The sequence below is a fragment of the Pelobates fuscus genome, chromosome 1 (assembly GCF_036172605.1).
Source record: "Pelobates fuscus isolate aPelFus1 chromosome 1, aPelFus1.pri, whole genome shotgun sequence".
NCBI lineage: Eukaryota > Metazoa > Chordata > Amphibia > Anura > Pelobatidae > Pelobates > Pelobates fuscus.
The window spans coordinates 401,883,376-401,955,464 of record NC_086317.1 but is presented as its reverse complement, the minus strand read 5'-3'; the positions used below and the strand labels follow the sequence as shown (position 1 = coordinate 401,955,464).

General features: G+C 40.3%; 2 protein-coding genes across 5 annotated transcripts in view; one reads left to right on the top strand and one right to left on the bottom strand.

Moving 5' to 3' along the window:
* Positions 1 to 13,243, top strand: part of SLC11A2 (solute carrier family 11 member 2) — an 85,804-nt gene extending 72,561 nt beyond the window's left edge. For all 3 annotated transcript variants that reach the window (XM_063427878.1, XM_063427885.1, XM_063427894.1), the window contains exons 16-17: positions 1,060 to 1,113; positions 12,668 to 13,243. In XM_063427878.1, the coding sequence (XP_063283948.1) occupies positions 1,060 to 1,113; positions 12,668 to 12,748 (135 nt within the window). In that variant the 3' untranslated portion in view covers positions 12,749 to 13,243. The remainder of the gene's footprint in view (positions 1 to 1,059; positions 1,114 to 12,667) is intronic.
* Positions 13,244 to 24,718: 11,475 nt separating this feature from the next.
* HIGD1C (HIG1 hypoxia inducible domain family member 1C) lies at positions 24,719 to 43,919 on the bottom strand. Of its 2 annotated transcripts, XM_063444782.1 has the most exons (5): positions 43,799 to 43,919; positions 37,063 to 37,180; positions 35,245 to 35,347; positions 27,996 to 28,130; positions 24,719 to 26,116 (listed from the first exon to the last, which is right to left on the bottom strand). In XM_063444782.1, exons 3-5 carry the CDS (start codon positions 35,336 to 35,338, stop codon positions 26,052 to 26,054), a joined length of 294 nt encoding a protein of 97 aa, XP_063300852.1. In that variant the 5' UTR covers positions 35,339 to 35,347; positions 37,063 to 37,180; positions 43,799 to 43,919; the 3' UTR covers positions 24,719 to 26,051. The 2 variants fall into 2 exon arrangements, with proteins under 2 accessions (XP_063300852.1, XP_063300851.1); XM_063444781.1 differs by lacking the exon at positions 37,063 to 37,180.
* Between the last annotated feature and the right edge of the window lie 28,170 nt (positions 43,920 to 72,089).

Genomic DNA, 72,089 nt, shown 5'->3' with positions numbered 1-72,089 from the left:
TGAGAAGTTCTTTGTTATACGTTTGTGTGCGAAAACCCCCCAAAAACACAATTTTACTCCAATATTTAGCAGAGGTTGGCGGTAAAATGGCTACGTAGAAAGTGTCAAAACAACCTTAGGTAAATAGCCTGTGGTGTCTACTTTATATAAATATATACTTTTGTGTGGCAATTTTGTTTTCTTTTATGGCTATAAAGCTTACAAGACAAACATACCAAATTCTAAAATCGCTCCATATTAAAAGTTTATTTTACTCCTTGTGCTTTGTGACCTGTAACTACCAAAAAAAACTGAAAATCCCAGACACATTATATATTCTGTAAATCAGAACAACTAAATGAATTTATTTTTAATTACTTTCCTTAACCTGCACTAATTAGGCACACATTATTATTGCAAAAACTGTAAAAAAAAATCAAAATTTTTCATTTTTTTTGCATTTTTCTGTATTTTTTTTATAATAAATAAGCATGTATATATATATATATGTTACATCAAATGAAAGCCCTTTCTGTCCTTTAAAAAACGGTATATAATATGCGTCGGTGCAATAAATTAGTCAAATGCAAATTGCAGTTGAACGCAAACAGCAAAAAATGCAAAAAATGCCGTTGTCACAAAGTGAAAGACAAGCTTCCGAAGCTCTGTCCTTAAGGGGTTAAATAGAACTTCAAAACAGTACTTGGTACACACACGACAAATAGTTTTTATTAATTTATTACAAAACAGAACACTTCTCTTATTAATATTATTCTCTATTTTTATATATTATCTAATGTGTCCCCATAGTCCAGTTGGATAGGTAGCAATTATTCTCATTATTCATTGTTTGTGTGATTAAGTTTTATGTGTCAATAAAATATTGAACTATGGGTACAAACTTCTTATTACCTTTTAATTGTATAACAAATCAATATACATATAGAAAAAATAGGCAGTATAATGTATGGGCGCTCAGTTTATTGCTCCTTACACAGACACAAGGAAGGCAAATGCAGGGATGTATTTCTGTATGGACAGCAAGTATTCCTTCTCATGTTTTCTTCCTTTCTCCTACAGACCTGGCAGTGTTTAGTAGCCCTTGGCCTGAAGTTCCTGCAATGTGGCGACACGGTAAGCATCCACCAAATAATGCTTGCCGAAGATCAACCGGCTTCCCCTATTAATTAAGAGAATGGCGTCTATCTGGGCATGGCAAGTAGCCATCAGAGCCAGTGTGTTTCTATGGTTTACTGTGTGAACATACCAATAATGTATGTGCAATTTGCACAGATGACACTTTTTTCATATCATGACTTTTTTTTTGGTCTTTTTATTTTTATGTTTGCCTTTTTCAAAATCTAGCACCTTATGTACTTATTTTTTGTATTTCTTGCAAAAGGTGAATATTATATGGAGTACAACTCCAGTTCAAAAACAAAGATATATTGAAATATTGTCATGCAATTGTTTCCACGGAAACACAAATATGTGTCTTGGAAGTCATACCTCTGAACAAAACAGTCGTCTTTTTGGGGGGAGGCGGGGAGCTAAATATTCTGCTCTGTTATTTAGTTATTCATTTACTCCCTGTTAATATTCAAGGCATATGTAACCGTTTTAATCTACCACAAGATGGTTGTTTATTTGTGGGATTACCTCTTTTGTATTTAGCAAATCGTTTTGTAGAGCAGAACTCAATTTTTCTGTGTCCATAAGTAGAGGGAATGGTTTTACTATGGTGATATTAGAACAAGTGTCTTTTGACAATGAATGCTTAGATTTGCATGTCAATAGAGGAATATAATTCTGTTAACGGAACCCTGTAGTGTTGGGAATATGTATCTGTATTCCTAGGTCTACAGCCCTGATGCCCCTTATCAATCTACCCCCTCCCCCTCCTGTACAAAAATGAATAAAAAAAACAGGGACAAAATTTAATAATGAAAACATTACTCATCTTTTCTCCCGCTCCATGTCTCCCTCAGCACTGCCGCAATCTCCTCCTCGGGCTCAGTCATGGTGGGCCAATCCAATGCTCCTCATAGAGGAGCACTGGGGAACATAGGCGCATACGCGGCACTCGCCGTAATGTGTCTACGATTTCCCCATAGAGAATCATTGAATACAGGCCTGCAAACACTATAACAACTTAAATAAGATGAAGTTGTCAAAGTGCCTATAGTGCCCTTTTAACTCACATGGTTTTAGGATTTAGCATCCTAGTTATTGACACATATCTCCTCATGAGCTGCAGCTGGGAATCATGTGACTGTTTTCTGATCATTAAATCCAATTGTCAGAAAGCAAAACTGAGGGCTAAAAAAAAACACAGGAGCTGTGACTCCTAAATGTAAATTTCAGCCACTAAATAGTTGAGTATTTTATGCACTTAATTATGCTCTTAATCATATGGTTCTACACTCGTACCAACGTTTATCAAAGCCTACCTTACAGTGTAAAAAGTGGCTCTTTTTTACTGCAAGTAAATAAACTTGACTAATGACTTTGCCTGAAATATTGTTTATTTTAATAACAGTGGGACTAGATTTGTTCTGCTAGACATACAGGTTACTTGGAGAGGTTAATCTTTGGTTGAGACACCTATTCTCAAAAGAGATATTGTGAACATTCATTTATGTACTACGATCTGATTGTTACAAATCTAGCACATCTTGTCAAACAGGCCTTAGTGAACATACTTACTGACTCTAGTCAAGAATTCATAATAAGCTAGAACCTACATTTATAATATTCTTCAGACACCCAATAATCTCTCTGGCCATTTCCCAGAAAGCGCGTATTGCTTGTAGTAGGGTGTTCCAGGCTCTGCAACTGCCAAATTATTATTTTATAGGATTCTTTGATTTGGATAACTGTGAAGTTAATTTGGGCTACACCGCCTGTTTCTGTTCCTCAAACCTAGTCATGGTTATCAAAGCTCAAATGGGAATGTATTACTTTCCATCAGTTATGGATTAAACAATTTTCGCATATTTCTTTAAAATGACTACTGACCTGTCACAGAACACAGCAAGCACAGTTTAAGTGTTCGGGCATTATGGACTTAATATATCTTATTTTTGTTATGAATGAATATTTGTAATGATGATTATTCTGTTAACATCAGACATCATAAAACAAGTTCTACATGTCGCAATTAGTACTTCTGTTGGACACCCTTTGTTTGCTTTTATTATGATTGATCCGCTCCAATGTGACTCTACTTAAAAAAAACAAAAAAAAAAAAACTGATAAAACAGCTGCTGTATACCAATTCTTCTTTCTCAGTTTATTTAGCGTCCCAAGTTCAAATTCATTAAAAACATTCATAGGTTTTGGATGTATTTTGCATATGAATTTACATACAAATGTATGTACAATAGGGATAATTTACAGTGTTTTATTGTGATTGCTGCAAATTCGTTTAGCACTGCAGACAGATATTTTGGTTTAAATATTCTTGATTAGACACCGTGTATTTGGGGGTCTGATACTCTGTGTATTTATGGGGTCCAAACAAACACCTTTGAGAAGCATTATAACCTATACCTTTCCTATTAGTTGGACATTAAAGCAGGACCCACAACTACCTACATTACATTGTATTGGCCACAGTCATCCTATCTAAATCTCTGAAAAATAATTCTGGGCTATTTTTTATTTTTATTGAAAACTGAACAAATGAAAAACTATCTAGAATGCTGCTATATACAGATCCCATGGATATTGTAATACATTACCTCCGTAGTATAATAAAATTGCACAGTTTGTGTATGTTCTTCGGTATTGATAGAAAACACAAAAGAATGCTTTGCTACAAGTCTGTCTTCATGTGCAGTAAATAGATCAAATAGTTATTTTATTACAATGCTTTTATCTAGATTGTGTTTTATAATTGTAATTTACAAAACCATTCGTTAAAATCATATCTACAACCTGCAATAATTTATGAAGCTGCTGGCCCATTTGCTATATTTACACGAGATCTCTGAAAGCAGGGAACATGTCTGATTTAGCATCAATACTTGGGATATGTTCTATATGGCTTGAAAAAAAAAAAAAAAAATCAGATTGCCTTTTTTTACTGCAATCGATTAACCATGTATTAACATTGTAATGCGCCTCTCATTAATTCCCATTTGTGTAAACAATTGTGCCTGATGCAGAGATATATGTACAAGGTTCCGTCTGTTTTTTTTTTTAAATGGATAAGTACAAATTTAAGTAGTCTGAGACTGTTATTATCGTCTTGACTTTCTTCAATGTAGAAGAATTTAGTCTTCATTAGTATTAATGTTTTCATTTCTAGCACACTCAATTAGTATAATTTGTGACTTTAAAATGAAAAATCATACAATAAAATATTGTAGTTGGTTTGCAGCTGTCTCTGTGTGTCTTATTTAGATATATGGAAGGATGTGGTCCAATCGCTACTAAGAAGGCGCCATTACTCGTTGGATTAATAACGCGCCACTATATGAACTATAAATATTTATATATTCAATCCCTTTGTTATTCTAAAGCAGAGTGGCATGATCATATAGAAAACTGGAATTCTGGGGGGTGGTGGTGGCGGCGGGATAAATTGTGTGTGTAAAGATAAAATTAAAAAAGTGGTGAATGTAGAACAATCACATTAGAAATTACAAATAACAACTGTAGCGGTTTTTTTCCATCAAAACAATTATGTCCCAGTGCAAGTCCATAATAGTTTGGTAATAATAAAAATGCGTTCACATTTTTTTTTTTTTCACACTAATAACATATACACTGAGTAATAGATCCCTGCCTTACATTGAGACCCCTTAGATTTTTATAGGTAAGTAGTAATAGCTGCATATAAAGGTTTTGGATAAAGCGCTTCCTCTGGCCCTATGAGCATTGTAACACAGCATTTATACAAACTCTATAATGTGTTGTGGTAATAAGAACTCCTGTGTTCAGTTTACATGTATACCTTGATGTCAAAGACCTATTATAAAATATGGTCTTACTAACATTTGTTGGTATAACCTTTATCCAAACTGGTGTTTCATATTTCTCCCAATGAGCATTTATTTGCTCTGATTTCTTAAATATATCACCATAACAGAATTAGCAAGGACAATTAAATTACACTTTGCGGACAGCACTAGCAGAATTCATTGTATTACATTTCTTAGACATGAAGAGATGTTTTAAAGCAATGGGAACAAGAGAAAAAGAAAATGACCAATTTCACAACATAGACCATATGTGAGACTTCAACAATATACTTTTAATTGCTCCTTATAAATAGCCCCCTACCTTCTCTAGTACTGTACACACCTAGGACTGAGCAAATAACACTTTTTTTTGCTCTCCTTATGTGAGTATACCACCTTTTTGTTTTGTTTTGCTTTTACACCAACAAAACAGAGAGCACTATTTTCTCTTTTTATTCTCATTTTATGTAATTGGTGAACCTCTGTAAAACTGCAATTTGGAGGGAAATACCCGTGAATGCTCAACTGGTCCTTGACCTTGACCTACCATCTACAAGGAACCAAGATGAGCGACATATTGACAGGCGGGTATCACACCGCCCCGGCACACATACCTGTAACTGAAGTGGCATTTCTTATTTACATCACCACCTTTAGAATATACTACACTATATTTAAAGGGGCACTGTAACTGCATTATCTCATCGAAGTGATGATAGTGTCTGTAATCCCCAGGGGCAATCTTTCTAAACTGTGGTTGTTTTGTTTTGTTGCAAGAATCATGTTTATTGATGCTTTTTACATTACATAACATGAAATATGCATAAAACCATCTATAAGCATGCAGAACGTACATAACACATTAAAACACATCACAAATTCTGTTAAATCTTTTTAATGCTAAACAATCCAGCAGCCTATCTCCTCTGAGCTGCCTGGGATAATGAGGAGGCAATAGTCTGAGCAGCAATGGAGAGCTATGATTGGCTTAGAGTGTCAGCTGACAACTTTCAGCTTATTGCAGGTCCCATTTCTATTATGAATTGGTCTGACTAGAAGGAAGTGTTTAAAGCGACACTGTCACTGTCTGTGGACTTCACAAATTTGTGACCCCAACGGTGACATTGCTGCTGGGAAACCAGAGGCCAGGGGATAGGTACAGGTGAGATTTACTTACCTGTCCTTCGCAAGCGTGGCCATCTTGATTAGGTGGGTCCTCTTTGCAGCTGGCATCACTGCTATACTCTTGCACATGCACGAGAGTACAGCATTGAGGACTATGGAGGATCCCATGACACGTTTATTAGACACAGCCAATTCTTGCAGCCATCACTGAAGAATGAACCCAGGGACTCTTATTTAGTGTTATATTGCTGGAAAAATGGTTTCACACAAAGTAATAGCGTCAGGGGACTCCAGACACTATAACCAATCCAATTGCATGAAATGGTTATAGTGCCTACAGTGTCTCTTTAACCCCTTAAGGACACATGACATGTCATGATTCCCTTTTATTCCAGAAGTTTGTGTGGTGTAGTCCAAAACATCTGGAGTGCCTATGCCTGCAGTAGTAGGTCACAGCTTGTGGGTAGCATGATGCTAGTTAATACTTAAGCTGGCTCCTTGATTAGCAGTAGGTGGGCTCCACTGCTTCACCCTACACACCAGAGATATCTATCTGAAACCCCCTCCTCACTGCCATCTAGTGGTAAGGAACAGGAGGAAAGAGTATTGCCATCTAGTGGTAAGGGACAGGAGGAAATAGTATTGAGAAAGTGTATGTAGCAATCTAATTAACAGAGTTATTCTCTAAAGTGGCCTTTAATTTTAAATTCACTTTGAAATCTCACTTTAGTGAATAATCCTGTGTATGTGTCTAAATGTGTCAGAAAAAACACATATGCCGATTTATTTTCTTTTCCTGGCACCATAATATTATATACCATGTAACAAATAAGAAAAAACGAAGAGCAAATATGGATATTGTCATATGAATTGGCCAAAATGTTCTCCCATCTTGACATGCGCAAAGAAGATCAGGGTGCCGCTATGGAGTAGCAAGGATATCTCATCTTTAGAATGAATTGTGCCAGTGATAATCGACAGCTGTATGCAAACATTTGGACACTGTATGGTTGTGATTATTTCCAATAATACTCAGGTTAATGGACTGCGAAGGACTGCTTTTCCAAAACCTTAACTTGTTTATTTTTCATTAACGAGTTCATATTGAGTTTGAGGTGTTCTTCATCATTGTTTTGTTGAAGTATTCATTCGATATTCAGCCTCAATTTCTTCACTGACTGAGACATTAGCTTCCAAGATTTTTTGATATTTAGTTTCTTCACTTTATCTTTGCAACATTTCCTGTGCCTCTGGCAGCCATACAACCCCTGAGCCACGGATCAGGGGAATGATGCCTACCTTTGGTCCCCTCCTGAAACTAGTAGGAAAAGGTTACAAGTGATTACATGGACTCTAGACCTGTTAGGCCATAGAAAGCTGTCATAACTGATCCTCGTGAATTATACAGAAAGCCATCTATCAATGGAACATGTATTCTCATGTACAAAATATGTCAAATAAGTTTAGTAAGTGTATCTGAATCAACGTGTGTACCATGAACATGTAAGGAGAAGAGGGTTAAAAAATCTGGCACATCTATAGCCACATGGCAGCTAGGGAACTTAACATCATTGTTCTCAGCTTGGCTGGTTCTAGGGTTCTTAGGGCCCTAAACAAAGCTATTTCTGTGGATTCATCTATAGCTCATAAGTTCTATTACAATTTGCATAAGTCTTCCTCAAATTATCATATGGGAGATTCATCAATCAGGTGGTACGCAAAGCAAGTGAATGGTAGATATGCATGGTTGAGGGTCCATATTTACCTCCTGATGCTTCATTTGCAAAGAGTCCTTGTCACTGCTGTACTCTTAAACATGTGCAAGGGTACAACATTGAGGTCCGTATAAGATTTTGCAAGACCACGTGATCCTCCAAAGAACTACTCATGCCAAGTATGATTAATTCCTGAAACCAGAGCCATCGCTAAAGACGGCTACTGGCTATTAACAAATGCTGGCAGAAGAAAATTCTACCTTTTGTCAACTTCAGCTTAGCTAAGAAAAATAGCCCTTACTTATTCGTATGATATCTTTTGATTGTTTTGGAATGTCAGTGAAATTCAAACACAGTCAAACTAGCAATAATAGTATATTGATATATATGATTTCACCAACTTATCTTAGGCCTACAAGTCACTTAAATAGTAACTGGTACATCCATTTAAAACCAGTATCAGGAATTTAATAAACCACAAACCTTAAACCATCTATAATCATGTTACCTAACCTGTAATGTGACACCAAACCAATCTGGAGATCTATAGTCACACTCATTAAAATAAATAATGCCTTAGGAGAGTCATTCACATGGACTTCTTCTTTTTTTTTTTTTAAGCCCAGATCCTTCTGGTTAGCATGTACCCTGACCTCTAGCAGTCCCCTGACTCTGACCAGAACATAATTGGTTTATCGCCTGCACCTTTTCATACTATTTTAAGAAACCCATGGCCAACCAAATTAATCCTTGCAGGTAGAATTAATACAACCACGTTTCTTCTGGTAACTTTGATGAAATATATATACATTTAAAATGTTGACTTAAAACAGTGCAGTTTACATGCTATCGTTATAGTGTCACTGAAATGTTGCTGCGTTAGTAAGTATGTAAGGGGCAGTACAGCATTATTATCCATGGTACCATTTATACCAATGCTGCTATGGGAGAGCTTAGGGTAGTGAAACGTTGGAATCTGTAAATCTATTGTAGTTCGGTGACCTAAATCAGTTCCTTCAGTGTAAATTGTTAATGCTAGATATCAGCCACCACTTCCCTATATCAAATACTTTACTCCTCATTCTAATTAGTGCATAAGATCACCATGATTCCTGTATGTATTGTGCTGCTCCGCAAAGTGCAATACTAAGAGCGTCAGGAGCACACTGTCATGGCTCCAGGGTGACTACAACAAACTTGGTTACCTCCTTTTCTGAAGCAAGTGATGAGCAGTCACCACGGAAACCAAGTGGATGTCCCTTCCTGTTGCTTAACTGTTTGTTATTGCCCCCACAATGATCTTAAACACATAATCCCTACTTATTAAATAGCATAGCATATATCCTCAGTTACCATATTTAAAAATATATAAATTTATTGTAATTAAAATAAAATGAACCGATACCGGAAATGACTGAAAACAACCGCGAATTGAGGTGGATTTAAAAGGAGACTGACATACAGGACATTATCAGCAACTGAGGAAGCCTCCTAGCGAGGTGAAACGCATATTGCACTTTATAGGACTTACAAAGACTTGAAAAAGGACTTACCTTTGAACTGTAAGGTCCTTATTTATATTTTTTCATCATATTTTATTTCTTGTGTTATATTTTGTGCACCTTAAATAAAGCACTTTAAATCTACAAAGAAGAATTTGATTCTTTGGAAACCATCTTTACCAACTCAAAGAAGGGAGTGGGGACCTTTATGCCCTACAAAGCTGGAAACCTGAGCCTAAACTTATTGGCTCCGACCTTGTGAGTGTAATTTCAGCTATCTACCTCACTTTTTTATGCATATTAACAATATTGCACTATTATTTTCCTATTTTGTATTTTCTTATTAGGACCACATGTGCTTATAACCATCTTTTATAAGCAAGAAACCCCGCCTTATATGTATGTATATTTATTGTAATTACTCCATATGGGACACAACTGAGGGGGGTCTTAATAAGCCCACTATACAGTGATGAAATACTACTGTAAGTGTTATATTTTAATCAGATATTTGTTTTAGAGCAGGTTTATGTGCGTGCTTTTCACTTTAATGAATAAGACTGAGATATACAGAAGGGTGAGGACCCGATGAGTGTGCTTTCAATCCATCACAGTGGTTGTTTTATACAAAAGTCTAAAGTTGCAACGCTTTGCCCTCTTACCGGATTCTGCCGGACACTGAGCCTCCTCTCAAGCAGGGTTATCGATTTCCAGTTTCTGCTGAGCTGCTGAAGCCAGACGCTGATCCTGGTGGTCATTTGTTGGCTGGGAGTGTCAGCTGAACGCTCTTGTTCCAGTTTGGCTAAATGATGTACGCTGACAGAGGTGGAGTAATATAAAATATCTCTGTATGTACAGTGTGTCATACTGAGACGCTGCACATACAGACTCCAAGCATCATGAACACTTCAAAACACTGAAGTAGTCATGCTGCGTGGAGTAATCTGTAAGAAGCTGTTTCATACCCTGAAAACCTGAAGATTGATGATATACCAGAAGGCGTATACAGTTCTATACATGTAAAAGACAATCCAGGGGGCGGAGCTTGACCACCAAGCTGAGCAGACGTGGGTCACGCGAGCTCCTGCCTGGCAGACAGAAATTGGGGCAAAATCGGCGGCTACGCGGCCCAAGGAATTACCAAGGTGCACTACCCAGGTCGCGGGTGCACCACGGAATCAAGCGACACCTTGCTGGAGCCCGTCGGGGCCAGGGGAACGGAATGCCGAGTGTGGCTTACTGGAATTGGAGCCGGGGAGAGGCGGCCGCTCTCCCCGACACCGGACACCTGAGCGACTTCACTGCTCTTCTACCCCCCCCTCTTTGGACCGGTGGGGGTTATTCCGGTCCCCACTGGACACTCAGATCAGAACTGCTGACAAGCTTACCGGCTACATAACCTGCAGGGGCAACGGACTGCCGAGGCAAATGCAAGATGGCGGCGCAGCAAAAGCCACAGACAAAGAGCATATACACCCAGCCACCTACGCAGCCTCTGGAGGCTTTCAATCGGCTCTGCATGAGCTTTTGGTCAATGCTCTGCCAACGTGGAATGCCCTACCATCTAGCAGTCAAAACAGTGGTCTCCTGGATCCGCCCTGTGACCCGGCGTCGCCAATATGGACACTTACTACAAGCATCCAGAGTGACCATCAGGCTGAGTAGACACCACAGGCGACAAGGCGGGAAACAGCAACACGCTACTCGGATGCATACTCCCGCTCCCACTCACACGAGAGCTGGTGCATCAAGCAAGCCTCACCTGTACGAAGCCCACCTGACCCAAGACCCACAGACCAGCACAGCTCCACACCACACGGTAACAGATGATCACTGCACTGCTGAACAGGAGACCGTCATACCGAACAACACTGGAGCGAGATCCAAGCCCAGAGGCTCCAACGGAGGGACCATCCATGACAGAACAGGGGACATTCCAGCACTGGGCATAGGCTGAGACGCCCATTACTCTGCCCCATAGCCGACATGCCTTACTTTAACATATTAAGGACCAAACTTCTGGAATAAAAGGGAATTATGACATGTCACACATGTCATGTGTCCTTAAGGGGTTAAATCGTGAGCACACGCTTTTCGGCTTTCGATATGTCTAACCTGTCTGAGCCGATGCCTTGTTTAGTATATAGCCCAAGTGGTTACCGCTCCCTTTATTTAGCCTGGGGTAACTTCCCCTAACATTACAGTTTACTACCCGGTAACCCCTCACCACTAGGCAAACTCCTATATCACTAGCCTGACACAACCTCCGCTTACAGCTATCTGACTCCGCAGCCTAGCACCTAACAGCATCTAACAGCACCTAACAGCACCTAACAGCACCTAACAGCACCTAACAGCATCTAACAGCATCTAACAGCACCTAACAGCATCTAACAGCATCTAACAGCATCTAACAGCACCTAACAGCACCTAATAGCACCTAATAGCACCTAATAGCACCTAACAGCACCTACTCTTCCTCAAACGGGCAACAGCCCCAAGTCAGGGCCAGGCTTTATGCCCCCTGATGGAGCCCTGACTAGCGGGCGAAGCAACACCCCTATAAATAGTAATGGCTAAGACGCTGGCTCTGTTCCACATTAATTGTACCATTAGATACGTATGTTACCTATTCTTACTATGCCACCGTTGGTTATACTTCAGTTTGGGATCCTACTGTTTACCTTTCTGTATTTTTTATGAAAATGCAAAAATAGATACACTTTAAAAAAAAAAACACAAAGGGCACATTACATGTGAGTCTGTGGTGGATAATGTCAATGTATAAATATTGTTAGAGGAAGTAAAGCAAAAGACGTATAGAACAGTGAAAATAACACGTAGCTATCTGCAAGCAGATGTATATACATGACTTTATTGTTAAAAGAGATTTGCTTTGGTGGGTATCTTCGGTGATCTGCTTAGGACATGTATTTTGTTAAAGACCCGTGATGATAAATATCTGTTTACTTTTTTACATGCTTCATAAATGTTAATGGATTATGTAAGTACCTCCATTTATTTTAGGTGTGTTATATCCTATCGAGAATTATATAAAAGTGTCTGAATCATTACAGTGTCTAAAATTCTGTTTGCACCTCTGTGTTAAACACAAGCTGTTGTTTTGCCTTCAAAGCCCTTACAGAATTGCATAACGCATGCTTCAATGTGTTTAATAGAAGTTTAATATGTAGGTTTGTGTACGGTGAATTAGTAGCCGAGTGTAACTTTTGGTATGTAATATCGAACCCATTGTACAATAGCTCTGAATTTTGCTCCATAATGACTGTTGCTAATGCACAGTTTTATAATTCTAATTTGTAGTATTTTTGTTTTTTTTTGTCCATTCAGTTTCTAATACAAGCTCTCTGTATTTTAGTGTCCCATTGGGTTGACATCCAATCCTGAACTGTTTTTACTGAACAATATGGAGAAAGACGATACACCTTCCAATCGATGATACTGCCGTCACATGGCTCACCGCTTCTCCCTCTATTTCTCTTAGAGGGCCGTTGTAATGCCAGAATAACAGTGGGATTGTCGTGATCAGTGTTTAGGGATATTAGTGTCAGAACAGATATTCAATCTATTTTAATATTGGGCTTGGAAACACAATATACTTTTATAAAGTACCATGTGTTTGATCTACATAGAGCAACGTAGGCTTTATAAGCAGTGACGTTAGGCTATTTTTTTGGTATTGAGCAGGATAAAGACCTTAATGATTTATAAACTGTTAGGCTGATCTCTATTTAATAATATGATAAATCCTATGGTGTTTAAACTGCATTAGATTGCTCAAAATTATAACACAACAAATGTTTTTGTTTTTTTGATGCAACAATGAATTGGAAACCATATGTTTAATTTTTAGGTTCTTGTTTGGAGAATTGTCCAACTCCAACTGAATATCATAGTTTAATGAATGGGCTTCTAAGACACATGACAAGTTATAAATATTGTATACTTTGCTCTATATTGGAAATGTGACTTTTATACTTGAATTACCAATAATTTATTTTAGAGAAATAATATTTTAATAGATTATGTCATTTCAGCTTCTTTTTAAAATTGGTTACAAAGGTGCTCTAGGATTAAATGTGAATAACAGGGGATTTTTATGTGAAGATGATGAATTTTCTTTTTTTTATCAGCTACAATATGTCATTCAAGAACTGTGTACATCCATTGTATTTCTATTATGTCTGTTCCACTAATTAACTCACACATGATCAATTTCTGGGAAAGTGTACCTTTAAAACATTCCACATAAATTAAAGTAAATGTCAAAACCCCCCAAAAAGTCCTATATATATTTTTATCAACAACATTCACCTAAACCCTATAAATATGTTTAAATAAAACAGTTAATCGTTTTTTGTTATAACATAACATGTAAAGTGGTGTCAACATCATGTAATGTTAGGCTTGCAGAACTAAAACAAACAACCTAAGATTATTAATTTATTCTTAATGGGTTTTTGTAGCCTGTGTTGCCTGGTACGTTACTAATATGTATTTATTATGCTTCTACATTTGTCACTAAGCTAATTCTGGATACCTTATTTGGGGCTCTATCAAAAATGGTTAAGAATCACTGTTATATATTCTAATTCTCCTCCTGACCTCAACACCTATACATGTTTTAAAGGATAAATTATACTTTTCCTTTAATCTTTGCACTCATAAGTGTATTTAGAATTGTTAAAGTTATTAAATATTGTACAATACATGCTGAATTTACCTGAAAAATCAGGGAAATTTTTATAAAAGAGAATATAGGTGCCTTATAAGTCCATGCTAGTTTAATGGTACTATTGAAAAAATATTTGAACCATTTTATTTTTTAGCTTGTTTTCGTGATTTATGCTTGCTTATTCGCCAAAGAAATAAAATAGTTTAATTTTGGTACTGCTTTGTTTAGAATATACATCAGAAATTAAATTGAAGTGTTGTATTCTGTTCCTGTTGACTACACATGCTAAGGACTTGATTTAATATTATTGGATAAAGTTTGCAACAGATTAAAACATATATTATATACTATAAAAAATATTTATATATTTTAAAAAATATTAGAATATATTTTTTGAAATATTTCCATAATATTAAATCATTTTAAAAGTTTATCCAAAAATATTATCAAACACTATTAACTTCCTTAGGCCTCAGTTGAATCAGGTTAAAGCATTTTACATTTATGCAATATTTGTTTTGACGATCATTTACCTTAAATATGGTACCTTAATAGAATTAATAACATTTTGGGGCATTTTTTACAAATCAGCATACTGGAGAATCAGAAAACATTTGACAAATTTAAACTTAAAGTAGCTGAACAGGACAAATGATCCAATTTAGCTGTTTCTTCAACTTTGCTATTTTAACGAAACATTTAGCACTTTGGTTTTGGCTTACCATATTTCATAACTTTGTTATTAAAAGAACAAGCAGGATGAAGGTGTCCCATTCTTATTAATGTACTTAGTGGTTTAAAATAATATATGAAAAAACAACAAATTGGAAATAATAAAATATACTGTTCAGTTCCGCATTTGCTTTAAAAAATACCCAATTAACTTTCACCAAACCTAGAACAAATTGCCATTATTCAACTGCGATGCACACCTTAAAGGGACACTCCAGGCACCCAGACCACTTCTGCCCATTGGAGTGATCCGGGTGCCAACTCCCACTACTCCTAACCCTGCAACTGTAATTAGTGCAGTTTTTTATAAACTGCAATAATTACCTTGCAGGGTTAACTCCACCTCTAGTGGCTGTCTACTAGACAGCCACTAGAGGGAACTTCCTAATTTATAGCAAAGATTTTCTTTGCTAGAGCGTCGCTGGACGTCCTCACGCTGTGTGAGGACCTCCAGCGTCGCTCATTTCCCCATAGGAAAGCATTGAAAATCTTTTTCAATGCTTTCCTATGGGGAGCGCTAATGCGCATGCGCAGCATTGCTGCGCATGCGCATTAGGTCTCCTCGGCCGGTGGGCGGGATCAGTCTCGCCCACCGGCCGACGGAATCAGAAGGAGGAGCGGCGCGGAGGAGGAGACAGCGACGAGGGACATCACCGCTGCCTCAGGTAAGTGACTGAAGGGGTTTTCACCCCTTCAGTAACCGGGAATTGGTGGGTGGGAGGGAGAGGGTACCTCCAGTGCCAGGAAAACGGATTGTTTTCCTGGCACTGGAGTTTCCCTTTCATTTTCTTACAATGCCTATGTCACTGTTTAGTTTATTTCTAGTGTCTTATAATTTGAATTAGAAGATGTATTATATTTTTGTACATCATTGCTCTGAAGATGAAACTCCATGTGCCTACCTTTCCTTATGAAATGAATATATATTGTATAATGTTGTAAAACGATAAACACTTGTTTGTGAATTTTTGGGTCTGTCGTTATCAAGTCACACACACAGGTCAACATCAGCCAAACCATTCTCCTTTGTTCTGTTTTAACTCTTTATTCACGCTGTTATTACAGAAGCTGTTAATATTTTCGCATTACTGGGATTGCTAGCATTAACGATTACTGCTGTCCAAGTGATGGTTCATTGCAGTAATCTAGTTACTATATAATAAAATAAGGACAAATCCAATCACTGTCTAATGCAGTGATGGCTAAACACTTAGCATTGCATTTCTTAAAGGGGAACATGCTTTTTGGTATTGTATTTATGTAACCCTCTATTTAACAAATATATGTAAAATATATTTGTGATAAGATAAACTTAAATTAAATGTAGAAATCTACCACTCTTTATCCTGCAACTGGGCACTGACATCTTGGCTCCCTATCAATCATTGTTATAAGCACTGTTCTTTGTACCTGGTGTCTGCATAGAAAGACAAGAAATTAAACAATGTTTTGATTTCTCCTCCTTATTAGCATTGTTTGCCCTGGCTGAGCCTGAAATGAATTGGATTTTGAGGTAATTTGTCAAGGCTTTAAAGGATCACCAAAGGGTCAGGAACACAATCATGTATTCCTGACCCTATAGTGTTAACACCACCATCTAGCCCACCCTGGGCCCCTCATGCCTCCATAAATATAGCAACATCTTACTGTATTCAAGCCTATAGCTGTAACTCTGCATGCTGTTTGCCTCAGAAAAACAAGCAGTCTGCTGTCATCATCAGAAGTGGTAGCCTGGTCCAATCACAGTGCTTCCCCATAGGATTGTCTGAGACTGACAAGGAGGTAGATCAGGGGCAGAGCCAGCATGATTCAAACACAGCCCTGACCAATCAGCATCTCCTCATAGAGATGAATTGAATCAATGAATCTCTGTGAGGAAAGTTCAGTGTCTGCATGCAGAGGGAGGAGACACTGAATGTTTGGATGCATTTTAGGCAGCCATGACCCAGGAAGGATCTCTAACAGCCATCTGAGGAGTGGCCAGTGAAGTTATCACTAGGCTGTAATGTAAACACTGCATTTTCTCTGAAAAGACAGTGCTTACAGCAAACAGCCTGAAGGTAATGATTCTACTCACCAGAACAAATTCAATAAACTGTAGTTGTTCTGGTGATTATAGTTTCCCTTTAATATAAATTTAAAAGAAAGCAGAGCGTCACATTAAAGAAAAAACAAAGGTTAGTTGTATATAAATTATAGGTCATTTTCAATGTTTTATTAAATAGTGTAATTTCCAGATACGTGGCAGTTTCCCTGTAAGGACTAATTCACCCATGATACTCCAAAAAGTACCCATCACATGTTATTTTTTACATCCTACTGGAAACACTAAAATGAAGTAAAGTAGGGCAGTCGCTGTTTTGCTAATCTCTCCATCAGTTCTCATTTGCTTCAATGCAGCATTGCACAAACCCGTTGGGCATGGTAATTCCATTCAGGCTCTATTGTCATAAATTGCTATGGCTACTCGTTATTATTGTTACTATGCAAAGCATCTCATGTTCTTTAGTAATATTGTAACTTAGAGACTCATTATTTGGTGGGATTGATGTATATTTCACTCGTCAAATATCCCTTTGCAATAAAATAACGTGTCCGTTCACATTATCTCAGTAATGTACTACATTGTCAATATTTCAGCAAACATGATGTTACTGTAGGTGTTACATGTGTACACTGTAATGTATGTGTAACGTTTATGTTTATACTGGGCTGTACAAGGCACTGTAACTATTTTACCCCCGAAGTTGAGAAATACACAATATGGACCGTGGGAGTGGTGTTCTACTGAATGCAGTGTTCATTGGCAGCTAATTTGAGCCAGTGGGGTTAGGAGTTGTAGTGCAATGGAAATGTCCCCTGGGTCTTTCTTATAGAATACTCTATGCCTACTTTTACTGTCCTGGGGTCTTTTTCCTGCCACTCTAGTTAAAAATTTGAAATTAATTTTGACTTCTCGACAATTACATTTAGTGAATAACCGGAATAGCATGACTGTAAGCAAAAAGTAGAGGTTTAGAAACCTGATGTAGTAGAAACATAGAATGTGACAGCAGATAAGAACCATTCGGCCCCTCTAGTCTGCCCAATTTTCTAAATACTCTCATTAGTCCCTGGCCTTATCTTATAGTTAGGATAGCCTTATGCATATCCCATACATGCTTAAACTCCTTTACTGTGTTAACCTCTACCACTTCAGCTGGAAGGCTATTCCATGCGTCCACTACCCTCTCAGTAAAGTAATACTTCCTGATACTATTTTTAAACCTTTGCCCCTCTAATTTAAACAGAAATATATAATACAACCTCCAAGTTTCACATACAGTAACCATGGTAATGTATTGGGTATTTGTTTTAGGTGTCCCTCTCTTTTCTTGATGTACATTTTGTTGGCCTGCCTTCATTACTTTTGCAAAATACTTGTCATTCATTTAATATTTTTGTATAAACCGTTCACATTTATTTTTCAAAATCTGAGTGTATATATCTATCTTTCTTACAAAGAAACAGATGGGAATAAATTCCTAGAATTTTTATGTCATGGAACACCTTCTTTTGAAGAGGTCAAATAATTCTTGAATACTAACTTGGATGGATTATGCTTTTTAAAAATATATAATTCTTTATTTTTGTTGTGCATGATAACATCCATATTGCAATAAACATGGCATCTCATACAATTATGAACAGTGTTCAACAGTGCAGTTCGGTATGCCCAATTATCTGCACACATTTTTTTTTTTTTTATGAAAAAAGACTTGTAACATCAATTAGCTCAACAAAGGAGGAGATCCTCAAGTTAGTTATGAGAAGACTATATTCGATACAGGGCAAAAGTGCAGACAAGGAGAACAGAGACATCATATAAGGGTATACGAATTTAGTAAATATATCATATTTAATCCAATAAAGGATAAAATATGGATGGATTGGCGCTAAAGAACAAATGAGAATGCAACTACCCCCAGTGTCTAAAATCACTCAAAAGATACTAAATACATAGATAAAAAAAGAAAAGGATGTGGGGGGTGCAAGAACATTCAACAGCACACAGTGACTAATACTTAATATAGTTATGAGTGTAGCACCTCCTGATCTTTCTGTAAAAAAACAGTAAACAAAACAAAACAATCATATCCTAATACTGTAATATAACATGACAGATCAATGATAGAGGTAATGGGTCACACGATTTCCATTAACAAGTAGCCTTAACAAGTAGGCTCTGGCTATGTAGGCAGTTGCATAATATAGCTATTTATGCCATAAGCTTCACTCCTTGGTCCACTCCCTTCTCAGGTGTCCCACAAGAAAGAGGATATCCAGTGAGGTGGAAATTAAGAAATGTTTATTTCAAATAAAAAAAAACCATAAAAAAAACAACAGCTATATTGGCTGTAGATAAATAGGGATATAAGTCCACAGAAACACCAAGCGTTTCAACCTATTCGGTCTTCTTCAAGGTGCATAGTAAAGTTCTCCACAATGCCTTTTATTCGGTGTTTCCGAAAATTAAATTTCGCGACAATAGGTACTTCGCTTGCATAACTACGTCCTGGGTGATAACAATCCTAGCATAATTGGGTCATGACGGCATACCCGTCTACATCCTTTCCCAGGCAGTGATGTTGGAAGTATGTAAGGCGCCATTTTCAAATGGGGCAAAAGTCCAGGAAATTGAATTCCCTTAAAGTCTGTGACTATAATAGACTTCCATCTGCAAAAAAATAATACACTACACAGTATAACAGTTACAAATGTGAAAATCATATTTAAAACTTATGAAATACAAATATAATTACAAACAAATACAGAGATATATATCTCTAATACAATGAGTAGATACATTATGATTGGAGGATAATAATAATAAAAGGAGAAAGATAATAGATCACAAATGAAATCTAATAATGGGATGAGTCCTAATCAAAAGTGATGAATTGCTTAAAGATAAGAATATGAAAATTCATGAAATATATATAGCTTATAATAAAGGGGGATATGGTCAAAATTAAATATAAGATATAAAAATAAAGGGATATTAAAAAACAAGACTAATTAAATGAGGGTAGACTTATCAAAATCAACGTTGAGACAATTGGGAGTCAAAGTGTCTAAATTAAATATCCACTTCATCTCTCAACGACTCAACGACGATTCCAGATCACCACCTCTCCAATGGTTTTGTAAATTTAGTAAAGATGGCGTGCACATCCCCCATAAAACTCTATTAAAAGGGAAAAGGCTAGTGACCCCTTTAAGCCGAGCCCGAGTCAGCCAATGCCCGTTATGGGCAGAACATAATCCCGCACTTGTTTAGAACATGTCTCTCCACCATGACTGTCATGTCCCACCCGATTATCCTTTCTGATAGGAGACTCTCCACCTCTCCAAGACTGAGATGCCAAACAGCATATCACCTGAAAGGGAAAATACTAATATTTAAAGAGGCATTTACAGACCAAGATCTAAACCAAAGAACCCTTCGGGTAGAGACAGAGAGAGCTATGTTCCTATCTTTAACATTAATAATATCAACTGAAGTCTCTGAGGTAAAGACCACTGCAAGCTTAATATCTTGCAAACTTTTCATGATGGGAGGATCTGTTTCTGCCCTCTCTAGTATACAGCTACAATATCTATATCTTAATATCCTGAAAAACAGAGGTTATTGCCACCACAGGATGAAAAGCTTGTGCCAACTATCACATAAGCTTAACAAGGTTAAAATCCATACTCTGGTTCATACAATGTGACAAATGCTCCTTCCCACGTACGTTTGACACGAAAACACCTGGAGGAGTGAGGAAGCTGGCCTCCTGCCCACGACTATGGTCCAGGTCTGAGACACGGCGTGGGAGTTACCCTGCCCAGCTGCCCCTGGTTCGGCACTTTCCCTCATTCTAATGGAACTGAACGCTAGCTCCATGGCGGTCGTTCACATGAACCAAACCCACGAATAGTCCTCAGTGGTATTTGGCCACGACCGCTATGGAACTAATTTCAAGATGAGGACTTTGTGGGTTCTCGGTCACCTCAGCTGGACTTAGCCGCGAATGTCATGGAACTGTTTTTGGCATGAGGTGACCGTGCGGTTCCCGGACAACTGGGTCCGGGGTTTTGAATCACTTTGCAACCCGCAAGGAGAGCGCATTTTTGAAGGGAGATGCCTGAGGCTAAGGGTGAACAAATGCTCCCTGAGAGCAAGGCGGAGCAGCAAATATTGCTGATGCAGGAGCTCCCGAAAGTTGACCGGCAAAAGCACCAAACACCCTGGAACTATTTTGGGCATAGGACCACATGTGCAACCGGTTAGAATGGGGGATGTGGGGAATGTATTATTTGTGGGGTTATTGTATGTTTTTATGACGTTTTGGGATATTTTTATGTTTTTGTGTTTGCCTCTCTGTTCCTGGGAGATAATTAGCTTACCTGGCTTTAACGCAATTATCTCCCAGGCCCAGAGATTCCGAGAGGGGCTTGTGCTGAATACAATGGAGACCCCCTGCTGGGGTCTGTGCATAAAAGGCTGAGTTTGGCTCATTAAAATCAGTTGCACTCCCAGAACTATGTGTCGTCTAGTTACTGGGAGGGGAAAGGGCTAATCACTGCTCAGCGCCTTGTTCCAGCTCATGGAGGATTCGGCGGGGAAAGTCCTTGTGAGGACTAAAGCTCCCAGAAGTGTGTGTCGTCCAGTCCCTGGGAGAGAATAGAACTAGTCCGTTATCCTGCTCCAGGACGGAGAGGCTCCAGGAGGACCCCAATCAAGCCACGGCAACTGGGACAGAAGCGCTGAAGTTACTCCCCAGTTTTAGCTAGGAAGCTGGTCCTTGGCGGAGGTACCCAGCCGGGGTACAGGGAGCTCCACTACAGAGTGTATCACAGAGATTCTGCAAATTCCACAAGCAAAGTGGTATGTTGGCTAAACTTACCACTGCTGTGTCAAGTTAGGGACAGAATCCCAAGAAGAAACATCAAAAGTCTTAAACAATAGAGACTCCCTTCTGCTAAAAGGTTTTCCTCAGTCTCAGACCATATGTTCAGAATAAAGTCTTTAATAGTGATATGAAAAGGCAAAGCTACTTTTTCTTCATTAGATCATGTCAGAGATATTGTGTAAGAATGAAATACGTATATAGTGTGTGATGAAAATAATACATGAATAATAGCAAAAATGCTATTAAGCTAATATGCCATGAGGTGCTAAAATGAAGAAACAAGATGTTTTTCTCAAATTATGACCCTGTCAGCTAAAAGAGCCAGACAGTGAGTAAATAAATTGGTGTTCGGCAAACACACATATATCGCTGTGAGGTATATAAATTAAGTTGAATTATATATAAAGATAGAAATATAGTGGGATATATCCTGAGTTAGTAATTTACATATATGGAAAAAGATGTAATTAGCCATAGAGATAAAGTAAGTAGACAGCTTAAATATCCTGAAATTGCCATGACGCTTAGGTGAGCAAGGACACATTGGTTTATAGGTGTGAGACCAAAGTCCACATTGAGAAAAAAGAAGAAATGCTGACCAAAGCATCTTGAAATTAAACATTCCTAAATTGTCCTGAACAAGGTTTAACCTTATATGATAATAGCTGGTAACATTCCTGACGTAGACAACAGCTACACCAGCTGTTTAAGACATAGAAATATATATCAAAATGACGTCAACAACCATTAACATAATGACTTGCCCCAAAATGTCATTGGACCAGGTCAGAAGGTTAACAGATAAGGAATGACATATAACCCCATGATATAGACACAATAGAGGACACAGAGACACACACAAGGAGATAGGACACAAGACAAGAGACATCTTGAAACAATCTTAAAAATAACATCCAAAACATCTATCGGTAAATATAAGCCAGTTATAACAACTAATAAAGTGCCCCTTGGTATAACAATTACCAGGGGGGACATAGTGTCACCCCCACCCACCCCCCCCCCCCCCCGAGCGGCTGGTGGGGGCCCTACATGAAAATATGTAAAAAAAAAAACAAAAAAAACCCTGTGGGGTGACTAGGGGTCCCCAATCCCCTAGTCACCCCCCCCCCCCACCTCTACTCCCCCCCAAAAAATATAACAAAGTCCCTGTAAATAAAAATACTTACCATTTGAAGTCTTCATTTTTTCAGCCCCCAAAAAGCCAAATTAAAAAAACATAAAGCCCGTTGAATTTATAAAATAAAAAACACCTGAGCGCAAAAAAAAATCCCAACGTAAAAAAAAAAAAAAAAAATCCATGTTCACCCAGCAAGGGTACCGTGCAGACTGAGCTCCGCAGGGCGGGGAAAGGCTTATAAAGGCTTCCCACACCCTGCAATTTGACTCAGAGGGCTCTGATTGGTTGGTTTAAGCAACCCACCCACCACTCATGTGCAATGGGTGGGGGCTCTAAATGTAAAAAAAAAAAAAAAAATTTCTACCTACCCCCCACACCCTAAAAATAGTGAGGCAATTTCGGGAAGCAGTTGGCTGGACTCTTATTTCATATCCTTTTTGCCCATTTTCTCCCTTCCATGCTACTAGGAATTAGTGGCACATTTTTATGCAAGATGTGTTTTCAGAATCTAAGCCAGCATATTAAACAAGAACCAAGAACTTAACCGTCATTTTACAACATATTTATAACACTTTTTCTGACAGCCACTGCTACTATTTAATTTGGTGGACTTCTAAAATGTACATTTCTGTAAAAACTGTCAGTACGTAATGTTAATAAATATGATAAAAATAGTTTCAGAATTGAACTGCCACTCCTAAATATCCCTTATACAGTGTGTGGGTATGCCTGTTTTATTGAATCCAGGTCTGTGTGTGTAGATGTAGATTGTGTGTATTTAGCAGTATGTGTGTTTATGTATATGTCTGTGTGAATGTGTTTATTAGTGTGTGTAACAGCGTAGCTAGCAGCATGTATATTGGATGAGTGTGGAAATTCAGTGAGCTCCGCAGTGTAACAATGTGGGGAGCATAATGTGTACTAGTGAGTGCAGCTGTGTGGGCAGTGGTGTGTGTGTATCGGTGAAGCTTTATACGATGCCCCAGTCCTTTCTCTTCTCTGCTGGAGATCGCTGTGTTGAGTCTTAGTGGACAGTACTATGCTGAAATCAGGCTCCCCAGACATAACACAGGGTCCTGCAGCATCAGTTATGGTTTTTGCTGCCTGGGAAGACTGCAAAGCACTGAGGTCAGCTGCTTTTAACAGGCAGATTAGGAACCCCTCACACCTCTATCTGTCATGCACCTGTAGGCAGGTACCTAATGGGGTATCCAGCCCTCTTCATATTTGAATTCAACAGAGCCACCGGCATTCTCCAAACAGCTGTGCAGAGTTTAATTGGTCAGATGAACTGGCATAGCAATAACAACATTAAGGAAAGATGTGAACATGCAAAAAGCACCACAGAAAGAGTATGACTATGTGTAAGTGGCATCTGTAACCCTGTCAAAAAGTACTTGTCAACGGTCTGTTCAAAATGTGGTATTTCCATATGTAAAACATAAACAAACATCAAGCAGAGTTAAAGAAGACATGTTTACTGGCCCAACATACGGTTGACAAAATAATATGACTGCAACATTGATATAAAAAAAAAAACACAAGATTTGTGGATTGGCTACCAACATAACAGTGTTTATTCTAAATCTTTTTGCCTAAATGTTGTTAGTCAACTCACAACATTCTACAAGGTTTCTTGTAGAACACAAGGTTAATCTTCTGTGATGCCATTCTGATCATGTTAAAAAATATAACAATCTGGAAACTACACAACTTCCATACATTCTAAAAATTTAACAATCTGGAAACTACACAACTTCCATACATTCTAAAAATATAACAATCTGGAAACTACACAACTCCCATACATTCTAAAAATATAACAATCTGGAAACTACACAACTCCCATACATTCTAAAAATATAACAATCTGGAAACTACACAACTTCCATACATTCTAAAAATATAACAATCTGGAAACTACACAACTTCCATACATTCTAAAAATATAACAATCTGGAAACTACACAACTTCCATACATTCTAAAAATATAACAATCTGGAAACTACACAACTTCCATACATTCTAAAAATATAACAATCTGGAAACTACACAACTTCCATACATTCTAAAAATATAACAATCTGGAAACTACACAACTTCCATACATTCTAAAAATATAACAATCTGGAAACTACACAACTCCCATACATTCTAAAAATATAACAATCTGGAAACTACACAACTTCCATACATTCTTGGTTAAAAAAACAAACAAAAAAACGAACTTGGCTGTTCACTAACTGCAGATGCTAATTGTGTTTAATTTTAAAAACATAATTCTCGAAACCTACATTTCACTGTCCAATTAGCCAGAGTTATAGTCTAAAATTGGCATTGATTTAATATATTTGGCTAAGCTATTCAAATGATTTAATATTTGTGGATACACTTTTAAAATTATTTAAAAGTTTGAAAAATATTTAAATATGTAGATTTTTTTTAATATACGGATATTTTTTGCTGATATATTTTTTGATATTTTAGTATGTTTGGGAAAATAAATTCAAACTTGATCCAAAGATATTAAATGATTTGAAGGGAAGCATGTAGTCTCAACCCGATCTGATTTTTAAAGATATTAACAACAAACCACTAGTAAAAAATAAATAAAAAAAAATTCTCACCTCTTCAACTTCACTAATAAAAATAATGATCAGGCCTGTTTTGGCAATTTAAACTAGCTATGGTTAATCAGTGCTATCAACTGTTTATGTGTTACAAAGGCCTTGCCCAATACTGCAGTGGCATAGGGCCACCAATGTTTCCTCTTTTAAAATAAAAATTATAAAAAAAAAAAAAAAAATCACATTTGTATCTGGCAATATATATTTTTTTATATTGCCGTTTTTAATGAATATGGTGTGTAGGAAGATTTTTCCCTGCACGATACTAGCAGCCCATTGTTAGGAAAACATGAATACCTTCAACAAGACAGAGGTAGCCAAATGTTAATCCACAGCTGCTGTAGAACCCCAACTACCATGACACTTTGCCAGTTTGATGGCTGCCATGCCATTCTGAGAGATGCAGTTCTATAGCAGCCAGGGTATTTCCTTATGTAGAATGCTCTATGTCCTCTGGTATTATTCTATTGCCTACGTCTGACACACGTAAAATACAGGTACGCCTACATTAAAAACAAAGGGTGTTTTCATCCACTGGAAAGAAGATAACTGTGAGATGCTTTGCTAGACAGGTCCCAGACACAGGTGAATGTGTAGCTGTTGTGTTCTCACGAGTATACCCTTCTGTGTTCTACTTCTCAGATGGATGACTAAAACGAGGCTTGATGTATTCCTTGTACATGGAGTATATCACTCCTAAAACAGGAAATAAAGAAACCAATGTAAATAAACATTTTATCTTACCGCTCAAATAACAGATCTGTTAATGTAAACTTATAATGTACTGACGACTAATGTCCTCCACACCTCCCTATGTTTACCTTTTTCGGGCGCTGCATTCTTTTTCTTTTTAAACATTGAATGTAATGTAGGGATGATTAGTGGACCCTATGAGCTGAAATACATGGTAGCAATTGGCTTTGGATGTAAACACTGAGAATAATCACACAGTTTTCCCAAATGCTTCCGCTAGGCTCACCCTCCTAACTGACCGCTACTCCTACACCTCACCCCTTTGACAATCATTCTATTTGTTTTCTGTACCCCTCAGGAGCCAATTCAACTTGCTTTCACAAACCTACTAAGCCCTATATAAACTCCACCCTTCACTACATTTATTCAGCAAATACATCCCTTATTGTAGACTTCGCTCTGCCAGTGACCTGCTCTTGTCATCTGCTCGTTCTCACACTTCCAACTCTCACCAGTAGGAATTTTAATAGGCTCCCACATTCCTTTCTTTGGAATTCCCTACCCTGTTTTATCAGACTCTCTTCCCTAGTCTTGAGTCCTTCAAATGAACACTCCAGGCACCATAGCAACTTTATTAGAATGGAATTAAACTGTTTACAAATGGTTTAACCCTGAGGTCTTGAATCTAGTTCTGTTTATCTCTGCCCCTGCCTTCCCACTTCTATGAGGTTCTTGAAACAGGAATCCTTGGACAGCCTCATACAGGAACACCCATAAGAATGACTTGAACAAAATACAACAACATTTCAACAAAATTTCTCAAGCCATTCAGGCATCCTGTGCAAAACACAGAAGTGATGCTGTTTAGGCTGTCTGAGTATCATGTGATTTGAAGTTCACAAACATCTTTGAAGGCCAAGCACTGCATTGATTCAAAAACTGCAATCCCCATAACATTAATCCAGGTCTTTGAGCATCATGAGGATTGTAAATTTTGAACATCAGGCACCACATGCTTGTGGACTACAAGTTCACAAATCTCTTCAAAGCATAGGCCTTGCAGCTGCTTGTGAATTTCAAGTCACATCGTGTTCATTCAGCCTTAAGAGTTGGCTGTGCATCATGGAAATTGTATATCACATGCATAGTAACCTACCCCTCTAAGGTGTACATTTAACTCACAGCTTTGTTTATCTGCCTGTAGCCCTATATATATATATATAATGTGTTTCTCTCTTGTCGCCATATTTTATTTACAAGGGTTGGATTTGCCCCAGGCTCGACCCATATATTGTAGATTAGTTGGAGAGTAGTGGGGAGCCCCTGCTCTAGGTGTGACCTGACAATGACCAAACACCTTAACTATTAAAACATTAAAATCATTTAAATACTTAATACGTGATTACTATAGGTAATACTCTGTCAAAGTGAGAGAATATTTCTAGATGGAAATAGTGTCTGTCTGACACATATCGATAAAGTCTAAACTTTCAATCCAGAGACTCTAAACCTTTTTTAACAAGTATTCCAAATTACATACATAGCATTACTTGGGAATGAATCCCTAAATAGTAAAATGACCTTAATGACAATCTTCAAATATAAAAAAAACATATACTAAAATTCACAGTGTTAATGTAAAATAACTTCATTAAACTCAGTTTCAAACTGCTCTCCATTGAACTTCGAAAGACACTGTTGCTAAAATATACATTTTATTGATTACAATTGCCTTTTTTTTTTTTTAAATAATGTGCTTATTCTAACCAATGTGGACCCAGATTTGTATCCAGACCCAGGATTCCTGCTCTAACCAGTGACTTTTTTTTTTTGCCTAACTTTGTATTTACTGAAAAAAAACCTTAACTGGGTTTCAGCTTACCAAAAGTCATAGCACCAACAATAAATCCTTGAGCACCAACCCTCATGTGAATGAGATGAACGGACATCTTCTGGTCTCCACGGTTACGTAGCTTGTACAGGCCATATGCCACAACAGTCAAGAAGCCAGCCACTCCTGTGTGGTGAAACAAGAAAAGCCATATGAACTGAAAGACTAAACCACAAACATCTACTGTGCATTTAGCATCTTACGGGCTTTAAAAGGAACTGTTAAACTATAACTTGTGTTAACCTTTTTTCCATGAAATGCTCGGTTTGCTATTAACTTTATATTAAAGAATTTTAGAAATACATGTTTCTATTTCTAATATAACATAACATTCTAATGTACTTCTAACCTATTTTGAGGTAGGGCGGCTCCACTATAACCATTAAGGGGACATCCAACGCTTCTCATTCCTAATGAATTCAACTAGAGATGCACCGAAATTAGTAAAATCTTCAGAAAATTACACTCCTCCCCCAGCCCCTTATAAGAGGGCACAATGCCCGGTTAGTAGCCAGCAGTATTAGAGGGCACAATGTCCATAGAAACATAGAATGTGACGGCAGATAAGAACCATTCGACCCATCTAGTCTGCCCATGCCGTCACTCCTATGGACCAGGGGAAGAATGATCATGTTATGTAGGAGGGACAGGTCAGGGGGGACCATGGATCAGGTAGAGGAAGCATTTAAAGGCTGTCAGCGCTCAGCATCCTCCCATCTCCATAGTGATAAGCCCAGGTAGCCAAGGACGGGTCACTTCTGCTGAAGTCAGCAGGAACACGTGGATCCAAGATGATGGCGGCTGTTGCGCTAAGTGTCTCTCCCAGCCCGGTGGGCAAGGAGGGTGTGCAGGGCTGGACAGGGGGATTGTGGGAGAGCACGGGGCTGGTGGGCCGCAGGTCTTGATAACGGAAACGGAAGTCAGCATTTGAGGCCCTGCAATCCCGGGAAGTACAGGAGTACTTCCGGGTACTTCCCTTACCCCCCTGCCTGGGGATAAACTGAGCTTCAGCTTTATATATATAATATAGTGTATATACACAACATAACAATACATGGGCATCATACAATGTGTAATATATAATGTATAATAATAATAATACAAAATATAATATACAGTGTAAATGTGTAGTAATAAATATAATATACTGTGTAATGTATAATATAAATATATAATATATAGTAATAATACATATGATATGCTGTGTGGTATATAATATATAGTAATAATACATATAATATACTGTGTGATATATAATATATAGCGTATGTGTGTGTGGGGGGATAAACAATATAACACTACATGACATCATACACTGTGTAATATATAGTAAAAAAAATATAAACAGCTTACAACATGTACTATTATGTATTTGTTCATAGGGGGTGTATCTAAAAACAGCTTTCAAAAGCTACAGATCTCTCACCTGCTGTCTTTGCAAGCCCTCCCCTTCTAAACTAGCCTACACCCTCTGTGGATAGGTGCTCTGAGCAGCTGCCTGCCTCTTGAGTTGAGTTTAGCTTTACTGAGCTGAAAAAAAATCAGGAAGTAATAAAACTTTATTTGTGCTTGAAAGCCAGGGGGGTGTAACCAGGCAAATTTATAAAGCTGTCAATGTCTATGGAAATATGCACTTTTTGTAAAATTAAAAAAAAGACACTCTTCACACAGAGAATTTCAGCAAGCTTAATTGTTTTAGAGGTCCAATGTGTCCTTTTTACCCCTTAAGGACACATGATGGAAATATTCCGTCATGATACCCTTTTATTCCAGAAGTTGTGTCCTTAAGGGGTTAATAATGAATTTGGAAATGAAACTTCTCAACAATCTTGGAGCGGACAAAAGAACTGGGCTTTGGGTACAGGAAGAGACCCATTTTTTTTACAAACCAAGACACCTAGCAATTTATCACACTATATCCACTGTCTACAACAATATTAAAAGGTCAGTCTGGGCACTAAAACCACTACAACTCTCTGCTAAATGTAAATGTACTTTTTCTAGAGTCTTAAATCACAATTTCAGAATTGCTTTAGATACATTTGCTTTAACATAAAGAAAAAAAAAAGACCTGCACAGTGATGATGGTTAAACAACACTAAGGACCATAACAACTTTAGTTATACCGGACAACCAGGAGCAGTGTGGCTAAGGCTGCATAAATGCAGTGACTTAACTCCTAAATAGCATAAAATTTAGCAGTGGACTACATAGACAAAATTACACTCCAAAACCACTTCATTAAGCTAAACTTGTTTTGGTGCTTAAGTGTATCTCTTTAATATTCAGCATACAGGTCGTAGTGGCCTATATTTCCCATGATGCTCAGCTAAACAAGTTAAGCCACACCCTGCTTTATATGTGTGTTTTAGTGTATTATAAGGTAAAGCTTAATTTAACATAGTTGCCAATTTTTGGAAAAAAATTCCCAAGAAAACTTGCAGCAGAGCAATCAAGTAAATAGTCTACAGGAGTGTTGACCATAGTGAATAGTAAATCCCAGTCGCCACTTGTGAAAACATTTGTAGTCAGTAAACAGCCATTACAGCTACCAGTAAAGGCAGGCACTTTACAGAGTAAAAAGAAACATTGGAAATGAGCCCAAAACATCTATCAATTTACCTTCTATTTTTAATTAGTTTTTTTTTTTTTATATATATATTAAAGAATCTTAAATCAAAATTATTTTTGGAAAATGTATATTTATAAAATGTGGGATCTGAGTCTCAGTACAATAATAATATTGATAAAGATCAAAAAAACAAGAAAACAGGACTATCCCATGAAAATCGGGACAGTTGCACACCCCTTTTCCTGTTTTTAAGACGTGAATATCTGCAGGCAATGCTACATTTTCCTCCACAGCAGAGAAAACAGGGATTGAAAGCACAAAAATGATCAAAGCTCATGAAAGGGCCATTTATACAAGGTGATGTTCCTGCAGTCTTTCAAACGGTCTGCTTGACATGCTAATTAAATTGCTTTGTTATTAAATAGAACTAATGAAGAATGATCACACAGACCTTGATGGGATAAGAGCTACTATGTGCTGATCAAAAGCACACGCACACGCATGTTCTTAACAGGATAATGTCAACTAAATATCAACAGAAAGCCACCATTTACACCTGTTCTTCACTGAATCTGTTTACATGTGAAAATAAAATAAAAAACACACAAAAAAAACAAAGAAACTGACAATACTACAGAAAATAATAGTATAGTAAACAACTGATATTGTAAAAGGCATAAGACTGACTGATTCTGAATTTGTTGTATCTTGTGATATTTTTTTAAATGAGTGATAAACATGGTGTATTGAAATGGCATTTATTAAAGAAATACATGTTTCTATTTCTATCAGTACATAACATTCTAACGTTAGATGCACTCCTAACCTATTTAGATGTACGAGCTGTGAGGAACCAGAACTAAGCTCTTTATTACCATACAGATTAAACTAATGCACAGCTCTCAAATTCACAAACTGCTATACAGGCTGTTGATGCGGTGATTTGAATGTTCAGGATGAATACAGATTATATGTAGTATCTCCATTTAAATAAAATCTTTCATCAAATGGAACCTGTGCTTCATTGGCTGACACACTGTCACTAATGAGATCTGGCCTGACAGCAACAGGACAAAATGAAAGTGATCTGTCATTTAACTGGTTTGGTTGATGTTAATGGGGGAAAATGTAATCAAATGAGACATTATAAACTTTGATTTGGTTTGTTTAACAACATTATTGCGACTAAGTGTAATTACATTCTGTGTCACTTTTCAGGCAGCAGCTATTGCTCTGACATAGACCTGTGTTTTGATGATATTGTGATCAGATATTTCATGTACAGTTACTCATTCCAAAGACAACCACATACACCCGTGATGGCATATATTTAGAAACTAAATTTCCCATGATGCCCGGACATATTAGTTAGTCTACATAGGTAAACGCTGACACTTCATATGCATGGGAATTAGATTTCCAATGACGCTCACAAAAACCTTAAAGCTGTCTGGGTATCATGGGAAAAGATGACATTCACAACCTCTCCTGTGGCAAAGCTAATAACGTGGGCCTATAATTCTGGTACTGTTAGGCACTGCATGTAAAGGAAGGGTAACTACACAATTCTGAAGAGACATGGGAGTAAAGTAGGCACTTCACAGGCCTGGAGTTTTTTTTTTTAAAAAGTTCCTCAGTGTGCAACAAAAATTAAATACGAGCTGCTTGTGTCTCATGAATAGAAAAGGAAGAGAGAAGTCACTTTCCCATCCAGGGGAATGACAGTGACTGCCTGTCACAGTTTTTTGGTGTATTTCAGGATCTCTCAGTCAGGCTGTGACATCTAAATTCATTCCACAGTAGAAACCGCAAATTATCTATTTTAATACACCACTTTATTGTAAGTGCAGCCAATCTTGGTGGGAAACAATACTATTATAATACGTTTAGTCCTTGTGCCTTACTGCACAATATATATTTTGTAGGGAAGACGCTATGTTTATTTATAAAATATTTTACCAGGATGGGATACATTGAGATTTTTCTTGTTTTGAAGTATGTCCTGGGTCCACAAAACATTGCATTGTTACAATAGGATACAATATTACAAAAATACAATATACAAACTATAAAAATAGTTATAAATTTAATACACAACAGGTAATAAATATATTCAACCATGACAGGTGCATTCTGTGCTGAGGTATATTGCCATAGATCTCTTAAAAGATTTTAGATTGAATGAAGATTTGACTGTGTCTCTGAGGCTATTCCATAATTGCGGTGCTCTGTAGGAAAACGAGGAGCGAGCCACTTTATTTTTGTATTGCGGTATGCTAAATATCGTGCTAGTACTGGATCGGAGGTTATAGGAGGTGGGAACAGCTGGGGAGAGCATTCTACTCAGGTAGGGTGGGAGCTTGCCAGAAATGCTCTTATGCACAAGGCTGGAAAGATGAAGAGTGCGTCGGGATTCCAGCGACAGCCAGTTTAGCTATTTTAACATGTCACAGTGGTGGGTAAAGTAATTACATTCTAGTACAAAGCGGCAGAATGAATTATATAATGTATTACGTTTATTAAGGTGAGTTTGAGGGGTAGGTGCATACACTACATCCCCATGATCAATGACCGCATTAGCATTTGTCGCACTGTTTCCTTACTGTAGGGCTTAGGCAGGATTTAATTCTGTACAGGGCACCTAGTTTTGGGTAAAGTTTTGAAGAGATTTTTTCAATGTGAAGGTCAAAGGATAGATTGGGGTCTAGCAACATACCTTGATATTTAAAAGAGCAGACTGCGGTCAGTGTGCTATTTGAATTTGTTCTGATACACAATTGTTGATTTTGTAGTTTACGTAATTTAAGTACAGTTCCAAAGATCATTGTAACAGTTTTGTCAGTGTTTAGGAAGAGTTTGTTATTCGCTATCCACTTTTCTACCTCTGTGAATTGGTTTGGGAGCACAGCCTCAAGCTGCGGTAGCTTGGGTTTATTAGCGTAGATTATAGTGTTGTCTGCATACATGTGCATGGTTGAGGATTTTCAGACGTTAGGCAGACCATTTATAAATAATGTGAATAGCAGGGGGACTAATATGGAGCCTTGGGGAACACCACACATGACTGGAAGAGGGAGGGAAGCGCTATCAGAAATGGTCACATATTGCAATTGGTCTGAAACATATGATCAAAACCAGGTTAGCGGACGATCACCAATGCCTAAGTTTTTACGTTTTTGCAAAAGAATGCCATGGTCTACTATGTCAAAGGCCTTGGCAAAAATCAAGGAAAATAGCTCTAGTTAAAGGGACACTCCAGGCACCCAGACCACTTCTGCCCATTGGAGTGGTCTGGGTGCCAACTCCCATCACCCTTAATCCTGCAAGTGTAATTATTGCAGTTTTTATAAACTGCAATAATTACCTTGCAGGGTTAAGTCCTCCTCTACTGGCTGTCTATCAGACAGCCACTAGAGGGACTTCCAGCTTCTTAAAATACAAAAAGTGTTTTAAACGACGCTGTACCTCCAGCGTCGCCAGAATCCCCATAGGAAAGCATTGAATAATGCTTTCCTATGGGGAGGTCTAATGCGTGCGCATGCACATTCAGTCTCCCCCGCCGGCTGACATCGGCGCTGGATTCCGGTAAGTCACTGAAGGGATTTTAACCCCTTCAGCAACATGGGATGAGGGGTGGGAGGGAGGGGGGCACTGCAGTGCCAGGAAAACAGATTTGTTTTCCTGGCACTGGAGAGTCCCTTTAAGTCTCCTTATTCCATGCCAATTAGGATGTCATTGCAAACTTTTAATAGGATGCAGGCAAAGAAGGTAAAATATGTCACTGCAGCTTAAAGTAAATATTAATACAAACATGTATTCCTTATGCAATAGCTTTAATCCTCCTATTTTGGTTAGTTGGGAGATCATAAAAAGATGTCCCAAATCTCCCCTTTTTAACAATTTTAATAAATTTTAAAATAGCAACATTTAGTATTATGAGCCGATTTTCTATTTCACCAAACATATTTACCTACATCCAAGGTGGAGGGCAATGTTGCACATGCATTTAGTCATTTGCTTCTTTTTTGGAGGCGACTAGGCCAAATTTGAGATAATCCACAGTGCATTGAAATTTAATTACTGAATTGTATCCCATGTCTCATAGCTGCCCCAATGTGAAATTAGCTATACAAAAGTATATATTTAATAGGTATTTTTGATAATATGACATTAAATAAAATATGCTCCCAATAATATAAGAAAACCAATGCATGCTACATATGGGACCTTGAAAAATCAAACAAAATGTGAAACACCCTCTCCATTTTCATGTAAAATACATTTGAGATTTCACAGTTTGCCATTTCTGATATTGGCATACTCCAGGAAATGCTGGATGCTCTAATAAGGCAATCCCTGATCTTCCATTGAATTTAATAGGGTATGTGAAGTAAGCTTTCCATACGTTCCATTGAAAAGTGCAAGTTCTTCCCATTGGTTTTAATGTACAATGGTCATGTGCACTAGAATCTGTACCGAACACCCACTAAAGAGAATTTATCAGAGTGGAAGTGGAAGGACTATAGATAGTTTGAGGGGAAAAAATAGAAGATTGTGTTACTTTTACAAATTGCTTATGCAAAAATCATCTATGTAGGTGGTCTGGGACATCCATTTAAGTAACTGTCAAATGTCCCCCTTAATGCAAAGCTATTTATTGATATTTACCTGCTGGGACGAAGGGAGACTCCTGAGATTTCCGGAGAAGTTTCGAAGAAGTGCTGTCCAGTTCTTCAGGTGTCCAGTCATCTGAAGAAGACATGTTTCTTTTCTAAAATGAATTAAACAATGCAGGAAGAACATACCATTAAATTGTGTTTGAATAGTACAATATTTAGGTAGATAATTAGTATTCAACTTCACTTTGAAAACAAGAAAACCAAATGTTTGCCATCTGCAGTAAAACAAAAATGAGGGAGAAAAAATGCTCGGCAACATGGAACGAGCCACAGACATGATTTTATTCAAATGCAACACAATATGCAAAACAATATAAGACAATATAAGGACATAATTACTAATGAAAAACAGTTGGTCTTCGGGGGCAATGTGGTAAATGTTGCAAGACACTGGGAGAAATGTAACCGCATCATTATCTGGAATGTGGGGCAAAGTAATCACCAATTTCCATGGAGATGGCTTCACATTCAAAACTTTGCTCCACTTTTCTCATCATAAAAGTTTTATATTCTTTTTGTTTTCAAGGTGATTGCTCATTATAAGTGGCGTAGTAAAGGGGGGCGGTCCGCCCTAGGCGGCACTTTTTGGGGGCTGTGTTAATGTCCCTGCTCCCTCCAACACTGACCCTCCTCCCACCTTCTGATTGAGACCTGGCAGCGATTCTGCTCTGCTTCCCAGGTCTCCTCTGTGCGGTGCAGAGAGAGAGTGGAAGAGGCGGGGCAGGAGGATGGGAAGTGAGCTCACTACCTGTGCTCTCCTCCTGTCCTGCGGAGTGCTGGCAGAGTCAACAGGTATGATTTGCCTGCCTGCATCCTCACAGACCCCCCCCCCCTCCCTGCTCAAGTCCCCTCTCTCCCCCTTCACAGCCCCCCCCCCCCCCCCCCAAAAAAAAAGGATGTTTTTCATTCAATAAGTGCCAATACAATTGTTGGTTTCACCAATAATTACACATAGACACTTTATCGGTGAAACTGACAATTGTATTGCAACTTATTTATTGATTACATTTGTGATGGAAAATATTTTGTATTTGGGTCGAGATAGGGGCGGCAAACTCAGGGACAGCCCCGGGGACGCAAAAGCTCTAGCTACGCCACTGCTCCTTATACATGGCACTTTTCCCCACAGAACACTTGTTTATGCCTTGATATCTAAAAGAGATCTGACTCTATTAAGAGAATGTGACTGTCGACCAAAAGAAAATATGGTTCCACCCCAACAGGCTCCAGCAGGAGAAGACATAGTAACATCAAAAAACAGTGGGCTTTATGAAATATTAAGGGGGGAGGAACGGGACTTAGCAATGGCAATGCAGAGTGTATGGTTGTGCCAGTTATATGAAATAGCGACAACACAGGAATGAGCAGACACAAAAATTTAAGATGCTGCTGTGGTTGTGGCCAGGAGAACCAGGGAGTGAAAGACACAGGACGGAGTTAAAGTGCCAACGCACAGAAGCTCTGGCCGGGTAAGGCTAGTAAATATTATGTAATACATGGATGGCAGATTCCCATTAAAGGAAATAAATGTCCTTTCCCTGAATAGAAGTCAGAGATTAGAAAGCAGGCCTGTTTTCCTGGGTTATCGTGAACACAATGAGCTACAGCACACAGCACTTACTAATCTTGCCATTTTTTTCTTGCCGTGTATAGCCTATGAAAGTGATGTCCTCGTGTCACCCTGCTTGCCATCGGCTGTGCCAGTTCAGTATTGAAGTTATGGTTAGCAATGAACAGGAATATTCAAGGCATGAAAAAACAAAACACAGCATCTTTCTATTGTGTGATTGTTATAAGATTAGAACACCTGCTAACATAGAATCTCATAGTTACTGTATCCTTCTGTATCCACGGTGATCCATCAAATACATTACTGTCAAGGGATACGTGATTCCAAAGCAAATTTTGGCTGCCCTGAGAAAAATCTGTCACAACAGATTTTTTTCTTAGTTGTATTGAAAATCACAATCCACAAAAATTGCATTATATTTCTCTGATATGTTAATATAAACGTGTATGATTGGTCAGTTGTGTGCATGCATGATTTGTCAGCAGGATTTCACAATCAGAAGCATCTGACTGGCCAAAATTAGCTCAGATCAGAAAGACTGTCCTGAATTGGGGAAGGGTTACAGAATCTGCAAACTAGTTCTGCAGCTAATGTAAGCTAGCTTTTTTATAGCCCCCACATTTTGAAAAATTAAAGGAACACTATAGGGTCAGGAACACAAACATGTATTCCTGACCCTATAGTGTTAAAAACCACCATCTAGCTCCCCTGGTCCTCCCTTGCACCCCTAGATTTAGTTATATCTTACTTTTGTTCAAGTCTGCAGATACTGACTCTGCCCCTGATCTGCCTGCTTGGCTGACATCATCAGAAGTAATGTTCTGAGCCAATGTTTTCCCATAGGATTGGCTGATACTGTCAAGGAGGCAGATCAGGGGCAGAGCCAGCACAAGCCAAACACAGCCCTGGCCAATCAGCATCTCCTTATAGAGATGGATTGAGTCAATGAATCTTTATGAGAAAAGTTCAGTGTCTCCACGCAGAGGGTGGATTCACTAAATGGCAATGTTGCACATTGTGCAACACTGCCTCAGGAAGCACCTGTAGTAGCCATCTTAGGAGTGGCCAGTGGAGGTATTGCTAGGCTGTAATGTAGCCTGAAGAGAATTATTCTACTCACCAGAACAAATACAATAAGCTGTAGTTCTTATGGTGACTATAGTGTCCCTTTAAAGAAAAAGAAAACATTTAAAATAATATGTCATGTATATATAAACACTTACATGCTGGTATGGAAAAAAAATGTATGGATATATTTACAGTGGTCAATAGATTCCATATTGATGTTAAAGGGAGAGAAAAAAACAAATCATTCACGATATTACAGATTTAAAGGTATTTAAAGATATAAGCAAACAGATTTTAAAACAACAGGGAAGTTCATACAATTGGACATCTACTCGTTCATTTGGGTGGAAGACAGAGCAGAGTCCCTAAATCTTTGCTACATAAACTGAAAAGAGACAGGGGTCTTGCTGTGCCTTACCTGTTAACCTACCACAGTTCATGGTTAATCTCTATCGCCTACGATGATCCTCCACAGTTTACTCAGAAATGGGAAAGTGATTTGGGAGAAAGCCTAGCTCAAAATAGTTTTCTATCTAAAGAAGCAGAGTCTCCAGGAGTAGTCTTTTCATGTGACAACACTTAAGAAATGACACTCTGCTGTAAAGTAGTAAGTGTACAGCCTGTATAACAGTGTAAATTTGCTGTCCCCTCAAAGCAACTCCACACACAGTCATTAATGTCTAAATCGTTGGCAACAAAAGTGAGTGTGTTAAATCTGGTGTTATCGCTCTTACACTCTCTCATACTGGTCACTGGAAGTTCAACATGGCACCTCATGGCAAAGAACTCTCTGAGGATCTGAAAAAAAGAATTGTTGCTTTACATAAAGATGGCCTAGGCTATAAGAAGATTGCCATGACCATGAAACTGAGTTGCAGCACGGTGGGCAAGATCATACAGCGGTTTCACAGGACAGGTTCCACTCAGAACAGGCGTCACCATGGTCGACCAAAGAAGGTGAGTGCAGGTGCTCAGCATCATATCCACAGGTTGTCTTTGGAAAATAGACGTATGAGTGCTGCCTGAATTGCTGCGGCGGTTGAACGGGTGGGGGGAGGGGGTCAGCATGTCAGTGCTTAGACCATACACCGCACACTGCATCAAATTGGTCTGCATTGCTGTCGTCCCAGAAGGAAGCCTCTTCTAAAGATGATGCACAAGAAAGCCTGGAAACAGTTTGCTGAAGACAAGCAGACTAAGGACATGGATTTCTGGAAACATGTCCATTGGTCCGATTAGACCAAGATAAACGTATGTGGTTCAGATGGTGTCAAGCATGCGAGGCAGCCACCAGGTGAGGAGTACAAAGACAAGCGTGTTTTGCCTACAGTCAAGCATGGTGGTTGGAGTGTCATGGTCTGCATGAGTGCTGCCAGCAATGGGGGAACCATGAATGCAAACATGTACTGTGACATACTGAAGCAGAGCATAATCCCCTCCCATCGGAGACTGGGCCGCAGGGTAGTATTCCCACATGATAACGACCCCAAACACACCTCCAAGATTACCACTGCCTTGCTAAAGAAGCTGAAGATAAAGGTGATGGGCTGGCTAAGCATGTCTCCAGACCTGAAGCCTATTAAGCATCCTCAAATGGAAGGTGGGGCAGTGCAAGGTCTCTAACATCCACCAGCTCCGTGATGTCATCATGGAGGAGTGGAAGAGGATATCTGGAGTAGAGCCCCAGGGCATTCTCTATATATCAGGAGTAGAGCCCCAGGACATCCTCTATATATCAGCAGTAGAGCCCCAGGACATTCTCTATATATCAGGAGTAGAGCCCCAGGGCATTCTCTAGATATCCGGAGTAGAGCCCCAGGACATTCTCTATATATCTGGAGTAGAGCCCCAGGACATTCTCTATATATCTGGAGTAGAGCCCCAGGACATTCTCTATATATCAGGAGTAGAGCCCCAGGACATTCTCTATATATCTGGAGTAGAGCCCCAGGGCATTCTCTAGATATCCGGAGTAGAGCCCCAGGGCATTCTCTAGATATCTGGAGTAGAGCCCCAGAACATTCTCTATATATCTGGAGTAGAGCCCCAGGACATTCTCTATATATCTGGAGTAGAGCCCCAGGACATTCTCTATATATCAGGAGCAGAGCCCCAGGACATTCTCTATATATCTGGAGCAGAGCCCCAGGACATTCTCTATATATCTGGAGTAGAGCCCCAGGACATTCTCTATATATCTGGAGTAGAGCCCCAGGACATTCTCTATATATCAGGAGCAGAGCCCCAGGACATCCTCTATATATCAGCAGTAGAGCCCCAGGACATTCTCTATATATCAGGAGTAGAGCCCCAGGGCATTCTCTAGATATCCGGAGTAGAGCCCCAGGACATTCTCTATATATCTGGAGTAGAGCCCCAGGACATTCTCTATATATCTGGAATAGAGCCCCAGGACATTCTCTATATATCAGGAGTAGAGCCCCAGGGCATTCTCTAGATATCCGGAGTAGAGCCCCAGGGCATTCTCTAGATATCTGGAGTAGAGCCCCAGAACATTCTCTATATATCTGGAGTAGAGCCCCAGGACATTCTCTATATATCTGGAGTAGAGCCCCAGGACATTCTCTATATATCAGGAGCAGAGCCCCAGGACATTCTCTATATATCTGGAGCAGAGCCCCAGGACATTCTCTATATATCTGGAGTAGAGCCCCAGGACATTCTCTATATATCTGGAGTAGAGCCCCAGGACATTCTCTATATATCAGGAGCAGAGCCCCAGGACATTCTCTATATATCTGGAGTAGAGCCCCAGGACATTCTCTATATATCTGGAGTAGAGCCCCAGGACATTCTCTATATATCAGGAGCAGAGCCCCAGGACAATCTCTATATATCTGGAGTAGAGCCCCAGGACATTCTCTATATATCAGGAGCAGAGCCCCAGGACATTCTCTATATATCTGGAGCAGAGCCCCAGGACATTCTCTATATATCTGGAGTAGAGCCCCAGGACATTCTCTATATATCTGGAGTAGAGCCCCAGGACATTCTCTATATATCAGGAGCAGAGCCCCAGGACATTCTCTATATATCTGGAGTAGAGCCCCAGGACATTCTCTATATATCAGGAGCAGAGCCCCAGGACATTCTCTATATATCTGGAGCAGAGCCCCAGGACATTCTCTATATATCTGGAGTAGAGCCCCAGGACATTCTCTATATATCTGGAGTAGAGCCCCAGGACATTCTCTATATATCAGGAGCAGAGCCCCAGGACATTCTCTATATATCTGGAGTAGAGCCCCAGGACATTCTCTATATATCTGGAGTAGAGCCCCAGGACATTCTCTATATATCAGGAGCAGAGCCCCAGGACATTCTCTATATATCTGGAGCAGAGCCCCAGGACATTCTCTATATATCTGGAGTAGAGCCCCAGGACATTCTCTATATATCTGGAGTAGAGCCCCAGGACATTCTCTATATATCAGGAGCAGAGCCCCAGGACATTCTCTATATATCTGGAGTAGAGCCCCAGGACATTCTCTATATATCTGGAGTAGAGCCCCAGGACATTCTCTATATATCAGGAGCAGAGCCCCAGGACATTCTCTATATATCTGGAGTAGAGCCCCAGGACATTCTCTATATATCAGGAGCAGAGCCCCAGGACATTCTCTATATATCTGGAGCAGAGCCCCAGGACATTCTCTATATATCTGGAGTAGAGCCCCAGGACATTCTATATATATCAGGAGCAGAGCCCCAGGACATTCTCTATATATTTTGGGCTGCCTCTTACTACTAGTACTACTTTACTTCTGCCTGCAAATCCCTAGCCTTATAGCCTTCTGACGCCCCCCTAATGGAGCTCCCTACGACAGCTGTATTAAGGTAGCGCCCGTGCTGCCTGTCCTACTGGTCACAGTCGATTCTGCCAAATTTTCTGCTGCTAGCGACACTCCTACCCTTGCCTGGGCATAAATTATCATGCCAAATGCAGCATAGCTTTTATTATTCAGATTTCTCATATATGGAACAGCAGCAGCAGCAGCATAGGTCTAGTTTAACCCCTTAAGGACCAAGCTTCTAGAAAAAAAAGGGAATCATGACATGTCACACATGTCATGTGTCCTTAAGGGGTTAAGTAATATCGACTACTGAGTTCTTGAAATTCTAAAAATGTGCATTTATTTCAACATGTGTATCACATCCCTTATTGATACCTCTTTGTATTCATCTTTTGGTGTATGATATGCAGACATAGCATTATTTTTCTTGTATTGGATGCTAGTCTTATTTACAGTCTCAGTATCTGAGAATGTATCAGTGCACACATAAATAAAAATGTAAAAACCAAAACAAAAATTCCATTATTTCCAAAAATACTGAACAACATCCAAAGTAGATAAGCAATGGCCTATTAACTCACATAGAAGTTTAGAGACTTCCTTTTAGCAAAATTTGCAATTAACACATTTCGTATGTATTCACATGTACTTTATCAAGATGTGAGTTAATATGTAATTACTTGACTGCTTTGGATGTTTTAAATATTTTTTGGAAATAAAGTAATATCTTGAGCTGGAACACTTTTCACTATATACATTTTTTTATTGTACTGTACTAACTCGAATAAAACAGACAGAAAAATCAGCAAGAACCAAAAAAAAAAAAGAGAGAAAAATATATAGAAGATGCATCATGCAAGACAGCGACCATTTTAAGAAAGTGGCACATTAAATATTTTTCAGAATCATCAAACAGGGGTTACCTCAACAAGCATTTTGTTTGTTCCGCAATGACAGGGATGACATTTTTAAATTAGAGAAAAATGTTTCAACACCAAGGAGAGTTCCAAAGAACCAGGGATATCTTACAAAGTTTAATGTTTTTGTGAAGGCCTGCTTAACACTCTAAGGCCTGATTATCAAATGTTTATAACGGTGGACGGTTTGTATTGATAGTAAAAAGGGAGATATGTATGCTTGCTATCTCTACTTTCAGAAACACGTTTCCAAGCTGAAGCAAAAGTAAACAATATGCATTTATTATTAACATGATGTGTTCCTCTTTTAACAATACCACCAACAGCAGCAACTTACTTTACAAAGACACATTGTACACATACCCCTTAGTATCCACAGTAAAAAAACAAGTCTGGTATGAAAGTACTCTTACTGGTGTGTACACAAGGGATGTGCCAAGGCACAACCTAACACAGAGCAAAATTGTCTTCTCTGTCCCCTGTTTAGGTCTCTTTGGGCACTTTAGTGTTAGTTAGCTTGCAGTCTATAGATACAGTGTGATTATAATGATATATTATTCTATATAATATTAACAAAATAATAAAACGACAAGACACATGCTCTATATGTACATTATTACACAGCAGAGGGTTTCTTTACTGGAATCTTTGTACAACTCAGCTGCACTACCCAAATCTATCTCACAAGGTAAAGCAAAGTATATATTACACCAGACATAACAAACAATTACCGCTATATATATAAAAAAACAACCTTTCACCCTTAAATTTCTTACTTTCACGTTCATGGCTGAAAAGCAGCATTAATCTCAGACTAGCCTCAATGTAAAAATAAATAACGAAACATTCCTTTAAAATGTACAGTGTTATCATATCAGCTTTTTAATAGTCATTTCAGTTGTATAACCATTTGCTTGTATAACTAATTGCATTAAAATTTAACCCCATTAAACATGTAATATATAATACATAATATTATGACATTAGAAAAGAAAGGGAAAAAAAATATTTTTTAAGATAAACTCTATGTAATGGGTAAACAGAGTAATAAAGTAGGAGAATACTATCTATAGCAGTATTACATCATTTTTGGCACTTTACGTGCTGTGGACTATGCTTCCGATAATGCTCAGCCAACCCTAGCACAATACTGTATTGGGTAACTAAACTCACTCTGCTCCTGCTCCTATGCGGCTTCCCAGTCTCCTGCTCTTGGAAAGGGAGCAAATATAGCGCAATCACTGCGCAGACAACACTACTGACAGGTCGGTGACGTCACCGACCCGTGTAGCCAATCGCTGAGCACCAAGGACTAAGCTTTTTAGCGCAGCTGCGGACTGTAAACTGACAGAGAAAGTAACGATAGGATAGGTCACGCCCCAAACACTTTACAACCAATAGGATAGCTCTTCCGTGTATGACGTCCAGTTGTTTAGAACGTTGAGGATTGGTTGTTTATTTAGAAGGAGAAGAAGGAAGGTTTATTGCATGGATCAAACTAACGCTACAATAAATGGTTCTACTATAGTCGTGGCATATGTGAGAACATTTTACACTCAACATACAAAGGTTTTTTTTTTTAAAATTCATTTTATTGAAAGAAAAAGGCATAAATAATAATGAACAATATAAGAATACACATATGAAATAACATTAGTGTCAAGTATATCTAGCATAAGGATATCTCAGATGAATTAAGATAAATACGCTAAACAACAAAATAGAGGAGGGTATAGAAGGGAAAGGGACGGGGGAGGAGAAGCAAAGGGGGTGGAAGAAAATTGGACAGAGGAAGAAGAAATCAGTGTTATGTTTTGTGTGAATTACGCTGGATGCTGGCTGCTTTAGAAGGCTGTTATTATAAAGTGTCATTGTAAGCATCATAACCAGTACAACTAGGGACAAGACCAGTTAGTGGCACGGTGGGCTATCCCACATCTTCATTTAGTCCCCAGTTTTTTGATAGTGTCTCCCCCTATCAATCTCTTTTCTTTCTTTCTCCGATTTTTTTTGTAATTCTCTTTTTACTTATACAGTATACAGGTATATAGTAAGCACACAAACTCACTGGTACACAGGCTCAAAGACAGAAAAGTTCACTGACATAAAACACAAACTCACTGATACACACAAATAGGCTCACTGACAGACATAACTGACTCACACACAATCTTACTGCAGGCAAACGCATTTGTATAAACACACAAGGCTCACTACAGACTAGCTCAGTGACACACACGCTTACTACAGTCAAGCTCACTGATCCACACAAGCTCACTAAATACAAGCTAACTGACACAAACATTCTCACTACAGACAAGCTTACTGACACATACAAGCTCACTACAGACAAGTTCACTGACACACACAAGTAGTACCACTGTTGTAGAATTATTAAAACCTTTATTAAATTTCCCCATTAACTCTATTAACTTCATTATATGACAGATTTTCCTAACAGCATTTAGAATATTAGCAAGAGAATGCATTTTCTAGAAGGATATGAGTAACACCTGAATTGTCAAGTTCCTGTAATATGTAACAATGTATGCCATAGTTAGATCATGAGAACTGAACTAATGAAATGTCCATTCACTAAAAAGCCTTGAACCTGACCTCGAATCTAACAGTACTAACTACTCAAAATGGCGCCTAAAGCCCCCCTCCCATCGAGTAAAGCCTCGTGCTAGCAAGATGGCGCCTGGGCCATCGTGTCCACACCCGTGTCCAAGATGACGCCACCTCTCGGTGGGAGGTCATGTAGCCGGCCACTTAACACTTAAGCCAATTAATAATATTGATGGGTGGGTATTTACATAGCCACTTAACACCTAACCCAATTAATGATGTTTATTTGTTGTTATCTTGATATTCTATGATGATGTAATTTTGCTCTTATAAGGGTCTGCGAGCCCGCTTTTTAACCAGATGCCATTAAATTTTCTCGAAGTTCTTTTAACCTGAACTCCATGTGTCAGTGTGAATTTACTTCTGCGTATACGCAATTTAATCATCTCAGATTTGGACAGGAACAGATAGTCATTCGAACATATTTGTTTGCTTAAAATAATCTATATCAATTGGCGCATCCAACGTGGGGCACCGGGTTATGGCCTTTGGCCGGTAAGCCGTCCTATGAAGACGCTGCTGGACGGAGGAATCCTGGGGGAAGGAAAGGAGACTGATCACCTCCCAGTACACGGTAGAGACTGCTGCAGAGCCTAGCCGGTATGTTCCAGCCCCTTTGATTGACCCGTCCCAGTGTCTGTGACTGCTACCGGGAGGACATCAAAGACAGGTAATATCTTGCCCGGTGCCTTATTGTTACCCACCTGTTTACCTGCATTTTGCCTATCTGTTGCCTGGGTGTGTTTGTATTTTGTATTGGTCTGTTTTTAGCTTAAGTGCCTGGGTAGAGTGTTTGCCTGTTTGCCCCTTTTGGGATAAAGGGGGGTGGACCTGTGGAAGTTTTCCTGGGGGTCCTTTGTTGCCTGTTTACCCCTTTTAGGAGCCACGTGGCTGTGGCTGTAGGGAAAAAGGGGGGTGGACCTGTGGAAGTTTTCCTGGGGGTCTTCTTTTGCCTGTTTACCTCTTTTAGGTGCTGGGTAGCTGCAGCAGTAAGGAAAAAGAGGTGGGGGGAGTCTGTGGAAGGGTGTAGACTCACTGCTTCCTGGGGATTCCCCATGGTGTCACTTTGATAGCCTAGCTAGCCTCATTGTGCACATTGCTCTGCTTGCAGAGAGGTGGTACCCTCCAGCCTCGAGCGCTGAGGCTGGTGGCATACCAATTTTTATTTGTGGCGCGTGGATTCGGGCAGGCATTGCTGTCTCCATCACCACGTGGTAGTGAGACTTACGGGTGGGTCCGTAGGGGCGCTACGGGGGTGAGGGAAGTGGTGGTCACGTTTATCGGTCCACTTTAACGGGGGAGGCATACGGATCTCGGGTCGGTGTTAGCTGTTTTACGTGGCCGCTGGTAGTGAGACTTGAGGAAGTCATTCTCCGAGCGGGGACACTACGAGGTTGAGGGAGGTGGCTTTGACCACATGAGTAAAGGAAAGGGAATACTGTTGAATTTATTTGAACTGTGATGCATGCACTGTATTTCAATTGAATTGTTGTCTTAATTGGGAGTCATTCAAACTCCTGTGTCTGTCTCTACCTTCACTTTTTACTTTTACTTTACTTCCTGTGTTATTTACACTTTCCCCTCCTATTTCTCTTGTGAGAGAAGTGATTAGTCACACACTTCTCACCTCGCTCCAATCCGTGGCTACCTCGGGTAGGCGGAATAAGTGACTAGTCTACGTTTTGGGAAGACGCACGTAGGGACCCACCCCTCACGTGGCAGTCGAGCATTGTAGACCCTCTGTTTCATTTCTTCCTCTATATCTGGGACGCCTTTTATAGGGGGAATGGGTCAGGGGTTAGATAAGCCCAGTAAGGGCTGGTTAGCGTGTGATCTAGTTGAAGACAGAGAGGGTGAAGAGATGGTTAAAGGAGTTGAAAAGATTGCTAAAGTGTGTAGAATTGCTGTGCCATCATGTGGTAGATTACAGCCAGAGAGCTGGCGCAGATTACTAACAGAGAAGAAAGGCAAGCTTACAGATAATGGTTTGCTTCGTACAGCAGAAGCCTGGTACAGAGTAGCAAGAGCTATACAACAGGAAGGTTGGGTTGAGGAAGAAATAGATCACAAAGGTTTAAAACTGTATGTATATCATAATAATTATGTTGCTGGGGCATTCCGTCAGCCAGCGCCCCAAAATGGCGCCCAGGGGATGTCCATTCCCAAGGTTCAGTCAGCAATGAGTGACATTCAGCTGACCATGCTCCCCACCCCTAACCCTCCCATCACCCATTCCGTCATCGCCCCTGTTTGCCCGGTCCTGAATTCTGATGGATCTTTATTCTCCCCCCCATCATCCCTATCATTCCCATCATCCTCATCCATCCCTGCACTACCTTCTCTGTCTAATCCAGCTATTTCATCCGTCATTCCTTCCCTACGCTCTCTCTCCGTCAATAATCCTACCCTCCCACTTACATCCACCCAGTCCACTAACCCCTCCTCACTTGTTATTACCCATCCTAATACACCCGCTTCGGTCCCTCCTACTACTCCTGTCTCTGCTAATCTCTCTCCGTCCTCCCTTCTATCTACCCCTCCCGCAGCCCAAGTTCCCGCCTCCCCACCTTCACTCCCCTACCCCGGATATCCCACCTCCCTCTCTAATCCCTGCCCAGCTATCCCGCCCTCCTCAGGTTCCGCCTTAGCCCCTGCCCAGATGGCCTGGCCATACCCCTTCCCCTATCCCCTGGCCCTGTCCTATCCAAACAATCCCTACTTCCTTTCCCTAGCCACACCCCAGGCCCCGTCCACGTCCATCCCGATACAGTCTACCCCGGATGTGCCCACATCCAGCATGGCCGCCACTACCTCTCTTGACCCTAACGCAGCTTCCTTTCACGCCTCCAATATGGCGGCCCCCAGTAATCCAGCACCCCTAATGCCGGTACTTCCTAATGATTTCTCACCCCGATCTCATAACCCACTGGCCACCCCGGCATCCGGGATCCCCTCATATCCCCCGGTCCTGACACCTCAAGCAGCTCCACTTCCCAGAGGGGTCCAGGTCACATACGAAGATGAGTATGAAGAGGCTGGCTCTCATGGTTACCAGGGCTCACCGGATGCCATAGAGCCTCAGCCTCGCTGTTCCCTCGATGATCCCTTCGGGCATATGGGCCGGGGAGAGCAGGCCCCTCCTAAATATGTTTCTTTTAATCCCACTCGGGCTAGTGCTCTGATGAAATCACTCCCTGACCCAGAAAAGCAACCAATACCTTTTTACCGAGGGATAGTTCAGATTCAAAAGACCTATTCCGCAGCATGGCATGATTTACTAAGCATTTGTGCCATTAAGGCCGGAGATGCATATTGGCCTAGCATAGCCCGCCACCTCAGCACAAATTTGCTTGAGACTGATATTGATTACTCTTCAGGAATAGCATTCTGCAACCAGCTGAAGGACTGGGCTAAGGATAAACTTGCGGATCAGGCTGCTGGCCTTACTGATATTGTACAAGAAAAAGGAGAATCAGTGGAAAGGTTCCATGCAAGACTGTTTCAGGTGTTCACAGATTTGGGATTTGATCTTACTAATAAGATTCATTCTCAAATGCTGTACGGTGCTTTTGTCCTAGGCATCAAAGAATCTATACGCAAGGAAATCATTGCTGCACGCCCTGAATTTAGAGTTGTTTCCCTGGATACACTACTCCAGGTTGCTAGGGGACTAGAATCTGCTCAGACTCCAAGAAAGGCCAATTCAGCCCCCCTTATGGTGTCCCGTCCTGGCACTGTCCCCAGAGCTACCAGACCCGAGGATGGATTCTGCTTTAATTGCAAAGCAAAAGGACACTTCAAAAATGAATGCCCAGAACCCAAGAAAGTGATCAAGTCTGCTCCTGCCCCCAAGGCCCCAAAAACCATTCCACTTGTTGAGGAGCCAGATGATTAGGAAATTGGCAAGCCTGTGTCATTAACCCCTGTCATGGCAGTGTCTTCAGGGGATCAAGGGGGGCCACTTGCCACTGTGACCCTACCCATTGAAGGACAACCTACTACATTTCTTGTTGACACAGGTGCAGCCCGAAGTGTTCTACGAGAACAAGACCTGCCAGACCCTTCATTTCTGTCAAAAATGTATGTTTCCTGTGTAGGAGTGGATGGCCTCCAAGACAAAGTCCTTTAACAACTCCATTACGGGTTGGCAACTATCCTAGCTTGCTTGCTCGTTTTGTGGTATCCTCCACATGCCCCATTAACCTGTTAGGCGCTGATGTCCTTTCACGCCTGCAGGCATCTATCATCTTCACTCCAGATGGACAGGTAGAATTATCTACCCCTCTATCTGTTTCTGACACCTCAGCCTTGTGCTCCCTACCTCTGTTGCTACATCTTGAAGAACCCCATGGGGATGCAAAGGAACTGAGGTCTAATTTCCCTGATTCACTAAGGACAGATGTTCCTGCAAAACTGTGGTCCACAGGCCCAGAGGACATAGGTCACATAAAGGTCCCACCCGTGATGGTAAAGCTCATTCCAAGAGCAAAATTACCAAGGAAATCACAGTACCCTCTGAAACCAGCACAAGCTGCAGCTATCACAATTCAAATCCAAGCACTCCTGGAGAAGGGTGCTCTTGTCAAATGTGAATCACCATGCAACACCCCGTTGTTTCCTGTGAAGAAAAAGACACCCAAAGGAGAACCAGAGAAATACAGAATGGTCCAGGATCTCCGTGCAGTGAATGAAGCAACAGTCCTGGACACCCCTATTGTGCCAAACCCACAAACTCTGCTCTCTGGAGTTCCACCTTCTGCAAAATACTTCACAGTCATTGATCTGGCCAATGCCTTCTTCAGTGTACCCCTGGATCCAGTCTGTCAATACCTGTTTGCCTTCACACATGAAAAACAACAGTATACATGGACTGTCATGCCCCAAGGGGCACAAAATTCCCCAAGTCAATTTGCAAAGGCCATGTGTTCTATTCTTGATCCATGGCAATCTGACCATCCAGAGGTTGTCTTGCTTCAGTATGTGGATGATTTGCTGCTCTGTGGAGATGACATACCCACAACAGAAGAATGCTCAATTAAACTCCTTTGCTATTTAGCAGAACAAGGATGTAAAGCTTCACGTCTCAAGCTTCAATTCTGTCAACCTACTGTTATCTTCCTTGGCCATTGTCTATCTCAGGGTACTAGACATCTCACCCGTGACCGAGTTAGAGCAGTACTGGATATTCCACCCCCAAGGACTTCAAAGTCTCTACACGCCTTTCTAGGCCTCATTTCCTACTGCCGTGCCTGGATCCCAGAAGCTTCTCTGCTCATGCAGCCACTCTATGATACCCTCAAATCAGACCCATTCTGCTTGACCACAGAGGCCCATGACAACTTCTGCACTCTAAAACGTGCTATTGCATCTGCTCCTGCCCTTGGCCTACCAGATTATACCAAGCCCTTCAAGTTATTTGTCTCTGAAAGACAGGGCCATGCTACAGGAGTTCTTACCCAAGCACATGAATCTAGAGGACGACAAAGGCCTATTGGATTTTTCTCCTGCCAACTGGATCTTGTGGCCAGAGGAACCCCTTCTTGCCTTCGGGCCGTTTTTGAAGCCAAAGAACTAATTGAAAGAACTGCAGACCTGGTCCTTGGCCACCCTCTAGTTGTTTTGGCCCCTCATGACATTTCTGCCATTATCAACCAAGTACAACTCAAGCATGTCTCTCCTGCCAGACACCTCCGTCTTCAATGTCATCTCCTCTTACCTGACAACATCACCATACAAAGATGTCAGGTTCTCAATCCGTCCACCCTTCTCCCACTACCTGAGGGGGGTATCTACTATGGGTTTATCATGGATGAAACCTATGTTTTCCTTCTTGCTGGCACCATCAAGAAGATGCATCCCAAGTTATCCTTCTATGACGGACAAACACCTCTCTGTGATGGAGCTGGATATGCCTTCTGTACCATGTGGTACAAGCCAAACATCACTCCTGAACCTTGCTATGAAGATGAGCTCTATCATCTGGTGGAGGTGAAACTTACTTCACAAGACTTCTACTGTGACTCTGAAGGCAACAGCATGGTCTTGATTCATCTACCTTCAGAACTCAAACATTTGTATCGTCATTGGGACATTGCCATTCCACATGTCCCTGTCACCAAGTTAAAAACAAGATCATGGTATGATCTTGGGCCCATGGCAAAATTATGGGCCACCATGAATGAATCACAGCTACAGGAAAATGGCGTTGTCAAATACCCAGCAACTGACCATCTAGAAGCATGGCCACGCCACTTCCTGGAAAATGAATTTCAAGATCTGGTCATAGTAAATGACTATGACCCAGAGACACCTCATGACTGTTTTGAACAGATGAAAATGGAGACAACACATTTACCAACTGTGCATGAGGATCCACTAGTAGATCCTGATCTCACTCTGTTTGTGGACGGCTCAAGGTATGCTGATGAAGAAGGAAAATACCACACAGGATACCTTGAGCCATCCACAAACAGAGTGAGATCAGGATCTACTAGTGGATCCTCATGCACAGTTGGTAAATGTGTTGTCTCCATTTTCATCTGTTCAAAACAGTCATGAGGTGTCTCTGGGTCATAGTCATTTACTATGACCAGATCTTGAAATTCATTTTTTCAGGTATTAGAAATTCAGGTATTAGACTTTTGGCTAATTGCACAACTGATTAAGCTCTTTTACATATCCACAGACTCTGCAGAGTTGTAGCGAAGTGGGGAAAGCTGCCACTGGATGCCAGACTGATAGGCACCCTGTTAGCATCAGAGATATACTTTGTGTCATGCTGGGGTACTGGATGGCTGGATGATCATAGAGGCTGAATTGTATTTCCAGCTCCATCCCCAAAATTAGCCTGTTCTTAGCTCGCTCTTTTCAGCAGTGCTGGGATGAAGTGATATCACATTATTATGGTGGGCAAATACTCAAACACACACACAGATATACACATGTAGGAGTTCAAACTCAAAGCAACTGTTGCCAAGACCTCCATGCCTTGGGTATGCTGCATTGTCACTATGCTAAGTTGTAAAGCTGATGCCTCCAAAAATGCTGCTGAACGCTGTTGGAGAAAGTCTCACTGTGCATCTGACTTTCTCCACTATAAATTTATGCTGAGCTCATACAGCTAGGCTCATTCCTCTGCAAAAGTAAATTACTTCAATACCCTCATAACCACACTCTCCTGAGAACCCAAATGACTATTTCACACATTTAACTCTCTTCTTTGCCCTATTGTTCCTCCTCCACCTACTAACTTGACCACCTCAGACTTTGCAACTCACTTCACTGAAAAGATCTCTACAATCAGGGAAGAGATCTCTGATCTTTCTTCTTCCCCTTACAATACTTCCCCTAATCTCACTCCCTCTCCTGTCCAATGCTACAGCGGAGGAGGTTTCTGCTCTGCTACAGTCCTCCCGCCCCACCACCTGCTCCCTAGATCCAATTTCCTCGCATCTCATCCGTACTCTGTCTTCTTCTCTTTCTCTACCTCTCACTAAAATTCTCAATCTCTCTCTCTCCTCTCTCCAATATTTCCATCGCCCTTCAAACATGCAACTATAACCCCAATTCTAAAGAAGCCCAACCTTGACCCTAACTCCCCGTCTTACTACCGTCCTATCTCACTACGGCCTTTTGCATCCAAGATCCTTGAAAGAGTTGTGTATGTGAGATTGACAGACTTCCTCGAGTCCAACTCTCTGCTAGACCCGCTTCAGTCTGGTTTCCGCGCTAAGCACTCTGTGGAAACGGCACTGACCAAGGTATCCAATGATCTACTTGCTACAAATTATCGTGGTCACTACTCTATCCTAATTCTCCTTGACCTTTCTGCGGCTTTTGACACTGTTGACCATCAATAGCTTCTTCTCATCCTCCGCAATAAGCGAGGCTCATCTTCCTGTCAGCCCGCACCTCCCACGCCTCACCCTCCTGTCAGTCCCTACATTGGCTTCCTGTAAGATATAGGGCTCAATTTAAAATTCTGGTTCTTGCTTTCAAATCTCTACATAATGCTGCTCCCACCTATCTATCCTCCCTAATACATAAGTATGTCCATCTAGGCCCTTACGCTCTGCTGAAGACTTACGTCTATCTTGTGTCCATACTCCCACCTCTGATGCTCACCTTCAAGACTTCTCCAGGGCTGCACCGTTCTTGTGGAACTCATTACCCTCCTCCATTAGATGCTCACCCAGTCTCCATGACCCATGTCAAAAAATCATTAGAAACCCACTTCTTTACGGCCCCGACATGGTAGGGTTCACTGACCTCTCGCAGGGGAGACACCTCACACCTAGCGATTTCTTCAGATACGTCCAATTACAAGACTTCGCCAAACAACCACATTTCAAAAGCGCAGCGTTGAAACCGCTTACATTCTTTGAACGCTGGTGTATATCAGAAAACTTGCCCCGGGGAACGATCACAATGCTGTATGCCCACAATGTGCTAAGACGAAGGAGTGGGGCCGACTAACATACGCTGACCAATGGGAACAGGAGCTCGGAGAGGTCCTGGAGGGAACGGAGTGGCAAGAGATTTGGGAGGCCAATGCCACTGCCTCTGTATGCGTGACCCTCCAGGAGCAATCATTTAAGACATTGTTTCGGTGGTACACCACCCCAGTAAAACTACTGCGGATGCGCAAAACTATAAACGACGAATGCTGGAGGGGTTGCGGACTAAAGGGGTCGTATCTCCACATGTGGTGGGAATGCCCCAGTATGGTCAGGTTCTGGAAGGGAGTCCAGACCCTCCTGAGCCGGGTTTTCTCCAGGACCGTAGAGCTGGATCCATGGGTCTATCTGCTCAACAGACATATAGAGGGCTGGACCAGGGCTGAGCAGAAACTCATACATAAAATTACCTTAGCGGCCAGGAAGGCTGCAGCAGCCTCATGGTTAAAACCCTCAACCCCTACCGAGCCAGAAATAGTGGCCAGAATTAGAGAGATAAGGCTAATGGACGACCTAACAGCTAGACTCAGGGGGTCCACTAAAACCTTTCACAAGATATGGGACCTCTGGGATGACAGCGAACTTGGTTGAACCGCCTCCCCCACTCCCCCCCCCCACTCTTTGTTGGCCTCCAGACAAGGAAAGACTGGCAGGGCCTCAGCACCACGTACATCCCCATGCCCATCTTCCTTAGCTCCTCCGCTCTCCTTCACGTTAGGACTACCTCTATAAATTGTCTCCCCCCTCATCCCCATATGAGCCCCAGGGGCGGCCCTAAACCAAGGGCATACAGGTACCACACAATCCACATCCTTGCATGCGGACCTAGGATGTATTCTATCCCGCTCACTGGGGGAACTATCCTTTTACATCTACGCACTACCTATAAAATAGAGCCTTTGCCGTCACTGTCACGTCATAGGCAACAACTCTTCTTGACTAGAACAAAGACACAGGTCGCCCGCGATACCAAGCCACCTTCCATGAGCCCACCGGCTGAACCCTTACCTGGCTGGTAACCTCATGACACGGGTATCACCCACACAGAGAAGGGAACTAGACAACCAAAGCCGGGAAACAGCATAGCGGTGGAGGACTGCAGCATTATCAGTCCCTATCTCCCCTATCCCCCCCCCCTTTTTTTTCCATCTTTGTCCCCCGCTCCCTCTTACCTCTGTCCCCACTTCCTTCTTTTCCCCCCTTGCTGTACAAGGGAACCTCACAATTACAAAAACCTCGGTGGAATTCAGGGATACAAACCACTGTATATGCATATCCTAATATGTCACTCTTTTATTACTCTTCTTACTTATGTACCGTAATAACTGACACAGTTTTATGTGACGCGGGCTTCTGCGTAAGCCTAAAAGTTGTTAATTGCACTCCCTTTCCTGCCGAGTAAAAAAATAAAGAATTAAAAAAAAAAAGAAACCCACTTCTTTATAAAAGTGTATCAATTAAACTGTTAAAGGGACACTATAGTCAGCTGAACAACTTCAGCTTCATGAGGTTGTTCAGGTGAGAACTGCAGCCTTTCTCATGTAAACACTGTATTTTCTGAGAAAAAAAATACAGTGTTTACATTGAAAGCTAGGAACACTTCCAGTTGCAGTCACTCAGAGTAAACCAGAGGGACTTCTGAGTTGATGGAGGCAGTCACTCAGAGTAAACCAGAGGGACTTCTGAGTTGATGGAGGCATAAAAAGCCTGGAGGTAATGATTCTACTCATCAGAACAAATTCAATAAGCTGTAGTTGTTCTGGTGACTATAGTGTCCCTTTAAGTAACCCTAATTTGTACCCTTACTTAACCCTAAATGTCCCGTGTGCCTGTGCTTAGTGAATGTAATTAATTATAAACACCTTTTTATTCCTTGATCTATTCCCTTGTGGTCTGGTGGTTTTACTCCCTGGTGGTCCTGTGGGCTGGCACTATGCCAGGTGCAGAGCTGCAGACCATGTGGTAGGTCTCATGATCTCCAGTTACCAACTCTTATTGGCTGGTGATCGCAAAACACCTCAGTGCTGCAGACAGGTGGCTGGGCTGGCGGTCTCCCAGGGCAGAGTAAATGGAGGGGCCATGCCCCCTGGAGCAAGCTGCCGGGCCCCCTCCTGGTGTCAGGGCCTCGACCGAAGACACGGCAGGTCAGTCTGTCCTACGGTGATTCAGGACACGGCCACTTAAATGGCCTAATTAGAGAGTCCAGGAAAACATGACTGGAACAATCAATACTCTTCTTGCCAAAAAAGAAACCGGTTGAAGGTATCAGACCTAAAGTTGTATTGCCAGTCAACACACCTGCTGAGGGTGGTGGATTGGGCCAAGGACAGCGCGCAAATCTATTGATAGTGTCAAGCAACCGTTTGTCCAATCCACTCAAATGACATGGATTGGTACCAAAACTGGGGCTTTCTTTCATCTCCTGTTCTCTCTATTTCTTGACTTACAACCATGGCTTCTCCTGCTTATTCGAAACCGTTGAGACATGCTGTTGCTGATGGAAAGCTAAAACCCTCTAAACCAGGGGTTCTCAACCCAGTCCTCAGGACCCCCTACCAGTCCAGGATTTGGGGATTACCTGGGTGTGTCTAAGGTGTTTAGAAAAGGGGGGGAAAAAACACCTTAGACTCTAAGGTGTTTTTTTTTCTTTTTCTAAGCACCTTAGACACACCCAGGTAATCCCTAAACCCTGGACTGGTAGGGGGTCCTTGAGAACAAGGTTGAGAACCCCTGCTCTAAACCCTCCTACCTGACACAGAGGCAACAATTATTATGAACAGTTTAAGGGATTTATACCCACACTTCCCTTAGCTGAGTGACAGTCTACATAAAAGGAGTTATCCAGGCATCATTACCACTACAGTAGTGTCTGAGTCTGTGGTGCCATCCCACATTGTTTGTAAAAGTTTATAAAACTACTATGACTGCTAGATGTCACTGAACTGCAACTGCAACCTTTTCAAACATGGCTGGAACATACACGGCTGCTGTAATCTCGTATTTTAGGGGTAAGATTTACCAACCATGCTGTTTAGATTTTTTTATTCTGCCCAGATGTGCGAATGTGTAACCATGTGTACTTAGCCCACAGCTAATGTGAAAGTGTTGCAAGGGGAGAGGGGAGTGGTACCCCCACCTAAGGTTCTAATCTAAAATCTTAATCCAACTACGCTTTGCGAATGAAAACAACAATCCTTAAATTCAGAGTATTTTTTCAGAGCAATACTGTAGTACTCTGAAACACTGGTATCACCTGTTAACAAGAGCCATACTGCCATCTACTGGTAGAAAACCAATTGTGATCTGCACATGCACCCCTGCCATTATACACACTTCATAACTCTGACTTTCTAAATCAGGACATTTGACTAATTATATAACTTGGTTGGTAGTTGACATTCTAGGATTTAGTTAGATAGATCTTCCCTGCAGTTCAGCTTATTTCAGGGAGAATGTGTACGACAATGATAATTAAATTATCTTTTACAGGTATCTACATGATTTGTGGATAGCAGGTTCATTTTAAGGGTGCTACATTTTCATTCCACTGGCCACGATTCCCAGCCAGAATGGCCACCTCAATAAAGCTAGGTAGGGGATGGCAGGTACACACACTGCTCTCACACTATACATACCACCACTGTTAAACACAAACACTACTTCCCACGACTACACATGCTGTTTGCCTCTCCCACAATGTTACACACACTATTACCTACTCTAGTACCCACATTGTTACAAACACACACTGCCGCGCACACATATAACTAGTCAAAGACATATGCACTAACACAGAGGCATACACACACTTCTATACCCAGATAGACAAATACACTCTATACGTGTGTTTGTATACATAAACATTTTGATTATTTTTTTTTTTTGGAAGTTGAGAAGAGTGGAGGCAGCTGAGGGCACTTGAGAATTCTGTGACTACAGGTTCACGTGATGTAGATCTTGCTCTGTAAATATCCACAAGGTGAGGAACAATTGTTGTTTACCTTAGGTTATACCAGGGATGTATTTACCACAAGGCAAACAAGGCATTTGCCTAGGGCGGCACTTTCAGGGGGGCGCCAAAAAATGCCTCCCCAAGCTCCTAGACAAATGCCTTGCTTGCCTTGTGTTCTTGGGCTGTCCACCTTACTGTGAGTGAGTGAGTGAGTGTAGCTGTCAGTGTGTGTCTGTGAGTGAGTGAAAGTGTGTGTGTCTTTCAGTGAGAATAGGTGTGCCTGTGAGTGTGTGTCAGTGTGTGTATGTCATTTTATGTGTATCTGAGAGTGTGAGCCTGTCAGTGAGTGGGTGTGTCAGTGTGTGTCTGTCAGTGAAAGTGTGTGTTGGTTAAACAGTGTGTGCTTATGACTGTATGTGTGTGCCAATGACTGTGTATCTGTCATTGAGTGTATATCAGTGCATGTATCAATGAGGGCATGTGTCTGTCGGTCAAAAAAGTGGCCTTGACACGAATTGGGGAGGGGGGAGAATTTTGATTTTGGGGGTGCCAGAATTTAGTCGTGTCTAGGGCAGCACAAATCCAAAATACACCACTGGGTTAAACATGAACAAAACAGCTTTGCCATCATCTTGTGTTCTTTGCAGTGGCTGTGTAGGAATACATTCCATAATTGACCATATTTAAACTAGTACAAACATTTTAGTGTTGCATTGCATGTAATTAATAAACATTAATTGAAACTGTTGCTTTGCAGCACAAGATTAATTATTGCATCAGAATTAGAACTTTACTTTTTACATCTTTTTTTCTCTGCCTTAGCGTACTAACATCTATAAAAAATAATATAATTATTGCACTCATATAGTGTGGGCCATCAAAGTGCTTCGCAGTAAGTCACATAATTGTACTCATAAATTGACAAATATTTCAATAGTCTCAGAAGTATTAACAGCTTAGTGAACATGTAAGGCTACATACAGAGTTATGTGGCAGGTGGTGTGGTCCACTAACCCACTGCTAGTTATGTTCCACGGTTTGTTGACTAGTTATGCTCCGCAGTTAGGTGACTAGTTATGTTCCGCAGTTAGGTGACTAGTTATGCTCCGCAGTCTGGTTACTAGTTATACTCCACAGTTTGGTGACTAGTTATGTTCCGCAGTTTGTTGACTAGTTATGCTCCGCAGTTAGGTGACTAGTTATGTTCCGCAGTTAGGTGACTAGTTATGCTCCGCAGTCTGGTGACTAGCTATACTTATACTCCACAGTTTGGTGACTAGTTATGTTCGCAGTTTTGTGACTAGTTATGCTCCACAATTAGGTGACTATTTATACTCCGCAGTTTGTTGACTAGTTATGTTCCGCAGTTAGGTGACTAGTTATGCTCCGCAGTCTGGTGACTAGTTATGCTCCGCAGTCTGGTGACTAGTTATGCTCCGCAGTCTGGTGACTAGTTATGCTCCACAGTTAGGTGACTAGTTAGCCCTGACTTCCACATTTTCCTAGCATGTCCATATTTGAGCATCTTTTGTATGATGATTATCTTTTTTTTATATAGTTCTTCAATGGATTGCTTGTACATGTTTTGCTTTTGCATTTCCTCTCATTTTTCTACATACCTCTCTCAGCCATCAACCATATTCTTCTCTTTCTGTTCTACATGTATGTTAAAAATGTGGTTAAGGTAACAAAGAAATAAAAGTACACAATTACTCTTCTCTCTTTGAACATACTGCCCCTAGCTGGTAGAAGCACTGCGTGTTCTGGGTCAGAAGTAAAATGTGTTAGGTATGAATCAGTAGAACATTCCTGTGTGATTTCATTAACTGTATCCCTTTTTTGGCCATATTATATGAGTACTCTCTCTGTATGAATAGTCCTCTGTCTGGGATTGTGTGTCTTAATCTTTACTTATTGGAAATTATGTGAGAACCTGTTCTCTTTACTTACGCTGGGCCTCAGGATGTCTGCAGGATTTTTGTGAACGACCTGGTTTCAAGCAAAAATATTGTTCCATATGGAATGTATTACTGTGCAATGCATTGCGTGTTTGGTTATAAAAATGTTCATGCCATTTGATTACACTATTTCAGATGACCACAAGAGGGTGTATTATTTTAACTAATACCCAAATTCCTCTGTTGTTTTCAGTGTAACAGCGTTAACATTCTGGAATATTTTTTTTCCCTTATGGCATGATATAACCACAACAATCTTGAGTACCTCCTTCTTAAAGTTAAAGTTGACTTAAATTATATACACTAATCAATCACCTGCAACTAATTTAAGTCTTCAAAGGTGCATCTTAAGCAACATAAGCATTACAGCTCACTATACTGGTAGTTACCTAGATGCCACAGTTCCTCGATTTAATGTCAAAATGATTAGAAACAGTTTGACATTAGCCAAAGATGTCCTGGGCATCATTCTTCTTTAGCTTTTGCGCCAATTAAGTGGAATGTTTACTTATCCATTATTGTTGCCAATTTCGTCCAATCTTGGTGGGAGTGACTGGCTGTGAGTGTGTGGGAGGGAGGATTAGCCTAGTGGGCTGTAGTGGTTATGCTGCTTAGAATGTTCCTTTAAGATTTAAGGAATGCTTCCGAATGTCCGAAGTGCCGAATTGCTGAAGTCCCAATTCTCAGGAGTACCGAACCAAATTGCCGAAGTCCCGAATTGCTGAAGTCCTGAATCTCGGAAGTGCTGAACCGAATGGCCGAAGTGCTACGGATTTCTGAAAAGTGGCAAAAAAAAAGAGGGAGGGAAAATTACGTGAATGATGACAGGGTTAGGGTAGGGTTAAGGTAGGGTTAGGGTAGAGTTAAGGTTAGGGTAGAGTTGGGTTAGGGGTGGGGTAGGGTTAGGTTAGGGTTAGGGTACGGTTAGGTTAGGTTAAGGTAGGGGTTAGGGTAGGGTAGGTTAGGGTGTAGTAGAGGCAGACCGGGAGCACCCGACCGCGCTGCCCCTGCAGCAGTGATCACTCTGACAGGCTGCCAGAGCGAGCACATGTGCTGCAGGGACTCATGATCCTCCTCCCTGCTCTTCCGCGGTCAGTGTGAAGTGCAAGGAGACGGATCAGCAGTGATCTGCTTCCCCAGTGTAAAAAAAAGAAAAGTTAAATTAAAATCCCACTCCCCCTTTCCCCTGCTTTAATAAAATTAACCCCCTTCCCTGCCAATTGATCACGGACTACAGTGATCAATTGGCAGGGACTACAGTTTACTGTGATCTGATTTTTTTTATTTTTTTTTAACCCCTGAGGGTCAACTTTTATTTTTTGTAACCCTCAGGTTATTAATTAATTTAAATATATTAAAATGATATATTTAGCTAGCTGGGGTGGGTGGAAGTTAGTGGGGAATTTGGGAATTTGGTGTTAGGCTAGCTAGGGGTTAAAGGATCACTATTGGGTCAGGAACACAAACATGTATTCCTGACCCTATAGTGCTAACAACTATCTGAGGAGTGGCCAGTGAACTTATCACTAGGTTGTAATGTAAACACTGCATTTTCTCTGAAAATACAGTGTTTACAGCAAAAAGCCTGAAGGTAATGATTCTACTCACCCGAACAAATTCAATAAGCTGTAGTTGTTCTGGTGACTATAGTGTACCTTTAACGTTAATTTTTTTTAAAGAAAAGTTTTAATAACGTTTTTAAAAAAGTAAAAAAAAACACCCCCTTTACCCAGTCCTAATAAAAAATAACCCCTTCCCTGCCAGTATCTACAGTGATCAAAATACAGATCACAGTTTTATACTGTGATCTGATTTATTTTTTTTAACCCTCAGGGGTTCAATTTATTTAATTAATTTAAAATAATATATTTTTACGCACAGCGTAAAAATTAAAAGTTTGAAAAAACCTGGAATGACTGTGTCTCAAATGTGCCCCTCCGATGTCCACATATACCTGGCAAAGGTACATACGGGGGTATTGATGTATTCAGTCAACATAGCTGAACAACATATGCAGTATTATACAGTCGTAGCACACATACTATTTGCAAAATATACTGTGCAAACTCACTTTGTGTGTCAAAAACGCAGAAACAATGCTTATTACCACTATACTTGGTACAAGCTAGCAGAAAAAGTATCCCACGCTAAGGTTTTAAAATATGCCTTTTGAAATACCCTGGGATGTCTTCTTTAAGAAATGGTATAGCTTTATGGGGTATTTGGATTATATAGCCTGCTAAAATACTTTAAAATGGGACATGGCACAGCGTAAAAATTTAAGTTTGAAAAAAACTGGAATGACTGTGTCTCAAATGTGCCCCTCTGATATCCACATATACCTGGCAAAGGTACATACGGGGATATTGTTGTACTCAGCCGACATAGCTGAGCAACATATGAAGTATTATACAGTTGTAGCACAGATACGATTTGCAAAATATACTGTGCAAACTCACTTTGTGTGTCAAAAAAGCAGAAAAAGCTTTTCTGCTTATTACCACTACACTTGGTACAAGCTAGTGGAAAAATGATCCCACGCTAAGATTCAAAATATGCCTTTTGAAATACCCTGGGATGTCTTCTTTAAGAAATGAGATGCCTTTATGATGTAGTTGTAATATGTAGCCTGCTCAAGTGCTCCGAAGTGGGACAGGGATGCATCAAAACCCTCCATGAAAATTTACACTTAAAAACCTGAACTTGTCACGTCTCTTTTATAGCACTGTAATTTCACAAAATAGTGTCTAGGTCATACATTGGGCATATTGTATTACTCAGAAGATGTAACTGAGCATAATTTGGGGATTTTTATGACAGTGGTACATATTAAGTGTGAGAAATGCAAAATGCAACATATATGTAAAAATGCTATTTTCCCCTCCCCCCTCACCACAAACATGACATAAATTGGTGAAAAAATGGTGACAAGTTAAGGCACAATATACACCATATAAGATACCCTCGGGTATCTGCTTTATCAAATGAAAGCCCTTTGTGAGTTTTTTTGAACATTGACACTGCTATAATACCCTAAAATGAGACATAGGCCCGTCAAATTCATCTACGAAAATTCTAACTATAGAAACTGAAATAGCCTTGTCTCTTATATGGCATTGTAGCTTTACAGAAAAGGGCCAAAGGCACAATATGGGGTTCTGTGCAGGAATAGCACATACCAGCTTTACCAAATACACATTACAAAAACCTTGTTGTATGTGTATATGCCAAAATAAAGAAAAAACACAATTTTACTCCACTATTTAGCAGAGATTGGCGATGAAATGGCTATGTAAAAAGTGTCAAACTAACCTTAGGTAAATAGCCTGTGATGTCTACTTTATATAAATATTTACTTTTGTGTGGCAATTTTTTTTTCTGTGTTGGCTACTAAACCTACAAGACAAACATACCAACTTCTAAAATTGTTGCAAATTGAAATTTTATTTTAGTCCTTGTATTTCAAAATATTTTTCAAAATAAGCTGAAATCCTTTACATATGATGTACCCTATAAATCAAGACACATAAATTAATTTATTTTGAATTACTTTTTCTAAGCTGGACATATTATGCACACGCTATTATTGCCAAAACTGTGAAACAAATGTGTTTTTGTTTTTTGTTTTCCATTTTTTGGCTTTTTTTTAATATAATTAATGAGAATATATCTATGTATATGTGACATCAAATTAAAGCCCTGCTTGTCCTCTAAAAAACGATGTATAATATGGGTTGGTGCAATAAATGACAGAAGTGCAAATTGTGTTTGAACACAAACAGCAAAAAAATGCAAAAATGTCTTGTGTTCTTAAGCGTAAGACAAGCTTCTGAAGCTGTGTCCTTAAGGGGTTAACTTTGTGGACCATTCTTTTGACTTAGCCATATTTCTAATATGCAGTCAAACGTGACATTCAACAAACCACTAGCCAGCTCAAGCACACCTGGTGCAACTAATGAAGCCCTTGATTAGTTGCATCAAGTGTACTTGAAACTACACAGGTTTTGAGTATTTGTGCTGTTGTGGGGGATTCTATTCCAGGGTTTTCATAATTTTGAGACTGGAGAAGTCTTTATAAGTTGCATTTTCAGTTGAATTTGGGAAAACCACTTGAAGCATTTGTTGTGTTTGGCCGTTTCAATTGCTTTTGTTTGGTTTGCATTGCAAACAGCTAAAAGTCTGTACATTTTGACAATAAACCTGATTTTCAATGGGAGTTAAATAAGTTTGATTATAACTGTAGTTAGCATTGCCTTTTCCCCGTTTGAAAAGACGGTTTATGAATTGGAGAATAAATCAAGAACTGTTACTGCGCAGATGTCCTGTAACATATGAGAAACACATTTGTATTCTGAAACCTCAATCTCTTGAATACTAAATATAATATTAATGAGTCTTATAGAGGAAATGAGATCAGTCAAATAGATTAAGTGTACTAGGTACCAAAACATTTCCAAGTTCATGGAAATACTATAACTTAATAATTCCCCTTTACAGCGAGGGATGTTTACTAAGTTGTGGAAATTTAGGCCAATTTCACAGTGTTGAATTATCTTCTTCTGTGTAACCAATCAGTTTAATATTAAGAGTTAACTCCTTAAAGCAACCCTGTTATGTTCTATATTGTTTTGTTTTTCCTTTTTTATGCCCCGTATGGCTACTTGCCTTTATTTATATTTATCTTTTCTACCTAGTGCTGTAACTCAATACCTGGGTGCCTCCATTTTGTTTTCTTCTGTCTGTGAATGATGTCTGCCCTTGTGAATGATGAATTTTATTGATGGATTGTGGGTAAATTTTATTGGTAACTGAAAAATAATATTGCTTGAAAGGACACTCAAGTCCCCAAATTTAAAAATTATAATAATAATATAAATCAATGTTTTGTAGATGTATATCCCGAATGAAAGCATGCATGTATTTCATTATGCAATTTTTTCATTGGGGTATATCTAAAAACAGCTTACAGACTGCATACCTCTTGTCTGCAGTCTTTGCAAGCCCTCCTCTTCTTCCCCAGCCCAGGTTTCTGTGGCTGTCCAATCACAGACTTTCCAATGCAGCTCAATGAGAAGCCTTTGTAAGGTAGGTGTTTGTTTGAGCTAAACAAATCAGGAAGTAACAGGACCAGCAATCTGCTTGTAAGTTGGGGGGTGTAACAAGGTTAATTTATAAATGTAAGCTCATTGAGCAGGGCCCTCAATCCCTCTGTTCCTGTGCGTCCAACTTGTCTGGTTACATGTACATGTCTACTAGCCCCCCCATTGTACAGCGCTACGGAATTTGCTGGCGGTACATAAATAATAAAATAATAATAAATGTGCCAATTTCTATTGAAATCTGCACTTTTTATGAAATTAAAAAAAGAGGACACACTCTTTACACATAAAGCATTTCAGCTAGTTAAAGTGCTTTAGGAGTCTGGAGTGTCCCTTTAAGTTTCATCCATTTTCAAGTTTTGTCATGCATAAGGAAACATGGTCCCTGTCCCTAATTAAATTCAGGTTCCATCTTTGTTTGCGGTAAAAACATATTTTAAAAAAAATAGTTACTCTTTTCCAGTGCTGACATTCTCTTGGCACTGTTCACCTCTCCACCTCCACAACATCATTGAGGAGGCATTGTAACCTCCATCGCTGGATCAATCATAGAGGAGTATTTGTTTCCTGATGCGCATGTGCAGTGGTTGCTGTGCGTATATCCTTTGCGTCTCATGGGAAAGCATTGAATTAAATGCTTTCCTATGAGCTGCAATGGCACCGGCACCAGTGCAGTGGCAAGCTCCTCAAGTGGCTGTCAGGAAGACATTCACTAGAGGTGTGTTTAACTTTCTACAAAACTGCAATGTTTTACATGGCAGGATTAAAATGACAGGACCTCTGCACCCAGACCTATAGTGAGATGAAATGAGCTGGGTGATAGTGGTCCTTTAAAGTTATTTGCAGGCTGAAGTGTCCCTTTAAAGCAGGGGTGGGGAACCTTCGGCCCTCCAGATGATTTGGACTACATCTCCCTTGATGCTTTGCCAGCATTATGGCTGTAAGAGCATTATGGGAGATGTAGTCCAAAACATCTGGAGGGCCAAAGGTTCCCCTCCCCTGCTTTAAAGGAGTGGATCTATGTTTTTAAATAAATGCAAGCGTTTTAGTTCAAGTACATTCTGCATGAGATACAGCAACACAGATTGTTTTAGCCTTTTTTGAGAAATGATCAAAGAGGTGTAGCTCGTATCCCTGTAGACACATTCAGCAATTAATTAATTACCACAGCATTAATAAGCATTGTTGGTGATTTAGTTTATGGCCACAGTCTATCCATTTTCAGATGGATATTTCAGCAGGTATATGGCATGCCACAAAACATTCAACATCTCAAGCCAGTGCCCCAAACATGGTACTAACGTAACATCAATTTACCTTCAAGGGCAAACACAGTCTGCAGATCTCCTATAGAACATTTGTGAATAGAGACGGAACAGCAGAACCACAGGGACTGTGTGGCGCCATCAAGTCAGCATGGAACAAAATCCCTAGTTGGATCCCAGCTATTCTGAATTTATGTCACAAAGTATTTGGGTAAATATGGATTCAAAACAGCACTAGAGGTGTTCCTTATAAAGTTGCTAATGAGGGTGTACATCATAATGTTTAGGTAAAGTATAAGTAAAGATACTAAAAGCTTATAAATTTGGCAACCCAGATAAAAATGGGGAACTTTTTTACGTTAGCGATGTACATATTAGATCAGCTGCCTAATGTCACAACAGGGAGAAATGTTAATACATAAAAAAATCTATTTATTAATTCATTTTTCATAGACTTAGCACAACTAACACCTGTATCGAACACTTTTATAATACTAGTTTTTCATGAAAATCTTATTTGTTAACAGGCATGTGCAGGGCCGTCTTTAACATTGATTGGACCCTGGGCATGCATTTGCTTGGGCCCCCTGGATCCTGCCCTCCCCCCCGCCACCCCCCCTTTCCTGCCCCCCCCGCCTCCCCCCCTCCCCCGGAATGTATTTGTGTGCAATGTTAGATGGGATGTATGCATTTCCACACGCATATACACACAAACACTGACACAAACACAGTGAGATACACACACCCACAGTGAGATACACACCCCCCCACACACACACACACAGTGAGACACACACACACACACAGTGAGATACACACACACACACACAGTCAGACACACAAACAGTCAGACACACACAGTCAGATATACACATACACACATACACACACAGTCAGATACACACACACAGTGAGATACACAAACACTGAGATACATACACACACAGTGAGACACACACACACACATAGTTAGATATACACACACACAGATATACACAGTCAGACACACACATTTAGACACACACATACCGTCAAATATACACACATACAGTCAAATATACACACACACAGTCAGAACACACACACACAGTCAGATATACAAACATACAGTCAGATACACACACACACACTCAGATATACACACACAGTCAGATATACACATATACAGTCAGATACTCACACACACACATACAGTCAGATACACACAGAGTCAGATACACACACACACACAGAGTCAGATACACACACACACACACACACAGTCAGATACACATACACACATACAGTCAGATACACACACACACACACACACACACACACAGTCAGATACACACACACACACACACACACACATACATACAGTCAGATACACACACTGTCAGATACACACACACACACACACATACATACAGTCAGATACACACACTGTCAGATACACACACACACACACACATACACACATATCAATTTACATAGTTTAGCCACCCTCCTTACCTTTACAGAAGTGTGGCTTCCCTGGAGTCCAGTGGGAGCTGGATGGCTGAGATTGATGGGAGTCTTCTTCTTCTTGGTCTGTACCTTCTCTCTTGGTCACCTTCTCTCCCTGTATGCCTCCTCCTCCCCAGCGGCACTCAGTTAATTGGGAGGAAGTGACCTCACAACACTTCCTCCCAGCAGGCAGGAAGACAGAGGCCCGGTCTGGAGCTCTCTTAAAGGGCTGGGGGCCCTTGATTACCTCACCTGCAGCAGCCCACTATTTCTTAGTATCCCGTGGGCTGTTCAGACCTGGCTGCGGGCAGGGGGCCCACAGGGCAGCTGCTTTGGGCCCCCCAGGAGCAACAGGGCCCGGGGCAGCTGCCCAGTTTGCCCCTTGTTAAAGACGGCCCTGGGCATGTGACTTTTCCCCCACCTATCCACAGTGACGTTGTGTTTTGATCTTTATTCCAGTAAACAACTAAAGCCTTAAAATAATTTGTTGAAAGCCAGAGCATGGCCAAGATGCTAATTTCGAACCCACCCAGGGAGGAATGCCTTGGCACCAGCCAGTGTCATGCCAGCTATGAGTCAGTAAGACTGAGTCCCTGATTCCGTTTACCATCAGCCAACACCCAGGAGGATTGGTCACTTGCAGAGACGTGCTTGTCCAGTGTGCCATTCACAGTCACCACATTCCAGACATGAGAAGCCATTGAAGAAGTACAAGAAGTAGACTAAACGTAGTGTTACACCCATGACTGCCAAAATTAATAAAAGGCAAACTTCATGGACACCTTGTCATTACACAGTCAGAGCAATGTGTCATTAAAGTCCAAAATATGGTGTCATGTACGGCCAATGAAAAGCTTGCTAAACAAATAATGAGGTGCTCTGATGTAACTGATGAGAACTAACATAATGATATAATAATAATAATAATAATAAAATATGACATAAAGCAATGAGCAGTTTAAGGATATGCAGGTAGTATATTTATTGGAAGAGGATAGTCGTAGTAATTAATGTTTAAATTAAAGGGATAGTATAAGCGCCAATATAATTTCTTCTTATTGTCAGAAAACCACAAGTATGTGTCTGACAGCTAATATTCCCTTTATTAGCAGCTCCTTTATCATGCATATCTTCCTTATACTCAAAGTATTCACATATGACAATTTATTTGATGCTAATAAACACAAATTGAAGCAAAAAAACAGACATATCACATAAAATGTTGTTTAAAAAATGGTTCTGCTCACAATTCTTTTTGCCTCCATTTATCAAACTTGCTGGAAGGCATATTTCAATGAAATATGTTACACGTCTATGACTGTTTTCCAGAGTATTGTATCATGGGCCTTCCGACACGTTCAGTAGAGTACTTCATAAGAAAAATGCCATCATGTATTAGACATAACAACAGATGGGCAGATGCAAGTGTTCAGAAGGATGTCATCGATAAACCTCGGATGAGACACCTGCAGTGATATGGAAGACTCAATGGAAATGTGAATTGTGAAATAATTAGTGCTGGTGACATTAGTGTGATTGGAAAGAAAACATTATAGAGGTGTTAACCAAGATTCCATGCCACTGGCTGTAAAATAAAAATGATTGATAGACCATGACTTTTTTTGTTGCAAAGGATGCGGAGCACAATAGATCTCTACCATTGCTCCAAGTTTTAGAGGTTTTAGAGGTCAGCAGCATGATATTTATAGGCTTTTCGAAAAATTGGCATAATAATGGTGATGATAATTTGAACAAAAACAATAGGTTGCCCAGCAAGTTTCTTGCTTTACTACTTAGAAATAAACTGTATGAAATGGAAAATATGACCTGCAAAAATAGTGTGTTATAAAACATATAATTCATGTGTAGACACTCAGCCCACTCAAATATATATGAACAGCAATTACCTTTATTGGCAATTCCCTATTTGATAAGTAATTTGCTAAAAGGAGCTAAATGCAAAAAACAAACCAAAAAAAAAGATAGTAATGACTTATTAACGTTCAATGCATTTTCAATAAATTTTATTTGCTTCTTTCCCCTCAAGCTATGTTTATTTGAATTGACATATGTTTTATGTTGAAATAAAATATCTTTCACTTTCTTTCCTTGTGGTAATCAATGTAAACAGGATCTAGAACCGAAGTCACTTTCACCCACGTTTTCCTGAGCAGTTCCGTCGCAAGCTGGGCAGGGTGAGCACAGTTCCTCCACACAGCTACAGTTAATCTGGTTTATAAAGCACTGCTCCGTTAATATTTTTATCCACGTCCTGTTATGTTTTCATTTTTTGGATAAGGCGATAATTCAGAATGTTTCCTTGAACCTAAAATACATTTGTTTTTGCTGTCAAGTAATAATTTCTACATTAAAGTCACAATAATTCATCATAAACCGTGCTCCACAGAATATAAATTCCAAAGATTCTTAAGGAGTAACACGTAATTTGATATATTCCTTTTAAAAGTGTTTAAAGCACTCTGTTTATCTTCAGATATATAGCTCCCATTATTAACAAAATGTATGTGTGTGCACACTACAAAGCAGAATTTGGTCAAGAAGTACCTTCTTAAAAACACATCTTCTTTAAATTGCAGAAGGGTTGCAAACAATAAACTTCTCATTCGGAACTAGATTTTAGTAACAAAATGAGATAGAAATATATGCATTATAATATATATATATATATATATAAATATATATATATATTTTAAATTCTTTATTTTTTATTTTTTATTTTTTAAATTCTTTATTTTTCGTTCTGCGGGTAGGTACATAACAGGTTCAGGACGCCACAACAGCGTATACAAAAGCAAACAAATACATATTAGGTGATGGCATGATGTGTCGCACATTTTAGATAATATTTCTCATCAGTCACTAAGACTCCAGCGTTTAGAAGCAAAGCTTGAATGGCACATGGTGTATGTCTGGCTGGTGTGCTGCGGTGTCTAGGGTGTTAAAAACCGTGGTTATCTTGTATGGGTGTTCCGTCTCGTGTATGGTCTGTAACCTACATGCGGGGTGTTGATGCCCGTTGGTGGGATTCAACATAGTCTACGTGCAGGTCTGCGGGTCCGGGTTCCCCGCTATGAGGTCAGTAGGCCAATTATAATTAGCGGGTATCACGAGGGGTGGAATCTAGTGGGGCCGTTCCAAAAATGTGAGTATGGCATAGTGTAGGCGGTCAGTGTGTAGGGTCCTATTGCCCTTGGTAGTGTGTAATTCTCGCGGGCTATGCGGGTATACGTGGCAATGGGCCCTTAGTCTCAGAGGTGTATTGCGCCTCTAATGTTTCCCACAGGTGTTGTTGTGGTATAGAGGCGGGGGGGTTGTGAGCGATCGTGTTATGAACTAACGTCGTCTAGTCGAAGTGGTAGGCAGTAAAATGCTCGTTTGAACTTTGTGAACTAGTCAGGGTAACCAAAAAATTGAACTAAACATGAACATAAACATATAACCAGGTAGTAGAGTGTCAGGCATCCGTGAGTCAGCTGCCAATAAAGGGCTGAGCTGTACAGGATAAGCAGTTCAAGTCCCTAGAAGCGGTCTCTGTGCTTCATGTGGAGGCTAACGCCGGAATAGTGGAGCGTGACCTGGATGTCATCGCTTGTGTAGCCTGTGACCGGTTCCTCGAGTGCTGCGTCGCGGGGATCCCCTTCGTTGCGGGTATCGGGAGTGAGTCGCTTGGGAGTCCCAGAGTGTTCAAGAGGTCAGCCGCTTGTTGTAAGGTTTGTATCGAGTAGGTCACCTCTCCCCACTGTATCTGTAGTATACGCAGTGACCTCCATTGGTAGATGATGTATTGAGCTCTGAGTTGGCTAGTGAAGGGCTGCAAGGACTTCCTCCACAGCATGGTGTCTCCTGTAAGGTCCGCATAAAATGAGAACTGCATGTTCTCAAAGACATGGGGGGAAGTTCCCCTCAGCGCATTTTGTACCAGCGTTTTGTCTCTGAGGGAGTGGAAGCGTACCACCACATCCTTGGATGCTTGTTCCGGGGCCCTTTTGGCTTCGGAATTCGAAACACCCCCTCAAACGATATGCTTTTTGCTTGTTTGGGTTGCAAGAGGGACTCCACCAGTCTTCTCATAAAGTGTGGGAGCTCCGTGGTAGGTATTTCTTCTGAAAGCCCGCGCACTTTTATATTAGTGCGGCGCCTGGCATCTTCTGTTTGCGCAAAGCGTTTCTCCAAAGTAGTTTGTTGCTTCCTTAAGGCTTGCACCTCTGCTTCTAGTATTTTAATTGACTTTGTGTGGGTTTCTGACGCCGTCTCCACGGCTGTCAGCCGTCCGACCATGCCTGAGAGGTCCGTCCGGATTGTGGCCATATCAGCCTGCAGTGTTTTTTGAAGGTCGGTGAGCATTTCTTTCAGCGTGTTCGCTGTCACTGGCGCTGACTGCATGCTCTGTGAAGCCCGCAAGGGCTGTAGTGACTGCAGGAGGTCTGCTGCGCCTCTCATTTTTTTTAACATATACAGAGCCTTAGATATGTTTGTCAGTGAAAATATAAATACTTATTGTATAATCTGTTTGGAATTTTCGGGCTGTGTTTCTTGCTAGTGATCGTATCAATTTGACTTCTTTCATAAATAAATAATTAAAAATAAATAAATATAT

What these genes read in the sequence shown, in the direction of transcription:
- HIGD1C (XM_063444782.1), bottom strand. Translation starts at nt 35,338, where the DNA reads ATGTCTTCTTCAGATGACTGGACACCTGAAGAACTGGACAGCACTTCT. An exon ending in GTCTCCCTTCGTCCCAGCAG is followed by an intron (nt 28,131 to 35,244) that starts GTAAATATCAAT and finishes TTCACCACACAG; the next exon opens with GAGTGGCTGGCTTCTTGACT. An exon ending in TGTTGGTGCTATGACTTTTG is followed by an intron (nt 26,117 to 27,995) that starts GTAAGCTGAAAC and finishes TTCCTGTTTTAG; the next exon opens with GAGTGATATACTCCATGTAC.